This window comes from Globicephala melas, chromosome 17 (genome assembly GCF_963455315.2).
Source record: "Globicephala melas chromosome 17, mGloMel1.2, whole genome shotgun sequence".
Taxonomy (NCBI): domain Eukaryota; kingdom Metazoa; phylum Chordata; class Mammalia; order Artiodactyla; family Delphinidae; genus Globicephala; species Globicephala melas.
Window position 1 is genome coordinate 23,457,459 of NC_083330.1, and position 72,089 is coordinate 23,529,547.

Below are 72,089 nucleotides of genomic sequence, written 5' to 3' on the forward strand. Positions count from 1 at the left end.
TTCTTCTAATCATTCTAAATTCCAAATGCAGTGTAAACAGTTAAAAAAAAACAAGTCTTACAAATCAATTCTTGCCTTTACACACACGATCTTCGGAGTCGCACGCAGCGTCTGTATAAGCAGACTCCTCCCCACTCTTGGGGAAAACCCTGCCTAATATTTATAACGTTATGACATACTGTAATACTCACAAGGTGGTTGTAGAAGTATAAACACGACTGGAGTTATCTGATTGGCTGCTGGTGATGTAACACCCATGTCAATACTTCCCACTGAACGCACGTGTTCGACCTTTTATTTAAATTTCCATTTCATCACAGCAATAAGACACTCGGGGCGGTGCATTTTCTGTGAAATGATTATTGCCTTGGGCCTGAGGTGCTGCCTCGCACACACAATACATCAGACGAGGAGGTGTCCGTGGTTGCAACCTCCTCGCGTGAAAGGCACAGCCTGGTTCAGTCTTTGTGAAGGAACAAAATAAGTTCACTTCCTTGGGCACCGCCACCCACCCCCAGCAAATGACAAGGCTGGAGCGCAGCTCCCACCGCACAGTTATTTCCAAAGTCCCAGGTGAACTCGTGGCGAGAGAAGGAAAATGTGCTTCCCGGGCGCGGGTAGGTGCGTGCGGGCAGCGGGGAGACGGCCAGACCCTGACACTCGCCAGCTGTTAGTCCTCCGCGGAGCCCGGCCCCGGCCGCACACGCCCGCCCCCTCCCCGAGACCCCCAGCCCGCCGCCCGGCCTTTTGTCCCCCGCTCCTCGGCCGACTTCCTTCCCCGCGGCCGCACCCCCGCCCCCAGGCCGGAGGCGCGGCCCGGCCCCTTTCCCGGTCCCCTGGCGCCCCCACCCCACCCCACCCCAGCCCAGCCCCAAGCCCAGCCCCCCTCCCCCAGCTCGGCCCCCACCCTTTCCCCCTCCAGCGGTTACTGCTACCCCGGTGCATTGTGGGCGCACGGTCCGTTGTTCATTTGCCATTCGACCTCCGCCGGGGCCTGGTCGGACGGAAACGCTCCGCCGGCTTTATTGTCGGTTCGTTATGTGGCGGAGCCCGGCAGTTTAACGTGCTTCTTGCCCTCAGCGCCTCGGAAGCCGGCAGCGGGTTGGGACTCCTCGGCGCGCCGGAGGAAGGATATCTGTTTGGAGGGTCGGTTTGTGCGCGCGGCTTTAAAGAGGGGGCAGCGGAGGGTCTCCCCGCACTCCGCCTCTCAACTTCGAAGGCCCCACGCGCCCCGGCTCGCTGCTCACCTCTCCGCCGCCCGCCCCCTTCTCCGCGCGGGACGCTGCCCGGAGCGCAGCGGGGCGGGGGTGGAGGATTAGGAGGCGGCCGGAGGCGGCGGCCCGGCGGGAGGCGGCGGCGGCGGCGGCGGACGCGTGAGGCAGCCCCGGGGAGCGAGCGCGAGCCGGGCGGGAGGGCGAGGCCGAGCCCCGCGAGACCGGAACGCCCGGGGTGGGGGCGGGGGCGAAGCGGAGGGGGAGCGCGCGGGACGCGGCCCGAGGCCGGGCGGGAGCCGGGGCACCGGGCGGCGGCGGCGGCGGCGCGCGCCATGTCGTTCAGTGAAATGAACCGCAGGACGCTGGCGTTCCGAGGAGGCGGGTTGGTCACCGCCAGCGGCGGCGGCGGCGGCGGCTCCGCGAACAATAACGTTGGCGGGGAGGCCTCGGCTTGGCCCCAGCACCCCCAGCCAAGACAACCCCAGCCGCCAGCGCCGCAGCAGCTCAATGGGCGGGGGGCCGACGAGGAAGTGGAATTGGAGGGCCTGGAGCCCCAAGACCTGGAGGCCTCTGCCGGGGTGGCCGCCGCCGCCGAGGAAACCAAGGAGTTGCTGCTCCCCCAAGACGCGGGCGGCCCCACCTCGCTGGGCGGCGGTGGCGCAGGGGGCCCCCTGCTAGCGGAAAGGAACCGTCGGACTCTGGCCTTCCGAGGCGGCGGCGGCGGCGGGGGGCTCGGCAACAATGGCAGTAGCCGCGGCCGCCCCGAGACCTCGGCGTGGCCCCTGAGGCATTTCAATGGGCGAGGGCCCGCGGCCGTGGAGCTGGAGCTGGACGCGCTGGAGGGGAAGGAGTTGATGCCAGACGGCGCGTCCCTGAGCGACAGCACCGAGGACGAAGAGGAGGGGGCGAGCCTGGGCGACGGCAGCGGGGCGGAAGGCGGCAGCTGCAGCAGCAGCAGGCGGTCGGGCGGCGATGGCGGGGACGAAGCGGAGGGCAGCGGAGTGGGAGCTGGCGAAGGAGAGACTGTCCAGCACTTCCCGCTCGCGCGGCCCAAGTCCCTAATGCAGAAGCTCCAGTGCTCCTTTCAGACCTCCTGGCTCAAAGATTTTCCCTGGCTGCGCTATTCCAAGGATACTGGCCTTATGTCTTGCGGCTGGTGCCAGAAGACCCCCGAGGACGGGGTAAGCGGGGACCTGCCTCCTGTGGGGCACGACGAGCTTTCGCGAGGGACCCGCAACTACAAGAAAACCCTCCTTCTGAGGCACCACGTCTCTACCGAGCACAAACTCCACGAAGCCAACGCCCAGGTACGGTGTATTCTGCGTCTGCTTCGGGGGAAAGGTTTATCAGCTGATTACCCCGTTTTCCTGGGTGAAGACATCTTTCCTGTTGGGAGAGAGGTGTCGGGAGCTTACGCGTGGGGGGGTTAGAAAACCTGGGAACAAGTTTTCAAAAGTTACCGGGGGAGGGGGGAATAACAATTTTCTAATCGTAGCGCTGAATTTGTTTTAATTTTTTCATGACGCAGATTTCTTTGCCCATCAGATTGAATCAAAAGGAAAGTTTAATACGCGAGGTGGAAGGGTTTAACCCTGTAAGGTTAGCTTTGTGGGGTCAAAATGTTATTAGCTGTGGTTTTAGGAAAGCTGATTTATGTTGGTAGTCTTTCAGCTTGCCGGTGGAAGTCAAATCTGGTAACTCTTTGAAGAATGAATTAAACAATTTTCTTAATCTTTGACGCAACCCCTTTTAGGAGAACATCCAGCGGAGAAAAATATTTTTTATCATATCAGGATAATGTGAAATATGAGAGCAGTATGTAAATGTAGGGGAAGCTACGTGCATAACTCCTTTTTCGTGGATTATTTTACTAAGTTCATCTCCATTAAACTTGTTGAACTTCTCTTTCCAAAGGCATACTTTTGGTAAATTGTGGTAGTTTTTGTTTCCTTCTACCCAGATTTTTGTGCTGAGATTTTCTGTAATCCCCCCTTTTCAAAAAGTTTCTTATAAATGCAGTTTACTTTAAACTTAGAATATTTGAGATGTTTAATGTAAAGTTACTTATACCAAGTAGTTGATTTGGACTGGTAGAGCATGTATTTACCGGATTCCTTAAAATCATAAGTTCTTAGTTATAAAACAAGCTATACTTTAGCTGTTCTTAGCTCTTGTTTTAATATTTCTAGTCTAAAGATAATAGTCTTACCATTTTGATAATCCTTTTTCAAGCCAAACAGATGTTGATCAGTGCTTCGAAGACTTTTAGACAACCTGTGGTGGTGGATGGAATTTATTCTTTTGTATTGCTAGCCATTGATTTTAGAAAGTCACCTTTCGGATATTAGTCCCTTTGTGTTTTTATTGGAGTGATCTTGCTGTTCAGAACACTTATACTGGAGTTAGTTAGGCACTATCCAATAACCCTGTAGCCCAGAAGTTTCTCAGAAGTTGAGGCTTTAACGTTAAAGCATAGGGTTGTTTTTCTCAGGGGGCAATGGCAACAGTTTTTGCACAAGTTTTAGTTGCCTAAGCCCTAGAAGGAAGGTCACTTAAAGATATAAGGCCCAGAAAGGTTAAGTAAATTGTCCCAAGTCTTACAGTTCTTCGTGATAAATGAGACTGAAGTCTATAAGGAATGTTGCAATGGAAAAAAAAAGTTTTGGAGTAAATCTACGTTCAGATCTCAGCTTTCTGCAATTACTAGCTTTGTGAGCTCGGGCACTGGAGTGCCAAACTTGTCTTCTGTATGCCGAATACAGATGTCCCTTACTCTGCCAAGTAATTATTCTGTTCCCATTTTTCAGAAGAGGAGTCTAGAGGTTTTAAAGATTTATATATTCCTGAGGTTATTTAGTAGTATGATGGAGAGGTGGAAGGCTTGTGAAAATGAAAGTGTGCTTTTCTAAATGGTAAATTGGTTATTTAGAAACATTTAAAAAGACAATCAATGAATTTTCCTAATCCAGTGGACCAGTTACTCTTATCTTCTTCAGCGTAGTCTACGTGTAGGCAGATCTGAATGGGAGTACAAATTATAATTAGCTGCTTAGTGAACCTGAAATCAGAGGAAGGGGAATTAGTTGGATAACTTTATGATAGACTTAGTGTGGTGTATCCTTCTCCCCTAGGCATATGTCTGGATTAGGGAATTCATTCCTAGGTAAAACCTTTCCTAAACTTAATCCGTGAGTTACCCCTCCCTTACCCTTTGCCCCCTTAAACTCCCTTTTTACAGATATAATCTTTAGACCACCTTTTTTCTCTTAGGACATTATTTCATTAGACTGAGAGTAATAAAGTTTAGTAGTCATGTTTGTGTAACATGACTATTTATTGGTTCCCTTGTTTGGATTTTGGATGTTATTTGTTTTCATTCTAACTAACCTTAGTTTGAGGTGTTACCTTGTGATTGACCCCAGGTACCACCTATAGAATCCTTTTGTCTTGTTATTACATGAGTGTCAGGTTCAAGAACTGACTTATTTTTTCCTATGGGCAGAGTTAATCACTTTTTTTCCATTCCATGTAGCCTTTGATTACCTGTAGGAGGCAGTATAACACAATCTGTAAGAGCATTCTGGAGCTTAAAGAAGGGGGACCTGAGTCCTAATCCTCTTTCTTGGCAGGAAAATGAGTTAGTTAACTTCTAGTTTCCTCATGTATGCAAAGTATATATGCCAGCACGTAATCACTCAGTAAATGATAACTGTTATTGTCATCATTACTTATTTTCATTGTAGGTAACTATAACAACACTTTTTTGGGGGACTTGGTACCTCATGTCTCAGTGTTACCAGTTTTCTCAGTTTGGGAGCCACTTTATCTCATGGACTCACTCTTGATTCTAGAGAGCAAACCAGTTCTCTTCTTCATACTTTTAGAGACTCTGGCCATTCAGTTCTTTGAACATTGAGACTTTCTCATCATACATGCAGTTTTTCTTACCTTCGTAAGAAGTATCTTGCATTAGCCTTGTCCTGTCTTAAAAATGCTGAAATAAGAGTTTTGGAGTTCCTCCGGCAAGAATTAAGTTTGAGGCTAGGGTGTAGTTCACTCCCTTTATCCTCCCCTCCCTTTTTTTTTTTAAACCCAGAGGACTAGCAAGATAGTTTTATTATTATGAAAATAATACATGCTTATTTTCAAAAATTGGAAAAGTATAAAAGGATAAATAATAGATGAGTCTCCCTCTTACCTAGTTCCCCCTCACCTCCCAATAACAATTTCTTCTATCTACTTCCACAGTCTTTGCACATAGACGCATCTGTGTGTTTATCCTCTCTTATTTAAACGTAATCAGGAGCACATGGAGGCCTGTTTTTTTAAGAGTTTGGCCAAATCAGTATGTGAATAAGGGTTACTTTACTTTTTGTTTCTTATGCCTTCTGTAAGAGAAAAATTATTTTCCATTAATTCCATGGTGGTGGCCAAAAAACTGTGGCACATTCTTTTTTTTTGGCTGTACCTCATGCCTGTGGGATCCCTAACCAGGGATCGAACCTGTGCCCCCTACATTGGAAGTGTGGAGTCCTAACCATTGAACCGCCAGGGAATTCCCTGTGGCACATTCTTAAAACCTTTGATATTCTTCTGTTATTTGGATGTTGGTTGTTAAGGATTGCTCATGGGAGAGTCCATAAATATGCTTTCAGAATCTGTTCTGGAGCCTTCTATTTCAGAAATACCCTTGTATTTATAAGGATGTAAGGGACAACATGTAGTTTCTGTTTTGAGTAACAACTGCCTATATCTTAAGAGTCAGGTTCAGTGATTAGCTCATGTAGGATTTGACCATTCGGCCCAGAGGACTTAAAATTGCTTTAATAACAGTGATTACCACTGTATCTTGGTTCAGATCACTTTCTACCCAGTTGTGAAATTTTCGTAGCCTAAATCACACATTCTGTCAACTCTTTCCAGTTTAGTAAGCTTAAAACATGCACTCAAATGTGTTATTGTTATAAATTTAGTTAACCTTTCCAGAAAGTAAATATTTAATTCAGATCAGTGATCTGATTAAAATTATTAATTGGAATATGTTGGTGAGCAACAAAAGCAAAGGTGAGACAGATCTACCAGCCTTCTTTGCATTTGGCAAAAATAAGTTGTTTGTTTTAAAGACAAACAAAAGACTGGAAGAAAGACTGAAAAAACCTTTCACTAGGAAGGAGAAATAGGTATTACAGAGGACTGCGGAGCCTATGGCCCATTAAGTAATCAGTTTGTATAATACTTAAATAGGTTCGAACAGTCATTCATTGTGTTTGATTTGGTAAAAGCTGGTTCCTTTCCCTTGTGGTTTTTACTATATGTTACAGTGTATCTAGAATTGGCTTGTTTCTCCCTCTTAAACTTACGTACACATATTAGGTAGATACAAGGCACTGAAGATAAACCTATATAAATAAGACATTTTTCTGCCCTCAAGAAACTTGTACTCTAGTAAGGAGAGACAGACATAAAATGATAGCTACCATGTTAGAAGTATATTCAAGTTACAGTTAAGACACTAAGGAAAGTCATCAATTCTATTTGTGAAGGTTGGGAGAAGCTTGTAGAATTGGCTCCTGACTTAATTGTGTTAAGTGAATAAGTGTTGAAGACGGGAGGGCATTCCAGGCATTGCAGTTGGAAGCAGCTTGAGCATAGTGGAAATTGATGTCTTGATGTGTCTGAGAAGTTAGATGATTTGGTTGTTGAGCAGGATGAAAAATCAAGTTTGAATGGGTAGACAGACTCCAGGTTATGGATGATCTTTTTATGTTGAAATGATTGTATTGATATTTTATTCTGCTAACAATGGGCAAACTATTTAGCAGTTTTAAGCAGGGGAGAACCACGATGAAATATGTGTAAGTTGCTGTTTAGAAGCACCTGTGTAGTGTGTATGTGTGGGTTTTGAGGAGAGCTCGTAATAAAGCATATTTTTGGCATCTAAAATTGGTTGGAAGTTGTAATCACCTGAAGGCTAATACCCCAGGCCTATAGATTTAGAATTTCTAGGGATAGTACTTAAATTGCAAGGAAAGATGCCATCTCTCAAGGAGATCAGAGAAGTGATAGAAGATTGCAAAGGAGATCTTCCTTTCTTTCTCTACTGACTGTTACATAATTTGTCAGTACTACTAGCAGGCACCTATTTGGCATCATGTTCGCTGTGGCCTTGTTTGTCCTCATTACTAGAAATTGAATTTGGGTTTGTAAGTGGACACTGATGTTTGAAATCTTTCAGTATACTGTTCCAGTGGGTTGCTGCAGCAAAAGTAGTAAAGATTTTTGGTTTTAATGCTTTTAGCTTACACTTTGATGTTTGTGTTGGAAATTGTGTTTTCTACTAATCCATTTATCAAAAGAGGACTGTAATTCTGGGTATGGAGGTAAATACTAATTACTTGATTTTTTTAGCCAAATAGCATTTTTAAATTTATGGATTGACTACAGATGAGCTCACTGCAACTGAAGTTCCCTCTCCCCTTGTACCCCTCAGAAGGGTGGGGAGACTGGGTAGTGTGGTCTTGGATTCTCTACAGGTTGGTGGCATTATCTAGCTCCCCCAGCTAGAATGCTGTGAAGACCCTTTGATCTCCCTCCCCACCCCTACCTTGAAATCTAGTTAATCACTCAAGTACGGATTTTACTTTCCAAACTTTTTTCCAGGCTCTGCGTCTCTACCTCTTCCCCCATTATTATCTCTCTTACCTAATTAAGGTCCTTGTTTCTTGGCAAGTGCAGTGTGTTGCACTATTAACAATAGATTCCCCTGGTCACAGTATCTCTAGTCTTCATCCCCTGATAATTATCCTCCACTTTGCTGCCACAGTCATCTCTATCTGCGAATTCAGTCAGATCACTACTTCTAAAGCTCTGTAGGCACCTATAGCAGTGGTTAATCTTGTGCAGGATTCAAATCTCTTGATAATCTGATGCAACTTATAGACACTTAGCTCCAAAAACATTCATAAGAGCATATTTGCATTTCTTGGGCTTTTTTGGGATCACCTTGAAGGTCTTTCATAAATCTAGAATTGTGAGGATCTGTAGACCATCTTGGTTCTTTTTCTCATGCCATCTCATTTGCTTAGCGTGCTCGTCCTGCCATTCCACTCTTGCATCCTTTAAGGTTCAGCTCAGATCTTTCTTTCAAAAAGCATCTCCTCTCCCACCTCCAAAAAAACTGGATTAGATGCACTTCCTCTCTGCTCTCATAACATGCTTGTTATACTCTTCAGTACCTTAAGAATCTTGCTCAGTAGTGATAACTGCAGGTTGGGAACTAATTCATTTTGGGTCTGCAGTGTACAACCTGTCTAAAGTAGGCATTCACTTCATGCTTATTAAATAAGTGAGTAAAGTCAGGATTTTTCAAGATTTTAGCAGCTTTTTCTCTGAGTAAAATATTTACTATTTTTTGGCCTCTCTGGAAATAAATTTGAAGATAATAAGCTGTGAGGATTTTAACCAAATGTATACTTTTCTATATTTTCTTAATTTTGGAAAAGTTAATTAAGGTGTCTTCCAGATCTAAAATTATAATTTTACGTATGAGCATCTTCACAAATAACGGAAGACTTTTCATATTTATAGATCCTCTGGTATAGCAAATTATCTGATTTTTGAAGTCTGACTGTCCATTTCCTTAAAATCTCCTTGTTTATCTAGTTGAGACTAATGTCTGGGCTAAGTCGTGTTTTCCTTTTTGGGAAAGGGAATAGAAAATTTTCCAACTGGTCTTTAAAAAGACTAGTTTTGGAAATATTTAAACCTTTTTATCAGTATATTTTTACTTATCAGTGATATCTCATGTTTATCAATATACTGAGAATGGACATAGAATGTTAAAGAACTAGAGAGAGAGATGACTTCTTAGGAATCTATTATGATTTTTGTCTTTAGTACTAGGAATTTATTTGGTTCAGCAAATAATATTGGCAGTTTATTTTAGTGCATATTTTGCACTGTTTTACCCATATCCTCAAATAATACTCCCACTTGTTGAATACATATACTCTTGACTTGTAAACCCTTCATTGTGAAGAGCATGTTTAATAGGTGCTACAGAAACATGGCATAGTGCTCTGATCGATACTGAAGGAGAAACAGCTAGTGTTGCTTGTAAAAACAGGTAACTTTACTGTTCTTGCACAATAGTAATGAGAAAAAATAGTGGTTGAATAGCGTGTTTGGTTTTGTATAGTTTGTGTCAAAAATGGAATGGGCAAATATTTTGATGGATAGGCTTTTGTCTAAGTTATTTTTAAAAATTAGGACATTTGGTCTGATAATGGCAGAGAATTACAGAAATTAGGACTGGCCCAGAAAATTCAGAACAGTCACCATGGCCTAAAATAACTGCTATGACGTAGCCACCTCCTTTTTAAAGTGTTTTGAACTGCCTAGTGTATAAACTTTAGGCACCTCTTGACTTGTAAATGCTAATTCACTGCTTCACAGACTCTTCATGATGTGCTGCTAAATTTTGATCAGTGCTTAAAATTTTTGCTTCTTCCAAGTATTCATACTGTTACTACAATACCTGTTAGAACTTCGAACCGAATGAGCTTTGCTGGGCAGGTATGGCATGCATAGCAAAGCTTAGTTTTAGGCTTGCATCAAAGAAAGATGCAGTTTGGAAATTTGCTGTAGTGAATAGAGAGCATAAGCAAATTAGTAAAAAGTCTTTTAGTAAAAGTAAACAGTATGATGCTTCTGTAGAAAATTATACTACAGCAGTAACTATTTTAGATATTTTTAGTATTGGTTTAGTTCTTTGTATATTCATACAAGTCCTAAACATTTCCCATCCCCTTTGCTAAATAGTTTGAAACTTCACAACATACTGGTTTATGTACAAGATCTAAAAGTTAAAATGTGTTTTTTACCTCACTTCCTTTCCTCCAGCCCCTCAAAGCAAACATTTGGGACTTAATCATGAATAACTTGATTACTTTACTCCAACTGTGGCTGTTAGCAGGTTTTGCTTAGGATTGGGTGTTCCAGTAGGAGAGTATAGCCAATTTAGAATATTTTGGTCTGACAGAGCAAGAATGTGGGGGTGGGCTTAGAGTTATAAGTATGCAGTATAAGTGCAGTGTGAAAGTATGAAGTATAAGTATGCAGTATAAAAGTATGCAGTATAAGTGTGCAGTATAAAAGTATGCAGTATAAGTATACAGTGTAAGTATGCAGTATAAAAGTATGAAGTATAAGTATGCAGTATAAGTATGCAGTGTAAGTATGAGGTATAAGTATGCAGTATGAGTAAGCAGTATAAAACTGCAGTATAAATATGCAGTATAAAAGTATGCAGTATAAGTATACAGTGTAAGTATGCAGTATAAAAGTATGAAGTATAAGTATGCAGTATAAGTATGAAGTATGAGTATGCAGTATAAGTATGCAGTAAGTATAAGTATGAAGTATAAATATGCAGTATAAGTATGCAGTATAAGTATGAGTATGCAGTATAAGTATGCAGTAAGTATAAATATGCAGTATAAGTATGCAGTATAAGTATGAAGTATGCAGTATAAGTATGCAGTAAGTATAAGTATGAAGTATAAATATGCAGTATAAGTATGAGTATGCAGTATAAGTATGCAGGAAGTATAAGTATAAATATGCAGTATAAGTATGAAGTATGCAGTATAAATATGCAGTAAGTATAAGTATGCAGTATAAGTATGAAGTATGAGTATGCAGTATAAGTATGCAGTAAGTATAAGTATGAAGTATAAGTATGCAGTTGAGGCTCTGGGAAGTGATAGGGATGCTGCCAAGGGTCAGTTGGAAATGCAATGGAAATTCTCCACTTTCTGCGCTTCATTCTGTCGTGATCTTGTACTCCAGATTTGCAGTTATCTGTAATGTTTCACTATTGTGAAATACTGAAGTGTCCCGGAATTCTAGTGTTTTGGTTCTTTCAGTTGACTTCTCATACCTGGAAGCAGCACGAAAATTCTTAGATAGATTATGTGATCTGGTTTAGTTTCAGAGAATTGGGATTGTTATATGCATGACCCCATGTGTTCAGGACTCAGAATGAAACCTGTTATTTTTGTAATTTAGCCCTACCCATTGTGGGGTTAAATGGAGATGTGGGATTGCTTCAGGAATCTCACCACCATTTAAAATATTCAATGAGAAATATTTTGCAGTCCTAACAGCTTTGTTTCCTACACCCTTTTTCCCCCTAATTCCTCCTTCTCTTCCTCTCCAAGCTTATCAGTCCTCCCAGCATGTATCTTTTCCATGTTTTTCCCAGGCTCATATATTCATGGATCTGTATATATGTATCTCATTACTTTATAGTAATGACTTGTATTTAATATTTTGTGCCAAAGAAAGTAATGAATCTTTAACACTTAAATAAGGTCAGCATTGTCAGTTATCTTTTCTACTAGAAATGTCTAAGCACGTTTTTTTGCTGGAAAACAGTTGTTACTTCAGTTATCTACGAAGTTATTGAGCAAGGTGCTGAGAGAATAGACACCTAGTCACTCTGTGAGTAAAGTCCTGAAGTTCTTAATTAGAAACATTTGTAGTACTTACTGCTTTCTAGTTTAAGAAGGCATGGTGACTTGCCCAAGGACACACGCTTAATAACTAGCATAGGCAGCATTCCAAATCTAGATCACACTCCTTTATTTTTTCTGTTGATATCACATGTTATTTTATAGGAAATTACCATAGCTTTAGTGATGCTAAAATGAACTGTAATGAGTACTTATAAGATTGCTAAGAGGGAAGATTATAAACATTAAGAATTTTGAGTTCAGGAATTTTACCTGATGGATAGTATTTATGATCCTAAAGAGATAAGTCATTTTGAAAATTGATTGGGAAATTATATACTTGGTTATTCCTGTAGTTTGAAGCACATTTTTTATTAGGGTCCTAACTTTATCATTAGTTAGATTTAATTAACTTTGTTGACCTAAACTATTTGACTCAATGTTTGCCAAGAGTTTTACATATTTATTATTTTATTTATTTTTATTTTTGGCTGCATTGGGTCTTCGTTTCTGTGTGTGGGCTTTCTCTAGTTGCGTCGAGCAGGGGCTTCTCTTCTTTGTGGTGCGCTGGCTTCTCGTGGTGGGAGCACAGGCTTTAGGTGTGCTGGCTTCAGTAGTTGCGGCATGTGGGCTTCAGTAGTTGTGTCTCATGAGTTCAGTAGTTGTGCATATGCTTTGTTGCTCTGTGGCATGTGGGATCTTCCCGGACCAGGGCTCAAACCTGCACTGGCAGTCGGATTCTTAACCACTGAGCCACCAGGGGAGTCCCTTAAATAATTCTTAATCCATGTCTTCAGCTATATTTGAAAAGATAACATGATATGTGATACATATTCTTTAAATGAAATTCTGCTGATCCTCAGGATGTTTCTTTTTTTTTTTTTATGATAAAAGTGGCTTGCAGCAAGCTAAGCTGTTCACTCCTTTCCTCTCAATATTTGGGATTGTCAACACTTCAGTCTCAATATGTAATGATTACTAACAAATTAGTGTATTTCATAGTGCTTTTTAAAAAGTTACTGATAATGATTTGTTGTCTTTGGTCTGATGGCTTTAAAAAGTAAATAGAATTTAATATTAATGTTTTCCATCTATTACAGGAGTCAGAAATACCATCAGAGGAGGGGTACTGTGACTTTAATAGTAGGCCAAATGAGAACTCTTATTGCTATCAACTTCTTCGACAACTAAATGAACAGAGGAAGAAGGGTATTCTTTGTGATGTCAGCATTGTGGTGAGCGGAAAAATCTTTAAAGCTCATAAGAACATCCTGGTTGCAGGCAGCCGTTTCTTTAAGACTTTATATTGCTTTTCAAACAAAGAAAGCCCTAACCAAAACAATACTACCCATTTAGATATTGCTGCAGTTCAAGGTTTTTCAGTCATCTTGGACTTCTTGTATTCTGGTAACCTGGTGCTCACAAGCCAAAATGCCATTGAAGTAATGACAGTGGCCAGCTATCTTCAAATGAGTGAAGTTGTTCAAACTTGCCGAAATTTCATTAAAGATGCCTTAAATATAAGCATTAAATCAGAAGCTCCAGAGTCTGTAGTTGTGGACTATAATAATAGAAAACCAGTTAACAGAGATGGCCTGTCTTCATCACGGGATCAAAAAATTGCCAGTTTTTGGGCAACACGGAATCTTACCAATTTGGCAAGTAATGTAAAAATTGAAAATGATGGTTGTAACGTCGACGAGGGCCAAATAGAAAACTACCAAATGAATGACAGTAGTTGGGTCCAGGATGGTTCACCTGAATTGACAGAAAATGAGTCTCAAGGTCAAACAAAAGTGTTTATTTGGAATAATATGGGCTCCCAGGGAATTCAAGAGACTGGCAAAACAAGGAGGAAAACCCAAGCTACGAAGAGATTTATTTATAATATACCACCTAATAATGAAACAAATTTAGAAGATTGCTCAGTGATGCAGCCACCTGTTGCCTATCCAGAAGAAGATTTGTCATTCATCAAGGAAGAACCAGGTAAATATTATATATACAGAGGTATTTCAGTTTTCATTCTTATTCTGGTTGGATATAATCTTGTGTGTATTCTTAAAGTATTTTTTTCATTATAAAAAGAATACATATAAGTAATACTAAAATTTGAGTCCTTATAATAAAAGGGTGAAAATCACTCAAACAAGCACATATTATATCTTACATAATCTTATACTAAATGTAAGATTTGGCGTGTCTTAGTTTTTTCTCTAAGCATGTAGATGTGAGTTTCTCAAAGGTTGTGTTAAATATAGGAATTTGCCCATATTTTATGGAATGTGGACACCATGTATAGTTCTTTGACTTTCCTGATCTTTAGCCTCTGATCACTTTTTGTACCCAGTACTGGAAAAGGTAAAATCTTCTGGTTGTAATGTGTGATCCGTTTGTCATTTCAGGACATTTTTGAGATCTAGTTAACATTCTTTACTCTCAATTTTCTTCGTAAACATATAATTGTTTTATAGAAGTTTGCAAATGTTAATGGGATTATTCTACTTTGTTTAGAGTTACTGTTCTGTGCTCCGCATAAATCTTTCAGAAGCTGGAATATTTTAAGTTTGTCCCACTATTACCTCATTTTCATTCTCATTTACATTAGTTAAGTAAGAGAGAGGCCTCTGAGACCTTTCTCTTCAATATATTCCCAAAGGAATATATATAAGAACCTCAACATATCACATTTGTAGTGTAGGTTTTTAAAAAAATGGAGTGAGTGGGGGACCATTGTTGAAGAGTGAAAATAGATTTGAAACTTTTCTTTACATTTAATTTGATTGTCTGTGTTTAACTTATTTGAAGAAGTAGCCCAGTGGGTTTGAGATTTTCCTATGTGGACCCCAGACTTTTCTACCACTGTCGTATTTAGTGCTTGTGTTGCTTCAGAGCTCTATAACTGTTCAGTGTCTGAGTTACATGATGGTGATCATCTGGGGATGGAGTACTTTCTGTTAAAGAGAATCATTGTTGTTAGTTCCCAAAGGGCAAAATGCCATAATCCTGTGAAATGGTTCCTCTGGCTGTTTAGGTTTGGGTTTAATTTTCATTGGTAGAAATTTTTAATCATGTGAAAATCAGTATGCATGTGTAATGAATACTATTTGCTGATCTTTCCCCTCCTACTTATCAAGTCTTTAGCAATAAAACCCGAGGTAGTTTCTTTAAAGTATTAATGGTAAGTAGACTTTCTTAGCAGCACTTTATGTTTTGTCTTAATTTTTAATGTAGAAGACCTTGAAGCAGTTCTCAGAATTAGAGCTACGTTGTCTTTTTCTGCATGAATTAATCATTTAGTAGTATGGTGGGAAACCTGTAGTGTTTTTTTTTAATTTATATAGATAACACGCAATATAAGGAGTTAGCAGATTTTTTTGTATAGTAGTTGATTGACAAAACTAATTAGAGCTAACCCCATTCTTAAAATTAATGCCACACATAATTGGAGTGATTCAAAGAGAAGAAAAGCAGTAATTTGAACCACAGTGCATACTTTCAAAAATAACATTGCTAGTGATTATCTTAGCAAGCACCCCTAGCTGTATCAATGGACTAGGTCTATCATAAATTAATTTTTGGTTGTCTAGTATGCTTTTAACTTATCTCTAATATCTTATAAATGAAAATTCTGTTATGTCGTTGATATCACATTAGTATCTGATGAGCCTTGCTTAACTCACAAGTTTGGTTGTATCAGTGATGTGCTACATTCCAACTGTTAAAACTTTTCACAACTTTTTAGTGCCTCTGAATCCACCTTCATTCAGTGGCAGAAAATGGGTCCCGTAAGAGCTAGAACATAATATGATACAGAGCCAGAGGCTGGCAAATTTTTACTGTAAAGGGCCAAGCAGTAAATATTTTTGGGTTCGTTGGTCATAAAGTCAGTTACTTAAGTCTGTCATTGTAGCATGAAAGCATTCACAGACAGTATGTAAACAAATGAACATGGGTGTGTTCTAGTGTTGCCAACTTTTGGTATAGAGCAGTAGGTCTTAATCATGGCTGCATGTTGGCATTAATTGGGAACTTTACAGGCCACCATGATTCTTGGATCTCTCTGCTAGGGATATAGATTTAATTGGTCTGGGATGTGGCCTGGTTGTTGAAACTTTTATAAACTCTGCAGGTGATTCTGTTGTGAACCAAGGTTGAAATCTGCTGATGTAGAGGAAAGCCCAAATTGAATCAGGATTGGGAAGTGAGCTCTGCCACTTATATGTTACCATAATCAAATTAAGCTAAACTCGTGCCCTTGGTTTCCTCTTCTTTAGAATATGCTATTTATTTTATAGGGTTATTATGAAAAATGACAAATATAAAAACATAGCTCGCATGGTCATCTTAGTCCCCCTTACAGACTATTGAGATTATTTAAAATCAGTTTTCCAGTGCAGTGTACTTTCTACCAAATTCTAGATAGGTGGTCTTATTATAGCCTCAGTCTGACCTTTTGTTTTAATACTTAGAATACTTTTTGAAGCAGCCTGTTCCAGGGTTAAAATGAATGTCATTATTAGGAAGTTACTTTATATTGAGCTAAAATTTGCTTCTCTTTAACTCCTAATTCTGCCATTTTTAGTAGTATAATCTGAGCCTAACCTCTAATCTCTCTAATCAACCTGATAGCCCTTCAGATATTAACATTTGAAAAATTCCCCTGAAGTCCCCTTCTTCTAGGCTAAGTGCTGTACCTCCCACCTTGTGAATGCCAAACCCTTTTACACCCTTCTTAACAGCCATAGACAGTTTGTTTCACCCTGAAATTTTGATGCACAGAATTGACTAGAACTCTACAGGCAAATTCTGACCAGTAAAGAACACAGTGGGTCTGTATTTACCAAGGTTAAGGCCTTTCTCAAGGTCATTCAGTTAGTAAAAATAGAGGCAGGTTCCATGTTTAGGACTGTCTGGCATTAGAAGCTTGGCAGTTAATAAACTAGTGACCCAGTCTTAAAAAATGAGGCCCATTTTAAAACTTGTAACATTTTAATGAATTCCACATTAATGGTTATACTTTTTTTCATTTTCACTTATTGAAAAAATAGTGAAATTTTTCGGTGAAATAAATGCTTTTAAACGTACTTAAAATTCTATACCTAAACATGTGAAAAGTTGTGGTGAATTATCCATTTAGTCTATAAGCAGTGCTTGGCATATTTGGATTTGTGGGTCTCTTGTAGGAACTGTGACTTCCCAGATTCTTAAGCCTACTATTTGTAAATCACAGCTCTAAATACTGTTGTCTTCTTGTCATATAATGTTGAAGGTGGTGTTTGGATGCCTCATAAAGAAATATAATTGAGATACTGAGATAGGAAGGTTTATCAGGGATTGTATTCAGATGGTATTTTTTTTAATCTTAAAGAAGCTAGTATACCTATTATTTGACTCACTACTGGGATTCCCTTCAAATCATTTTTGATAATATGAAGATATTTGGAAGTGGAACTCCAGAAAAGTTAGAAACTTCTGTCTTTTTTACGGTCTTATTGGGGTTTATTGGATAATTAAAACTGTTAGGAAAAACAGTTCTGGGTAATAAAGTAGGAAAAAAAGGAGTCATTTAATGAGTTCCTTTGATAATGTAAAAATTTCAAAACCTCATCTTCCTGATTTACAGCCAGAAAACAAGTTTTAGCCAAATAAATAAAGTACATGTAAATCTTAAGATTAGAAATTAAATTGTAGGGGCAAAAATAACTAATGCCTACATTATTTTACACAGTGTGTTCATCTGTACTGTTAGAACAAGTCAGGTATGTTAATCCCATCTTTGATCTACTCTGGACTCATGGAACATTGGGTTTTCTGAATCTGTATTTTTGTATTATTTGTGCCAGTCACACTGGCAAGTTGCCCCATTGTAAATAACTGTACTCTGTACGTAATACATTTTATATCTGCATGCAATACATACCTCATTTTGAACAAAGATTTTGAATGACTGACAAGAAACAAATTATCAAAATACAAATAAAATATAGCAATAAAGAAGTGTGCTAGCCAAGGGTGTTAATATGGTTAGCCTAATTAAAATTGCTTTTTGTTGGTTCTAAGATGATAAGAAACCCTTCAAAGTGAGGAAACGTACCAGTTCTGTGGGATGACAAACTTTTCTGGTACTGAATTCTGAAAGGAATTTCTCCAGTGGGGTTTTGTATAGTTGACACTAAGTAGTATAATTGGCAATTTCCTCAAAAGCATTTTCTAGTAAATGCAACAGTAGATTATAGAATTAATTTTTATCTAATAAAAGCTGGTAAAATTTCATCTAGATAATTGAATTTTTCATGATGCCGTACAAATAGTCAGATGCAAGGTGGTTTTAGTTGATCAAAGGATATAATTTAGGGTTCTTTTAAACAATCTAAAAGTTCCTTTCTCTCATCTGTACTTTGGATAGGAAAACAGCTTTGTGGCATTTGTGAATTTTTATTAATTCCTACAAGTAGAGTTGAATTGAGGTTTAAGCTTTAACATCTTTAATTTGTGTAATTGTCTATTGGTTAAAAAGCATTTAATTCGAGTATTTAGAAAACAACTTTGAGAAAAGAATGCTCAAATTATATATCTTTAAGATATCCTAATGAGTCATACTTGAAGTAGTGAATTACCAGCACTTACGCCCTTCTATATTTGGGGTGATAATTGATACGTGGCATCACTTTCAGATGTTGCAGAATCTTGAAATGCTTTCTTAAATGATCTTTTTTTTTAAAATTTAAACATTTTTACAACTTTGAAAATTGGCCATCTGATTTGAGATTTTCCAATATTTTGGCCATGCCATATAAAGTTACTGTATGAACTACTTAAAATGTTTCCACTTAACTTGGCTTATCACACATAATATGTCTAATTAGAAGGAAAGAAAATTTCATAATTATGAAATCTTGGAGGCTATAAATCAAAGCTTTTAAAAATCATTTTGGCAACAAAACCTGATAATCAATTGGCAGCAAAACCGCCTATTTATATTTTTTACTTATTTCCTAAAATGTGAATATCCATATGTTTTGTTGCAGAAATACCGTTTTGATTACAGGTTGCTACCCTACATCCACTGGGGGTGTTGTAGTTATTACTTGCCTAAAATCTGAAAATTTATGCATTGTACATCTTAACCCAAGTGTTTTACATAACAGGTTTATGGACCTGGATTAGTTCTTTCTTCTTAAGGGATTCCAGATGTACTGCTCTACGTTACAGGCATCCTTTTGGTTGAGTATGTTACAAAGGATGAACTACAAGTGATTTAAGGTCATTTTTCTCTAGAAACTGTTACATTTGGGTATTAAATGGTAGTTTGAAGGCCTGAGGCTCATTTTAAAAAATGAATGTCCACCACTAGCTAATGGACTGCAAAATATACTAATATATAAGACTCCTCAATATTTAATCTTAAAAGGATGATAATAGGTAACTATATGGTAATAGGAGTATTCTGCCATCTGTTTTTTCCTTCTCCTTTACTTTCCTCTGCCTTGTGTTCCTTTCCCTTCCCTGTCTGCCGTATCTGATCCAAGAGATGGCTACACTAATGATCATTCTCTTCAAGTTATAAGCCTTAAAGAAATAGAATTTGTGTGGCCAGACTAAAGCTGTGTGTTGAAGAAGCCTTGTGTGGATCAGTTATAAAAGCATTTTTGTGACTTCTATCTGTTGATGGTATTAAGTTGTCTAAACCCACCCTGTAAGTGTCAACCCCTGAAAATTTTTGTAAGACTAAATTTTTTATTTCTGATATAATATTTTGGGGTGACCAAAATATTATATTATATTATATTCTGGGGTTTAATATTCTGAGGTGACCAGAAATTTTATCTTATAACCACATATTATTACTTTTCTGGGACTCCAAACTTTCCACATCATAAGAGGAAATTTGGTAATAAAATTTTTATTTAAATCCGCAAGAAACTGAGCAACAGGTCAGGTCATATTGCTGTCAAGATTGAGAATTTGTTCACAGTAGGATGGCTGTGGGGTAGAAACATACCAGTGCAGTGTGATAAATGTTAAAATCAGAAGTATGGCAGAGGGTGCAATGGGGGAGGTTCCTGACTGCTCATAAGAGTTGGAGAAAGCTTCATAGATTTGGATCTTGTATTATATAGGAGTTTGCCAGGAGAGGGTGCAAGGTGGCAAGAAATTGGAGTAAGTGGGTGAAAGAATAGAAAGGGCAGTGTCGTAGGGGTAGATGAGGTTGGGTCAAACGTTAGGGCCAGATTGTAATTCTCTGTTTGACATGGTAATAAATTGTGAATTTTATTTTACGGACTCTGAGGCAGTGAGAGGTTTTAAATTAGAGATCCGAGCTGTATATATTTGCCTTTAACACAAAGGCATTTGGAGGGTGTTGTTCATGAATTGGAATGGGGAGTGTCCCAGGGAGACCTGTTAAGGCCCAGTCATGGAAGAAATAACAGCCTTGTTTGAATAGAAGCGAAGAAGAAACAGTAGAGCCTAGTCTGTCATTTGAATCATCGAGTTTGGGGGTAAAGGGAAACTGCTATTTGTTGAGTCTCTAGGCTGCTATAGAACTGTCAAGGGTGCTTTGTATAATTCATTTGCAACTGAATTTACTCTCCACTGAAAGGGAAAAAAAACTCGAACACAGTGAATGAAGAGAAAAAAATCTATAACTGTTTATGAAAAAAAATCAGATTTAGTTTTCTGAAACTGTCTTCAGAGAAGAGAAATTTGTTGCTAGTATACATTTACATGAAAACAAAAGTTGAATAGACCTTACTGAGTTTTTGTAGGATGGAGTTGTAGTTATTTCTAGAACCTTGATTTCTGATGTCCTCTCTCATATTTCATTCTTTTAAAGAATATTTGTGTTTTAAGAAAATCTGGATTAGTCTGCACCTGCCTTATGTTTGGAATTTTGGGAACCAAAAGCAAACGGTCAGGGAGACCTCCTTCCCAACCTAGCTTTGTTTAGCACTTACAGGCAGGTGCTGTACTAAGCACCAGATGCTTTGGAAGTGATGCTAGCCCAGTGTGGTCCAAGAGAAACCTATAGCCACATGCACCAAGATTAAACTCATTTAAGGACATCATGATTTATGTTGCACTTTATAATTAATGCAATATTTTTATTTACTAATGTTATTTTTCATAGCAACTTTGTGAAGTGGATAAATATTGCTACTCTTTCCTTGTGAAGAAAATCAAGTTATGATTGTTATAAATTTGGGAGAAGGTAGAGACTGAGATTTACACCATTCTTTTTTCATCTCATTCTCTTTGCATTGCTTGGTAATCAGGTTTTTAAAAAACCCATGAATAAGATGTCATTTTTTTAAAGAATGCAATTCATGGTTAATCAGAGAAGTATAAAAAAGTGCATTCTAAGGAGGAAGTTGCTTTGAAGATAGACAAAAATGTATTAGTTAAAGAACAATGACAGCTAATAACTAGGTACACTTAAAATTTTGGAGGTGCTTTTATTAAAGAGGTTAATAAAGTGAAGGCTGGTTTGGCACAGAGCGTAGGTAGTTTTGTTTTTGCGCATTTAGCAGTAGATATCAAGTATCACTAGGAAAGTAAGTTTAAGATGTTTATACTTCTGCACTCTCATTTCCAGCATTGCAGATTGTACTTTTTTTTTTTAATTGCCTGGTTAGTGCCAGGTTTGGTGCTCCTGTTGTCAGGAGGCAGTGTAATACAGTTAACAAACAGTGCAGCACTCTGCACTAGCTTTAGTTTCCTCTTAAAGGTTGAGGATAAGAATATTCGTAACTATATAAATATGTAGTGAAATTTAAATGAGATTGCATGTACAAAAGGACTTTATAAAACCTGTTTTTTTTTTCTCTTAGGGAAGATGTCAGCTATTATCTGTTCACTGAAGAAAATACGTTTGTAAAAATAGAAGAAATTGCACGTGGCTTAGCATTTAGCTCTGATTATTTGAATGGTATTACATAGTGTACATTTACTTCCTATTATCTTATAAAACTAATGTTTTAATAGCTCTTCAAAAAAGGTCTTTCGTTGTTTGCAAAGAGGTCTCAGCCCTTTTTGCTAAGTTTACATTAAGAGAAAGATTTCCATAGGAAGGTTATGAATGTCACAAAAGCAAAGTATATTAGAGTTTATTTTTTAATCCTATATTTTTTTGAGAAAAAGATGATGACCAAGAGTTACTGGTGAAGCAGAACATATATTTTTTTAATTAATTAATTTATTTATGGCTGCATTGGGTCTTCATTGCAGCATGTGAGTTTCTCATTGCGGTGGCTTCTCTTGTTGCAGAGCACAGGCTCTAGGCACGCGGGCTTCAGTGGTTGTGGCTCACGGGCTCTAGAGCACAGGCTCAGTAGTTGTGATGCATGGGCTTAGTTGCTCCAGGACATGTGGGATCTTCCCGGACCAGGGCTCGAACCCGTGTCCCCTGCATTGGCAGGTGGAATCTTAACCACTGCGCCATCAGGGAAGTCCCAGAATATATTCTTGTATCAAATGATTGGTTGGTTTCCTGGCTTCTATCTTACTCACATCAACTCAGCTGATTAAAAATAAGTTGCTAGGTGGGTTGGCTGATTTCAAATAAGGTACAGCAGTGATATGATGTACTGATTCCTAAGTTAAGCATGGTTTTTGAAAGCTGTTGTCAACCTGGACAAGCTCATCTATTTTAAGATTTATTTTTGGTATCAAGAACCAAGTAGTTGGTACCTTTCAAATGGGTTTTAACATCTGTAGTATGGATATGATTTTGTTATTGTACACAGAAAGAATACATTTGCCGTCTATTAAGGTTTTAGGTTGACGTATTCTCTATTAGTGTCCATGTAGCATTAAAGATCACAAATTAAATCCTAATACTTGAAAGCCTTGAACAAATCACTATAGAATATTACGTAAATAGAAACACTCTGTATTTACAAACCTGCTTGGCAGAATTTTAAGAAGTGCCCTCAGAACAGACTGTACACTTTAGAATAAGATGCTGGGGAAAGGGACATTTTTTAAATAGTGATTTAAATTTTACTTTTTGATTATTGAAATACATTTAACTTTTCATAGGAAAGCAAAGCCACTAAATTTCAATTAATTAATTTTCAGTTATTCAATGTTTTAGTGTTATTATATACCAGAAAACTGAGAATTTTTTTTTTTTTTTTTTTTTTTGCTGCACCACGTGGCTTTCGGGATCTTAGTTCACTGACCAGAGATTAAACCCAAGCCATGGCAGTGAAATTGCTGGATCCTAACTATTGGACTGCCAGGGAACTCCAGAGAAATTTTTCTTCATAAGTCTAAATTAGTAACACAGGTTGTAAAGGGCAGACTACTCAAGCCAACATTTAACAACATTTGTTGAAAAGCCTTTTATTTGTCATGCATTATGATAAATACTGGGAAAATAAAATCTAGGTAGTATCCCTGCTCTCAAGGAACAGGAAAGGAGTCTGTGTCTATTTACTGTTCCTTCTGACTTCCAACCCATTTACTGTAGGCAGTAACCTCACGTTCTACTATTCTAAGTTACAGAGAAAATAAAAGCCAGTAGACATTTAGTCTTTAAGTGCCTGTCTTCAAACTTCTCTCTGTATATACTGATTGTCTTAATGCTTCTGGATCCCAGACTCCTTAGGAATCTTACAAAATTGATAATTCCTTCTTTTTGCAGTATTTCTTCAGTGTCTTCTCCCTTTCTTGGTGACTTATTCCTTTTAGTATTTAAACATGTTTGTTTATTCCATCTTAAAAAAAACCCAGACTCTTACCCTATATCTCACTCTTGCCCTTTACAGCCACATTTCTCAGATTGTCTGTACTGTATCTCTAATTCGTCTTCCATTCACAGCACAGGCCACTCTCACTCTTTCTACTTGCCAGCTGATCCACCAGTACCACTCTAAGATCACCAGGTGACCTCCAAGGTACTCAGTATTTATTGAATGAAATGAAAGTAACGCATACTTTAGTCTCCATCTTGAATTCTTGGTAGTATAGGATGGTGACACCAAAGATGAGTCTTGAATGGGAGGTAGAGGAGAGATTGCCTATTATAAGTGGCATTTGAAAAATGTCTTCTGAGACTTTAATTTGAGGAGTAGATAGTACCAGTGGGATGATGCTAGATTCGTAAATAGAAACCTGAATATTAGGACCTTGTATTCTAAATTAAGGAGTTTGAAGATTATCCTAAAAACTGGTGAATTGATTTTAAGTAAAGGAGCAACATGTTTTATGTTGTCGAAAGATCTTTCTGGCAATGTTGTGGGAAATGAAGAGTGAACACTGACTGTATTTTGCAGCAAGGAGACCAAGAAACTGTTGAAGTAATTCTCTGATTAATCCAGGAGAATAATGATGAGTGCCTGGATTAAGGCAGCAGTAGAGAAAAAGAAGAGATGGAACAGATTCAAGGGAAATAACAGATTGGAACCAAGAGTACTATCTCATTAGTATGCCCTTAATGCTGCTTTTCCATATTTCAGGATTAACTCTTAGGAATTACCTCTTCTCTGAAGTCTTCCTTTACTAATCTAGTATTCATTGGTCTTTTCCACTTCTGAACCAGTACAGAAACAATGTTTTATACATTTAGTGCTTAATACTAGCAGTAGCAGCTATCTTTTGGGTATCAGACACCATAACTGTAACACTTGGCTTGCATTAACTAATTAAATTTCTTTATCAAATCTCTGATATAGGTAGATGCATATGAGGAAACTGAGGCACATGCTTGTACAAATGGAGCCAGGCTCTAAAGCTCATTCTTAATCCAGTGTGCTGGTGTTCCTGTGGAGTGTGCACTTGTTCCTGTGGTTGAAAAGCATGTCTTATGTATGCTTTTGTGCCTTGTAGCGTTAAGCACATAGTAGCTATTCAGTACTTGCAGATATCCTCTGTTTAGTCTGCATAAGAAACAATTCCAAGAAAAGAGTGGTGTTCTGGGTGATGGCTATTGTGTGGTTGTAAATAACAGATTATTCTGTGTCTCCTTTTCAGATCTGGATGGTGCTCTACTCTCAGGGCCAGATTGTGATAGGAATGTGAATACAAATTTATTGGCTGAAGCCGGCTCCAGTCAAGATGGAGGTGATGCTGGTAGGTACAATAGAATTTTAGCAGGAGTACCTTTAAGAGGATTTGAAGATTGGGAGGTATTTGTGTATGTGTTTATTAAGGACCTACTGCAGTTTCTTTTCCTTAAAGGAAAGTATTAGGTATAAACACTTTCAGTCTTGGGCAGCTATGTTGATTGTAGAATTTAGAAGCCTGGTAAATACAAATGGATAGGTATTTCTTGTTTGTTTGAGGGAGTCATTTATTTAGAGTTGTTAAAACTTGTGGCTTGTGGCTTTCTGCTAGTGTATAGATGGAATAAGAATGGTAACTATCAGAATGGTTGACTAATGTATTTTAATTAGCTTTGATGTAAAATAATAGTGTGGTTGTTGATGACTATAGAAAACGTTAATTCTGAATAGTGATATTTATAACAACTACTTTGGGGGAAGTGCACATGAATACAAAGAATCCATGAATATTCCAAAGAATAATATAGGTAAATTAAAAAGGGAGAAAGCTTTCTTAACAGAAGAATTCCAAGCTAATAAACATAGAAGAATGATAAAATTGGAAAAACACCTATTTTTCAATGTCCATGGGAAATAATTCAAGGTCATCATTGGATAGTAAGCCACCATTGATGGGCTTATCCCATGATGACTGGGATAAGTTTGTTGTAATAGCATTTTGTTGTAAGTTTGTTGTAATAGCATTTTACAGTTTTGTTGTAATAGCATTTTCGCGTGGTCTCAGTATCATACCACAGGTTACTTTTATTCCCAAAGGAGAAAAGATACCTCTACAATAAAGAGATCTGATGAACATGATCATAGCCAAGTGATTAAATTTAGTATGCCTCCTGGTATGATGCACTAGCTGGCACCATCACCTATGTCTTATAGTATACTTGCCAGAAGGTTTCACTCGACTTTAATCATGAGGAGAAAAAAAGACAAATCTCTCCAAATCCAGCATTATGTCAATCTTTTATTATATCATTGATCCAAAAAAGAAAACAATGAAGAGGCATTTGGGGGATAGTTGGAAAGGTGAATATGTAGTCTGGGTTAAATGATAGTCTTAACAATTTTTAAAATTCTTGGATGTGATAAAGGCACTATGGTTTATATAGGAGGAAGTTCTAAAAGATGCATGCTGTGTTTAGGGGTGAAGTGATGAAGCATAGAAGTTGTTTTCAAATAGTACACAAAGGTATGTATATGTATACATAGAGCGAAAGCACATGTGACAAAACTAACATTTGTTGAAGATACATAAAAGGATATGGGATATTCAGTGATTCAGTTTCTGTAGCTTTGGAAATCTTTATAAACAATTGATGGGGACCGGGACAACTGTGCTTTTACAGAAAACTCTCCGGGGCTTTCGAATATACAGTGTGCACGGACCAAAATTAAGCCATAATTCTGAAGAAACTGCCTTAAGGTGGTTTTCTCCTAACTGTTGAAAAGAATTTACAAAGATTTTGAAGTTAGCAGTTTACAGATTAGATGCATTGAATTTTGAACACTTGTCTCTCGTACAGAAAATCACTAATAGTGCCAAGAGTACTTTATTGCACTTGCTTTCTTGTTTTAGAAATCTGGTTCAAGAATGGGTTTATTTAGTTTGGCATGTGAATTCAGATGTAAAATTTAAATTTGTGCACATAAACATATTCAGTGGAGGATGGTCCATATAATTTATTTCATTCTCAAAAAGCAAATCCTTGATTTAGAGTCCTTTCTCTTTAGGGGACATTCTAATCCATTAATGAGTATTTGGGGGAATTCCCTGGCGGTCCAGTGGTTAGGATTCTGTGCTTCCACTGCAGGGAGCATGGGTTTAATCCCTGGTCGGGGAACTAAGATATCCTGCAAGTTGCATGGTGCAGCCAAAAAAAAAAAAATAGTATTTTTGCAACTGAGATCCCTCGTGTTACGTTTTTGTTTTTGTTTTGTTTTGTTTTGTTTTTGCGGTACGCGGGCCTCTCACCGCTGTGGCCTCTCCCGCTGCAGAGCACAGGCTCTGGATGTGCAGGCCCAGCGGCCATGGCCCACGGGTCCAGCCGCTCCGCGGCATGCGGGATCCTCCCGGACCAGGGCATGAACCCAGTCCCCTGCATCGCCAGGCGGACTCCCAACCACTGCGCCACCAGGGAAGCCCCTGTGTTACGGTTTTGACGTCAAAAAAAAAGTGCTTTCTTCTTACTTTGCCATTATGGAATAATGTACCCAGAAGATTATTAAACAGTAAGCACAATTATAGAACTGAATAACCTTAATGATCCTTCAGTTTTATGAATTGCAAAGGAAATACCTTTTTCAGTTTTCAAATGGGTGTTTTAACAGATTGTTTGAACATTAAATGTATCCTTTGCAATCCAAAACAGTTACCTGAAGTTTGCTGTTTGTGTGTTTACTTTTACTGTATATTTGTTTTCTAAATTCTTTGGCACAATTTTCTTGGGTGGGCGGGTACTGCCGTGATACTAGTCAGTTGGTACTGCCAATTCTGGGTATTTAAATTTTGGTTTGTTTGGGTTGTGGCTTTCTTTTGTTTTTGAAGTCTCCTGTTCTTTATTTGTAACAATTGTATTTTAATTTTCTGCATCCCCTAACTCCAAAGTATCCTTTTTCTCCCTCCCACTCAAAGGCGCAATACCTTGGTTCAAGTTGCTCTTATACTTCCTAAAAGTAATTTGTACTGGTTATAAGAATCTGGAGAGATGAAAGAAGTTTGAGATGAGGCTTTCTTAATTTGAATTACCATTTTGTATTCCAGATATGGTTTTCTTACCTGGACCATGGATGCTTTTTATTGTATCTTACTGTAGGTCTAGAGAAACATTGCAAGTGTTAAAAATCTTCAATTCTGAATCTTGAGTTATCAATTCATCACTTGTTTTAGGGCTGCTCTCTTTATTCTTATGCAGTGAATAATATTTTGTTGGATATTAGCATATTTAACATGATTTATGAGGTTACTTTTCCAAGTTTTTTGAGCAAGTAAAAAATAGTACGTTAGCACTTTGCTAGATACATTTATTCAACAAATAATTGAATGGTGTATGTTTTGGACATTAGAAATACTGAGGTGATTAACAGGCACAGTCCTTGCTCTTAGAGCTTACTTTGTTTTGTACTGATTTGGACAAGAGCTATGAATCATAAAACTCAAACTTTATGTAGAAATGTGAAACTGAAAATTGATGGACTTTCACAGGCTACTACTCCCAACCTTATCTCTGTCACACACACATAGATATGGTGTCTCACTTTAGGATTCTGAAACTTTACCCCAAGCAGTATTACAGTTAAATTATATAATTATGGATTCAGAGGGCTTTCCTAACATTAAGAAAAAAGTGGGTGAAGGCATTCCAAGTACAAAACAATTACAATAGTAGTAATGAATTGCAATTTTTAAATACCTTAAGACCTTTTTGTATTGTTGGGTATTGATACTTTCAATTTTTCCTTAAGAGGGAAATCTTAAGTTCTTTTAATTTTTAAAAGAGGCAGTGTATCTGGCAAGTAGATACAGGAAATTGAATTCTTAGAAAACTCATTTGGCAAGCATTGTTTTATAAAATCGTGTATATGGGAGGAAAATTATTAAATTGCTGCACGAGTGTGCTGTGCATATATCCTAGAAAGCAGTGTTCTAGGCAGGGGAAGGAGTAAGTGCAAAGGCCTTAAAGTGGGAGCCAATTTATCATGGTGGAACAGCACAGAGGCCAGTATGATTGGAATAGAGTAACCAAGGGGGTGGTTTGGAAACAAGGGCTAGATCAGGTAAGGCTTTGTAGTATATTGGAAGTCTTTGGCTTGTACTATGAGTAAGATGGTTAGTACTTGCTCTGATTTAAAGTTTTGAAAGAATCTCTGATTGCTGTTTAGAGTAAACTCTAGGAAGGCAGCACAGTGTGAGCTGGGAGACAAGCAGATGGCTATTGAAGATAATCCAGAGGCAGCAGTTGATGGTTGATTGGAATAGGATGGCAGTAGTTATGGGGGATTCTGGATATCTTCACACTGCCAGAGGATTCCTGGATCCGAGGAATTACATACATATTCAAGATGGAATTAAATGCAGAGGAGATGATTCCTACTTTAGCTTGTCTGAAGATCCCCAGGCACAAATTCCCTAAGGCTCATTGAGTCTACTTTCCAGACTTTTATTTATTTAAGGGTGACATTAGAGAGGTGTTGATGAACCCCCAGATTCCCCGTTACCTTGCACCAGTGCATCTGAAACAACAAACAAGGGTCTAATAATACAAGAACTTTACATTTGTAATTACCCTATATTTATATTCTTCATCCTTAGCCCATTTCTTCTCTACTGATAGGAGACGATCCCATTCCACAGCTGGGTTTCCCATTCCACAGCTGCTACTGGTCTTAAGTGATAGTATAGTTAGACACAGCAGCTATTTAAAAGGGTAGTTTCATGTGGGCTCCACATACCATTAAATAGTATTTTTATTTTACTGATTTTTTTTTCTGTGGTTGAATTATATTTTAAACTTTAGTTTGTTTTCTATTCTAATAGCCTGCCAACCAGGATATTATAAATTGGGATAATAAGGTATGAGGCCATCTCAGTTTTAGACTAAAATATAGTTTTAATTCAGCTATTTTATATTAAGCTGTTCTATCATAAAATATAGATTTTTTTAATCCTCATAAGAGACAGATCTTAATTACCATCATTACATCAGGATCACTTTTCAATTGTTTTAGGTCCTTCACATGATTTCAAGTATGGCCTGATGCCTGGCCCTTCAAGCGATTTCAAGTATGGATTGCTACCAGGTACTTCAAATGATTTCAAGTATGGATTGATACCAGGTGCTTCTAACGATTTCAAGTATGGATTATTGCCTGAATCTTGGCCAAAACAAGAAACTTGGGAAAATGGCAAGTATTAGTCAAACATCTATAGAATTTAATACTTTTTATCAATTAAAACCTTCCACATTCTGGGTTCTAAAAAACTCAGATAGTAGTAGCCCTATAATGATCCCTGTTCTCAAGAATAGACAAGCTTTTGATAGCAGTTTTCTGTTTAATATATAATAAGTGCTTTTTTTGTTTGTTTTTTAATTCTCAAAGGTGAATCATCTCTAATCATGAACAAGTTAAAATGCCCTCATTGTAGCTATGTAGCCAAATACAGACGAACACTAAAAAGGCATTTGCTCATTCATACGGGAGTCAGATCATTTAGCTGTGATATTTGTGGGAAACTGTTTACTCGCAGAGAACATGTAAAAAGACATTCCCTGGTAAGTAACTTTAAATGTAAATGATCTTTGAGATAAACTATATATGTGTCATTGAAGCTTAAGATATTTTAACACTATTACCTGCACATTTAAGGAAGGTAGATTATTAAGTAAATTGCTTTAAACAGTGAATGTGATTTATGAACCAGTACTGAACTTCATACAGAAAGATGATGTATTTACTCATTGTTAAATGGGAGGTTTAATTTGAATGGTTCAAATGTATTATATTGTCTGTACTATCCTTACATTGGATTTTTCCCCCTTCAATTAGGTGCATAAAAAGGATAAAAAATACAAATGTATGGTGTGTAAGAAGATCTTCATGTTAGCAGCCAGTGTTGGAATAAGACATGGATCTCGACGCTATGGTGTTTGTGTAGACTGTGCAGATAAATCACAACCAGGAGGGCAAGAAGGTGTAGATCAGGGACAGGATACAGATTTCCCTCGGGATGAAGAATATGAGGGGAACGGAGGTGGAGAAGCTGATGAAGAGCTGGCTGATGATGGAGAAGATCAGAATGATGCATCTCGATGGGATGAGTCCGGAGATGTTTGTATGTCTCTAGATGACTAACTGACCTACTATACTCCTCAAGGATGCTGCATTTGGACATAATATGAATCAACAATTTGAACTGTTGAACTTGAAGGCTTGCAAAATATGGTACATGCTGGATGGTAGTTATGTTGCTGTGAAAACTGTAGGGTCAAAGCCTTATAGCAAAAAAAATTTTTTTTTATATTTGCACAGGACTGTACAGCAGACAACCTTGTGGTTGGATTACATGGAGTCCACACATCTTCAGTCAGTTATCAAAGTAAAAATATTTTTTATTTATAGGATATACAGTAACTATTTGGGTCCTATGGAAATATAGTACCTGTTCTTAAAAAAGCTTACATTCATGTGCCACTTTAACATGAATTAAGAAAATCCATTATTAAGAGTACAGTGACAGCTGACCTAATTACTCTGTCCATCAAACCACTCAGGCTAGTTTGTACTAGTAGAGTTTTGTTTCTATTTTTATTTTTATTAATTTTATTTTTTTTAATACAGATGTTCAGTGAGGGGCCTTTTCAACCCCATTGGTTCTACTTTTCTGTATTTTCCATTTTAATTTGCTTCATAACTTAAACCAAGTCTCTTCTAGTCTTAGCTATTATTTCTCAATTTTGTGCTGATGGGCATGTTTATACGAACTGGAGAGGTAATTTATTGGAATGAACTAACTGACTTCCTCCATTCCCCTTTTCCTTTTTGACATGAATTATACTACTTTACAAATGAAGAATGATGTTGCAAAGTACCATGGTGAGGTTGACAAATACCACTAAAATGATTATGATTTAGAAGTAACTTTCTCCTGCTGCTCTAATCTGATAAATGGTTACTATATGACGTTTTCTGACAAGGCATTCGGTTTTGGGTATCTGTTACTTTGGCACTACTCTTGTTTGCTTTTTATTTTTGCCAGTGTACTATACCTCAGTCCTATTTGAAAAGACAAATCTAATCGAAAGAAAAGTCATAGATAAAATGATTTGTTTTATAATTTATCCTTCATGTCCAGTTTTGGTTAGCTTGTTATGCAATATAAGTGAAATATCAGGTTTTTACTCCTGTGCCCTTTTTATCATTAAAATTAACACAAAAAGTGCATTCTCTTTTGTTTCATACTTACTGGGGTATTCAGTGTTTGAAATTATGATAGATAATTTAGTTAATTTATTTTTCATTTCCTCGAAGTCACTACATCTTGATATATATATATATAGTCTTTCTAGTAGTCACCATGATTCAACAATCTGCAAAAATCTTACAAATAAAGCATTGAGAGGCTTTACAATTTTTATTCTGTTAACTAAATTCTTCAGGGTACAAGGGGGTGATGTGTTAAGTTGAAATTGCCAGACTTGTTTAGCCTGATGACAGATGAATTAGCTGATTGACTCACAGCAGCATTTCACGTAATTGATATTAACATGCACAACATTTATCAGGAACATATTGTATATTATATAAGATTGAGGGATATCATATTTTCAGCTTTCTTTTAAATAGAAATTGAGTATATTTTCCTATTTTATATCAGGTAACTAAATTATGCTAGTCGTGTGGAGAAAATTGCAAAGTACACTTTGGCAGACATAATCCTTTTGGTGCTCCATCCCATCAAAGTTGAGAAGATGATAGGTTTTTTAAGAGACAGGCTTTCTTACTGTCTCTGATTTCAGTAGAAAAATGGTTTAATGTTAGACACTGATGCTTCTGCTTGGATAAATCAAAGAAAGATACAGTACAGTTACATGGTTAGATGCATCATTTGTCACCTAAACTTTATCATAGTTTCTACAAAACTGAAAAACCGACATGGATAGTTTTGGTTTGACTTTTGTTTAAGACTGAAGAGTACATCTTTTTCTCAATGTTCTAGACAAATGAGTAAAATGTAATTCTGGTTGGGTCCAAAGTAGACGTTAGTTGGGCAAAGATACTATGAATGGAGAAGTATTTTAAACGTAAAATGTTCTGCTTTGTGAATATGTAAGTATAGTATAAAGATTTCTTTCATCCCATTTATCCCTCTCCTTTAAAATAAACCATAGTTTACAATTGGTAGATCTGTCTATATATAAATATATATTAAAGAGAAAAGATATATATCTAAAAATCACCTAAGTCTGCTTTATTAGATTCACTTAAGTGAACTACAGTTCACTTATTGCATAGAAACTGGACTTGGCTTTACATTCTTAATGTACTTTTACTTTTCCTTAAGATATGAACTTACTCTCTTTAAACTGAATTTTCTTTTACTACTTAAATCATTTATGTATATCTGGTAAATTATGACCAAACTTTTGTTAGATTGCATACAGTAAATTGAAATACACTCTTGGTACACTACGGGATTGTTGTGCTTTTGTTTTGGTTTTAGTTGGAAACAAGGTTTGATGTAGATGGCTTGTTACTGTTAATTTAAAATATTCTATAATTATTGTCCATTACCTTTTATGTTGTGTTGTGACAGATTTGGCTATATTTTTAGTCAACTGAAATATACTTTAAGAGTTTGTTTTTAGAAAGGTAATCCAAAGGAAAAATGTTTATACTCTTGAATATATTAGCCTCAGCCTATATAAAAATTTCGTCTTTAAAGTAAACATTTTACCAGAAACAGAATTGACAGATTTTTCTACTTGCTGACTGCCTAACTTATTTTGTTTCATGATCTCGAGGGGACTGCCTTTTCCCTTCCAGATCTTTTTAAAAAAAATAGTTTAGTACTAAGGTATACTACTGGATGTTTCTATTTTTTTAAGTATATTCTTTTTCTGACTTACAGTACAATTTCAGGAAGTTGATAGATACTAAGAACTTATGATTGGTCTCAGAGAGGTAACAATGGAACACTCAAAATTTTGTCTGTGGAGCCCTGGCGGAATTATGTGTTACGCATTTGCTGAATTTTTCTCTTGTAACTTATATTTTAAATGAAAAATATTTTAGAGCTTTTATTTAATGAAGAGGAAGAGTATAAACTGTTCATTTCCTGTTCATTTTGTAGTAACAGACCCTCATAAATCAAGATCATGTGTTCTTTCTTACGAGTCTCAGAGACAGTTACTTCATACGGTCCCTGATTTTTCATTGTTATTGGCCCTCATTTTTCATATTCACTAGATATTTTGCTAAATTTTAACACCATAGCAATTAAGAGCTAAAAAAAAACATTATAGGAAGGGGAAACTGAACAGTAATGAGTAGCTTTGAAATTTGGGGGGAAAACATGAGCTGGTTTTGGTAGAGCCATCCTGCTGAAGGAAGAGTGAGATGAAGGAGTTAATTCATGTAAAGCGCTTAGAACACTGCCTGGTGCATAATAGGGGCATGACACATCTTAGTTGTTTAATAATACATGGAAAACCAAGACGAAAAGAAGTGGGGAAAGGGGTGGAGAATAGGGAGAAAATAGGGAATGAAAAGATCGGGGCTTAGAAATTTGTAGTAATACAATGTGCTGTAAAAGGCCTGAAGATGACTGGAGTAGTATAATAGGGGAAAGTGTGATGGAAGATGGGTCTTAAAAATCATAAAATTTAAAACCAATAAGTTTTATTTATGTTTTTAGGATGTTAACATAGGATGAAAAAGTTACTTTTCTGAAGAATTCCAAAAGCTAGCATTTTTTTTAGTGCCTGCACATGCCATGCGCTTTACATTATCTTATCAAATTCCCTATAAGTAGGTGCTATTGTCTCCATTTTATAGAAGAGGAAAGGCTCCATTGAAATTTGCTTAATTTAATTTGACTCATGTAACACAGTTACTAAGTGGTAGAGCTGGATTTGGACCAGGTCTGATTCTGAAGCCCATGCTCTTTTTAGGGGGCTCTATTGCCCCAACTTTTGTAGGATTTTAGCTCTTGTAAAGGGGTCTGTCTGTGGAGACATCTTTTCCCTGTGAAACAGCTATGTTAGCAATTTGAATGTCTAATCCTTCCTCCCCCAAATATCCTTAATACTTTTTCCTCCTAGTACAGCAATTGTTGTATCACATGATTATAAACAAGATACCCAACCTCAGTGTAGCACATGCTGTTAATTGGCTATAGCATTTTCATTTTTAAAAGGATTTTTAACTGAAGAACTAGATGTGAACCCCAGTTTTTGTGCCGTTCAGTCACCCGGATCCTTAAACTTAACTATGGTACATAATATACATGCTTAGAACTAACAGGTGTTTTTTCTTAGTCACTTTAGGATTTTAAATGGAAAGGTTTTTTTTTTTTCTTGCTGTATCCCTACTTTTCAAGTGAAGTTGAACTGTTCAAGGTAGTTTAAAACGTATTAGGGATAAGCACACTTTAAAAGATGTTTTCTAGCTCTGAATTTTATGACATTGGGTACTTAAAATTTGGAATATGCTGGCTATTGAGAACAAAATTTTGGGTTTAGGAGAGGGATGGTTGAGGCCATTATGAAATGGGAGAATCAGCATTTTAAACACTGTAAACATAAAAGAACACTTTCTTCTGCCTGCTGTTTGTAAAAGCTCTTTGGGAAGATCTTTTACGAAGACCAATTTTTTAATGTAATTTACCTACCTAGTATAAGTGTCCTAAGACATGTATGTAAACTTCCACAACTGTTTTGTCTGTGTATTTAGAAAATACACAAGAATCTTTATCAAACCTAAAAATATAAACTTGTGAGCACTGAACTGCTTCTGGCTTTGTGAATTTTGTTGACTCTGACATTTAATTCAGATTTCCTTGCTTTTAACGTATACTAACTTAGACTAATTGGGGTCGGGAACACCTTTGTAAATTTTGATTTATGTATAATTCAGATACCTCTGGACTTAAGGTTTACAAGTTTGACTTGCAGACTATTAAGGGTTTTTTGGTTTGTCTCTTTTTATGTGAAGTGCATAAAAGACCCAAACTACCTCCTAGTAATGCTTGGAGAGCTGCTTTAATTAATAGCAGTGATTTGTAATCCGCATATTGTCTTTCATCTTTATTACTTTTTTGGAATTCTCTACAGGTTGTAGAAAACATTGAAATACTCCTCCTGAAATGTACATACTTTTGGAAATGGGTTGAAAAGCAAAGGTGAACTACTTCATCTCATATTTGCTGCATACTAGTGGATTAATGGATTATAAGTAAATATATAAATTTCAAGTCTTTGAAACTTTTTAATAATACAGAAAAAACATACTTTTAAAAGTTTTTTGTGGTGGTGGTATTAGTAATAGCCCAAAGGAAATCATAGAATAACTAGATATCCAGACTTTTAATTATTAAAGAAATGAGTTTTGATTTAGTTTGGAAAACAGTGAATTACTGGATGGGATGCCTGTATTGCATATAATTCTTAGTATCTAAACTTTTAAAAGAACTGTCATGTGGCAGAATTAGATATATTCTATTGGTTTATATAGATAGACTCTCTACGGTTCCAAGGGATTAGAATTGGAACTGCTCAGAGTGCTCAAGGTTAAAAAGCAGTTTTTAATAAATAAAGATGCAGTGGGGGCTTCCCTGGTAGCGCAGTGGTTGAGAGTCCGCCTGCTGATGCAGGGGACACGGGTTCGTGCCCTGGTCCGGGAAGATCCCACGTGCAGCGGAGCGGCTGGGCCCGTGAGCCATGGCCGCTGAGCCTGTGCTTCCGGAGCCTGTGCTCCGCAAAGGGAGAGGTCACAACAGTGAGAGGCCCGCGTACCGCAAAAAAAAAAAAAAAAAAAAAAAAAAGCAGTGGGATTGCTCCCGGAAAAAACCAACCCCCACCCCTCACCACTGGAGATGTCCTAAATAAAATGAAAGATTACCTGAGAAGCATTTTGGCTAAGGCAGTATTGACCAAAAAATTCTATTTCAAGGTGGATTTTTTTGTTGTAATTTGTTTTGACCACTGTAGTTATCAACTTTTTGTTTTGCTTAGAATGTTGATAAAATTTTGTGTAAATATCTCATGAAGGATATTTTGACACCAAAATGAGCACAGTTGAAACTTAGAAAATCATGTTTATCTTTATGGAAAAAATTGTTACTTGAGCTTTTTTCTTTTTCACTACAAGTCATCACAGACCAATGTTTGGAAGCTGGTGTAGGAAATTCAGTTATTGGATCTATCTATATAGTTAGATAAGAAAATTAGAGGTCCTTCAGATCTTAGTCTATGTCCTAAGTGAATTTTGAACTAAGGGAAATTTAAAAATGGACTACAGGAAATCTATTCAGTTAATTGAAGTGAATAAAAGATAGGCTCCGTAGCTGCATGGTGCCTTACGTGCTATTAATACTACCTTCTGAATGTTTTTTCTTTTTTCCAGTAGAATCAGTTTGGCAATAAGAAAATACTAATTTTCCACGCATCATTAGGTCTGTTTTAGAGTCTTAGTGAAAGACATGCAAAAGACAGCCTTCTTGACACATGTCCCAACAGCTGTTGAGAGGACAATATATAAAGATTTAGGAGATAATTAATACAGAATTGATTCCCAGAGAGGGAACTATAAGGACTTTGCAGTCAAGTTTAGACCAGGGCTCCTCAGCTTTCATTTCAGTTATCTTCCCCGTAACAAACTCATTCAATAAGTATTTAACATTTGGGAAAACTTCCACATTAGAGACTACAAATTATATTCAGATAAAATTCCTGGCACATAGTCTGAGCTCGGAATTATTTCTAAGTGAATGATTATTTAAAGACCTCAACATTTTTAAGGCTTTTGCCTGCTAGTATCTCGTGGCTTGTAGCTCTCAAGCTAATTTTGTTTAGAAGTAGTTTGTGTTGTGCCATGCACAGGGATCACACTGAGCCCTCGGGGCCCTTTATCCCAACACCACCATAGGTGTCCATACCCAAAGGCACAATGACCAAACCCAATCTTTGGCTAATACTACCATAGACATCTCAATGCAAGTAGTCTTCTGTGATTCTTTTTTAACCTACACCATCTCCATAACAAGTGGCAAGATTAAGTATGAGCCACTTGCTGCAAAATTTTAATGACTGGCATAGCCACCACTAACATCTAAATGTCTGATATTCAGTGTATATAAGGAAGATGTGAAAAAACTAGGAAGAAAACCCTACTGGAGTTTATTCCTTCATGTAGTGTAGACTGCAACAATGCATCAATAAAGATATTTGGATCTGATGTTTTAGTTTACTGATACGAATTTTTGGTATTTGTGAAGAGGAACGTTGGGTGTTGCATTTATATTTTACCATATGAAAACAAATGTGTGTTTATCTGTACCATGTTCTTATGTCATCCACTTGGATTTTGGTAGCACCTAGATTCCTAAACTGAGATGGTGGTATTTACATAAGAGACGTGAGTGGTTCTCCAAAGCAAGTTTTGCCACACTAAATTTTCACGTAATTGCCACTTAAAACAATTAGCTCATTCCAAAGAATGGCAATTATAGGAACTGGATCAGTGTCCAGGAGTTACTAACGCAGGGTCTTATACTTCTCATCTATGGCAAAGGAAATGAGAAGAAATTATTTTAAGAATTACTTTAGTTCTAGGTAAACAACTAGAGTTTTATATATGTAGGTATAGTTTTTCTTTGATTTGCTTCCTTAAAAGATCTTATTATTGGGCTTCCCTGGTGGCGCAGTGGTTGAGAGTCCGCCTGCCAACGCAGGGGACACAGGTTCGTGCCCCGGTCCGGGAGGATCCCACGTGCCGCGGAGCAGCTAGGCCCGTGAGCCATGGCCGCTGAGATTTTATTATTTCATAGGCTTAAGGGTGTTTATTAGAATCCTACCTTGGACTTCAGGCAGTTATTTTTGAGCCATTAATCATCCTAAACTTTTGCTCTATTTGTGCCTTCTGAAGGTCGCTGACTCTTTAGCACCCTAGTCTATTTGCTGGCCCTTCTTTGTTACTACTTGATGACTTACGCAACACTCAAAATGTAAGTTCCCATTTCAGTCAATGGACTCTTTTCCTCTTTGGTCATACATGTATTTGGCAGATGTACTGAACACCAATTTGTGAGAAAAGTTACCTGTGATGGATAATGGGATCACAGTGTATATTCAGTTCTCTATTCTACAAGACATTTGGGGTGGGAAAAGATGCAAAGTTAGACAATCAGGGAACTTTATCAAAGAGGCCTTTCATTTCAGCAATTTAAGAAAGTTAGTGATTGAGAGGTGTGGAGTGAAGATATAAAACAGTGCAGATTAAGTTAGTAATGCATACACAGCACTTTGCTTTGTCCCTCTTCAGTGTAGTAAAGAGGAGAAAGAATACTTTCACCTTGAAAATTTATTACTTTCTAGGTGCCTCCCAATTCTCTCAGCTATACTGGACAAGTCTGTAGGATTAGACAAGCTCTTGTTTTCTTGGAAGACCCATCTGTGTACTCAGGGAAACGGACACCTTAGTAGAGTCTACCTACTGTTTGGGGGACCTAGATGATGAAGACTTTGACCTAGAGGTTTCGTATCCAGCAAAGCAGTTCAGTAAAATTGTAGGAACTTGGGGCTAATGTTCATTCCACATATTTTCTGAATAGGGACAGAATATCACCTCTTCTCAAAGGCTGAAATCACAGGCTTCCGTAGTCCCCAGCCCCACCTCAAGTTATTCTTAATGAAAGTTATAAGATCTTTACTCAATATTTTTTGAATTTTATTTTTTATACAGCAGGTTCTTTATTATCTATTTTATACATATCAGTGTATATAAGTGTATATATGTCAATCCAAATCTCCCAATTCATCCTACCACCCCCCCACCCCACTTCCCCTCTTGTTTGCTCAATTTTGATGTGCTTTTTTTTAGCATAGCATATTTATGCCTCACTAAAATTAACCTCTTAATATCAAAAACCTAGTCAATGTTCAAAATTCCAGTCATTCACGTTCCGTGTGTGTGTGGTGTATTTTACAGTTTGCTTTTCGGTCAGGAGTCTAATAATCTGTAATAGGAGTCAGCAAACCTTTTCTGTATAGGGCCAAACAGTAAATACTTCAATATATTCATTGAAGAATGATGTGCCTTCTTAACATCAGTGAATTATTTCCTTTCCAGAATTACAAATCCAGCAACAAGATTTAACACTTCGATGGCACCATTTTAGATACTACCTAGTCTGTGATTATGCAATAAGACCTTAACAGGAATTCAGTTAAATACCATACCCCAGTCCACAGAGTGTTCCCTCTCCCGAAACCCCAGTTGCTAAATGAGAAAGGATATGTCCAGTTCAGAAATACATTCAGAGCTTGAAAGAGGAGACTTAACTTGCTGATAAAAATGTGTACCTTTCTAAATTAGACCCTTCTATTGCCACTTAATCCTATCTTTATCCTCTGTTAAAAGATTCTTTTATATCAGACCTCAACCTTAGTTGAGTACTATGACTTTGACTTTCCATAGCCTTAAGAATGTAAACTGTTTTGGGAGATTTTCATTAATATCTGCACTTACAAAAGGTGTCGGTAAATTGGACTTGTCAGTCTTCTTGGACACAGTTTGATAATGCTAAGCTTGTGAGTAACTGAGCCAAAGTATCTGCCCTGAAAAACACTTTCTATCACACTGAAGAAAATTCCCCGAACTAAAGACTATCAAACTGATGCAGAAGCCCATGTCATTGTTTCAGACGCACATAATTCCCCATTGTAAGTCCCGTTGAGGACGATCTTCGTTGTGTGGCTCAGACTCTTGTAATAGTAGACCCGAGTACATGGCAAATGAACCAAATACTGAGCACGATTCTTCTGAGTCAAAATTTCTATTAAAACATAATTTCAACATTGACCTAAAATAATTCCAACAGTTTTTCCTTATAATTAAGGTTAAAATTAATCAAAACAGATGGTCTGATTTTAAGAGATTTAGAAAAAGTTTGGTACCTCTTCTATCTTATGTGGTACTGTCCCATCAGAAGTGTCAAATATATCCAGAAAGGACATACGATGGAACTCTGAGAATACAGCAGCGTTCCTGTCTGGGCATCCCATTCACTCCTCAACCCACCGCAACCTAGACTGTGACTTAAATATTTGAAACTACCCTCTTAAAGGCCACGATCCTCACCTCTGCAGCATTTGCTACTGTGACTGAATGACTGATTTCCTTCACACAGCCCTCCCCTTGACCCTGTAAATGTTGGTGTTCTTTTAATTCTTCGCAGGGCACTCTCCCAGTGTTCTTTCCCTTCGTGTTCTTAGTCTCAAATGATCACAATGACTTGGTTGACCTCTCTTCAGTGTTCACAAAGATTTGTAGAAATGACACCATGCATTGTTGTTTGATGCACAGAGGATTTTCGATCACATCCTAATTTGGGTCACTGTTCTTTAATTTTTCATGGATGACCTCGGGGGTCTTTAGATGTACGTTTTTGGTGTATGAAGTCTCATCATGAGCATAGCAAAGTCACCTTTAGAAAAATTATAACCTTGATTTTTCTGAAGCTATTTAATGCATGCCAGCCATGTAAACACTATTTGATGAGGTGATGTCTAGTAGACTTTATCATGTCATATCAACATGTATGTATCTCTGTTAACTATACAGACTAATAAAATCTTCGAATTGAAGGAACCTGAGAAAAACCACACCTGTTTATCCAGCCTCTGCTTGAACTCATCCCATCAGTTCATCAGTTCATTTCCAGCTCACGTAGCAGCCATATTAGGTTGAGATCCATCTTATTAGTTCTTCTCTAGACTGAGTTGAGTTGAAGTCTCCTTATTCCACCTCCCAACGCCACATGGATTCACATCCTTTCACATAATGGTCTATGCAACTGTGGGAACTTGAAAGGGGTGTACACTATATTTGAGGAGTACTTAGGGCCTTAAATTTTTTCCATTGCTAGAAAACTGTTTTCATTCCTGTAAGTATTAATATTATGTCAGAAATCCATAGTGTTCACTCTTTTCCAGTTTAATGTTTCTCTCTTCATTTTAAAGCTAAGAATCAAATATTTAATATGAATAACCAGTGCTCAAAACAAGATTTTAAAGAAAAGCACCCAGAAATATTTCTTGTAAAGTAGAATATTAATTTGTTGGCACTGGTATATAACACTTAACATAAGATTAAACTTGCTTCTCCAAGATAAGATTAAGTTTGCAGCTTGATATAAAAATTTAAACGTTGCTTAATCCTAAGCTTTCAAGAGTTTCATAATTAATTGATTTCTTAATGCAGTACAGTTTTAACATGTATAAATTTAATGATTGAACTCCCTTTAGAAAATGTATTACGAGGAAGATGTGAGTTATTTTTTCCTTTATTTGCATTTCAGATCATATTCTAAAAGAAGTGATAAATACTTCATTTTTATTAAATTCTTATAAAACTTCAGGTCCTTCAGCCCCAAGCCATCCCTCTCCTTAAGCAGCAGGATAGGTTTATAATTATGACTACTTTGTTATTTTTATACTTAGTTTGAAAAAGATTATGAGTACAGTCCTGGTGCGTTTATGTCACCAAGATGGAAGAATGAGAATATTGTCTTCATTAGGTAGCCAGTTTAAGTCCTAAACATTATTGAGTATTCATTGGCATAATATTTCTTCTCAATGTTTGAACTCTAAAATTATGAGTCAGGAAATTCCATAAAAATAGTTACCCCAAAATGCATTTTTGTGAGGTTTACTGCATGCTGTTTGAAAGTTACCACCATATCCTTCATCTTTGTTTCAGCACAAAATCCAAGAACGTGAGCTGAGAATCCGAGGACATTTTGCCTGTGTAGGTGATGAATTTCATTGCAATTTTAGCCATTTACGAATATGAGAGGGAAAAAGGGGGATGTTTTTACTCTTTAAGCATTTATAACTCACTGACATCGTGCCAGTTTGTTATAACTTTTATATTTAATGTGAGCAATTTCTTTATAGTATCATTGTGACTCTAACCTGCTAGACCTCAGAATGGCTATTTTTTGGGAAACTAAGCTTAAATGATGCAGATGTAATATTATTTGCAAGCAAAAAATGAATAAATTTGCATTAGCTGGTTTGCCACTGTAAAAGTCCATTTTCTGCATATATAATGGAAATGAAGTGACTTGAAAAATCAGATTTGAGAATGTTTTCAATATATCATCCTGTTATTAACGTCCTGCATTTTAATAGAATCTTTTTTCTTATATTCCCACCTTTATTAACGTAATTTGTCGTTGGAGATGATTAATGAGGCAACTGCAAAGGCAAAATCTGACATTTTGTATATTCTAAGAAAGACTGTCAATTTATTTTTTAGCCATATGTACACACAGAAAGCAAAACTTAATCATGCCATTAAAGAAAAATTGTAAGCAATTGAAACTGTACTATGTAATTGAGTCCCATCATAATAATTTAAGTATGTTCAAAGTATTTTCATTGTGGGATTAATAGAGTGTGGCACATATTTGAGGCCTTTTATATTTGAGTTTCAGAGTTGAAAGCTTTCCAAAGTTTCTAAAAAGTAAAGTTATAACACATTTATGTGGCTTTCTCATTTATGGTCATTAGAGAAGGGACTTACATAAGTCTTATGAGGCAAAGTATATTGAAAAGAGTATTCCTCAAGCAAAAGTCTTCATGATCTGTAGATGTGATATAGAAAGGTTTCAGAATAAACTATAGAATTTCATATGAACTTCACTTGTTTGAGCAAGTAAATTTGGTAAATAATTAAAGAATGTTTTCCTTTAATGTATCCAGTCCATTTGGTATATTAGATAATTATTATCATGTAGATCATGTCTATTTCTTTAGCTCTATTAGAGACCCTTTGTTCTTTCTTTAGTAAACAGTGATCTAAATTACCATATATGCTGTTGTATTCCACAGTGACTAATTAGCATAAGCTATTCAAACACACCAAGACATTTCTATTTTAAAATACATCCTTGAAGAGAAAGTATACTTTATAGGATAATTGCTAGTCACAGTATTCATTTTTTATAAATCTAATTAACTTATTTACAACGTGAGTTTTTAAAGTGAGCATTTTGTTTGCACATTTCTTTCCCCTGTTTGCATTGGTGCTTGACAGGTATTCCATACATTCTCCACTCACTCTTTTGAGTTCCTACTTTAGCCCCTTTGCTACCTTCATCTGATCTTTGGCTGACTCTTGGAAGTTACTCTTTTGTAGCTAAATTCTTTTAACTGAATCTAGCCATGTTTTACGATATAAATATGAAACCGAGGATCCATTTCATCCTTGAAATCACTGAAAGTGAATTTTAATCCTATTCTATATGCCGAAAATAATCTCAATTAAATATTTCTTATTCTAATGGTAACCATGTAAATTTACTGCCTGATTCTTAATACCTCACCACCAGGAACAGTTTCTTTCTAGTGAATTCCTCTCTGCCTTAAATTTGGCCATTTTGCCCTGACTATGACCTTTCTTATTTAAGCCTAACTGGCTAACAAATGCAGAGCAAACCTCAAAAGAGGAGCATTGTTTTCACTTCTAAATAACCTTCTTCAGGGATTTTCAAACTATGCTCTGGGATCCTAGGAGTTCTTTGAAGATGCCTCTGAGTGGAGTTAGCTGATGCAGAGTAGGTAGGGCCCTTGGGCCTTCAGCCAGAACTCTACAACAGCTTCACTTTTATCTACTTGTTTATGCTTTCAGGGCCCAGTACTTTAAAAAAAAAAGTTTAAACCACGGACTTGATTTCAAAACATTCATGGATGATAATATTAATAATAACAATAGTAGCTTTAGTTTATAGAGTGCTTATCATGTGCCAGACCCTAAGTATTTTCTAACATTAATCTATTAATCCTTAAAACAACCCTGTAAGATTAAGCATTTTTATTATTCCTATTTACAAATGAGGACACTGAGACTTAAGGAGATCAAATAACTTGCCCAAGTGATCACAGCTACTAAACGACAGACTCTGATTCAAATCTGGGTGCGCCAATTAATGTCTTAAGTCAGGAATGGTAAATACAAGGTAAGTGTGCCACCACCCTGTGCTCCCACGCTTAAGGCAGACAGAGCTAATGGCTGAAAACAGTGTTTCTCACTGATCACCAACACAGCCTTAGAATCCTTCTCCATAAGGTGCTATGGGCAGTCACTCCTAATCCACTGGTGTTGGCATTCAAGACGAGACCCATCTTCTTACCCTACTTTAAGATGAGATGAGATATCTGTGACCTCACACTTCTGATCAGGAACTCTCCCCTAAGTCTAAAAGTGTTGCCAATTGCTGGTTTGGATATTGGTAGTAGAAAAACACCAAATTATCTTTGATCCTAGATGTAATTTTTCACAGTGAAGCTAATTTTGATAAACAAAAATCCCTAACTGTACCATCCTCATTCTTGCCAACTTCTAATAGAGGCTATTTGTTTTTCTATTTATATGCTTGTAATTTGTATAAATTTATAAGTTGATAACTATAAACACTATATACAACACTCAAAATCAGGATAGTTAAGGTTTTTTAAGCTTCTCTTTGAGTGCCTGCTGGAAGAAAGACCTAAAGTAATTTATATTCTTAACCTAATATGTTAGATGTGGGGTGGAGGTGGTGAGGAAGAGGGTGGAGGACTTATGTTTGAGGCAAAGTCCGCCAGTTTCCGTATTGTGGAGTGGAGAATTCAGTCGTTTGGATACCCATCAATATTTCCACTACCAGCATACCCTGCCCAGGAATGTCGTAGCTACAGGGCTGGGTGGATGCCCAAACATTTAAAAAAGAAACACACGTGCCCAACTCCCAGCTGATTTTTCAGTTGTTCTCGCCAGGAGGTAACCAGTAGTTGCTGTGCTGTGCCCTATCTTACCAGGGGAAGCTATGTGCAATTAAACTTTTTCCTTTTACGTTTTTAAAATGACTCATAGTACTTCCTGCTCAAGACACATCGAAGTGGTCCAAGACTATATTTAGGAACTTGCTATGAAATTACCTGTCAGTTCCAACCAATTTTTTCAATACAGTATATATATATGGAGAGTTAGTAGCAAGTAATTTATAATTTTCAATGCACAAAAAACTTGTCATTTTTTGTTGTTAACCGTTATTGAAATCTAGATTTCCTTAAATGGATAGACATCCCTTCTGTGAAATTATTACACATTAGTGTATTGGAATGGTCTTCATGTGACGATTATCGTGGAACCCATTAAATCCTTGTTCATAAAAATATTTGAATATGTCTTAAAATGTTCTCTACATAAATAAAATTTTCTCCCTAAAAGCTATTTCTGATACATTCTCTTTCCAATTATTTGTAAAACTAGAAATTGCTGGCGAGTGAATCACAGTGATTCACCACTGAGTGGGTTCAGTGACACTTGGGTAGTGCTACTAACTAGGAAGTTATTCTACGGTTGCAGTGTACGGTGAGCTCCACATGCCTTTTTTCTCCTGGTTTTTACTTTTGTCAGATGAGAGAATAGCCAGTTGTAAGTTGTCCTATTCCTAGGTGATCAGGGCTTGCTAAAAAAAAAAAAAAAAAGACAACCAAAGCCGTTGATTCAATTCCATGAAAGACTTTTAGTTAGTATTAGTAGCCCACATGAAGTAGAGATAGAAAAACTGACCTAAGAACTGTGTGATACTAAGATAAGATGTACAGACATGTAGAAAGCATTGTCATGCTTTTCTATAATGTAGAAAGCATTATAATGCTTTTCTGTAATGTAGAAAGCATTATAAAAAAACATTATAATTAAGACTGGAAATGATACCAGGGTTATGTTCAATGGTGATTGGTAGCAGTTAAGGTTTGGTGAGAAAGGTTAGTTATGTGTGTTTCTTTGCAAAACTTTTTCCCCTCGATATTTCTAACTCACTGTGTATGAAAGCATCTAAGCCTAAACATTATAAGTTAAACTTTTTTAAAAAAGTAAACAAACATGCCACTGCAGTTACCTGATGCTACCACATACTAACTGCATGAACAATATTCCACAGAAATAAAAAAATCCTTTTGAATGTTAATTTACAAACATGTGGATCAATGGCAAATACCATGAGCTATAAACTGAATATAGTTCTTTTTATCCTTAATGATTTAATAGAAGAATGGTTATGATCTAGGCTTAATATGAATACTAAAAACTCTATACCACTTTACCAACTGAAATTAAAATACTGTAAGATCAGAATACTTTCATCTTGTAGACAAATAGAACGCCGCCACTTTTTTGGGAAAAAAAATTATGCAGAAAAAGAGTCATAGATAAAGTTCTTCTTTAAAAAGCTATTGTTAAAAAAAAACCTTTTTTTAAAACTTTCAATAAAATTTCTGGCCCATAATTTATTAGATAACTGTCATCAGTATAGTTCTATGATAATGGCACTTGCCATCAAAATGTCATTTATATGGCAAACAAACATACAAAAATAAGTCAGTGTAACTAGTTTTCAAATAGAAATTAAAACATTCTAGAAAATGGATGATTTATTTTTAAAAATTATAATACCTTAAATTGGCAGGTATGAAGTAAGTTGAGATGATTGGGACTATTGGAAGAGGCTTTCTGGAAAGCAACTAAGTAATATGTTTCAAGAGTCGTTTTAAAAACGTTCATGCCCCCAAAATGCACTCCCAGAAAACTAAGCCACAGCAGAGATGATTTTTAGACAAGTTTCTTTTTCAAAGTGTTATTTATAGGAGAGAAGAATTTTTTTAAAAAACCCTGTATTTCCAAGAATGTAGGAATAAATAAATTATGGTAGATGCTCACTATTAATTATTAGTTAATTATTATTAACTATTATTACCCATTAATAACGCTTTCAAAGAACATTGGTAATATAATAGCATATCACCTTATCTAAATATTAAGAAATAAAGACAAACTACAAACAATGGACAATGTGTCCAATTTTGTGTAAAAAATAAATATACCAATATCTTAATCTTTAGGAAGTTTTTTTATGTTTTACTATATTTTCCAAATTTTCTTTGATAAGCACGTATTTTAGTCGGAAAATTATATAATAAAAATTAAGAATCAAAGCATTTCTTATTATTTTAGGAAACAAACATCATTTCTCTTTTACAATTTATGGAAATGGTGCTATTTAGTTGATTAGCTGGTTGATTTCTTCTCCTTTGCTTTATTTCTCTTTCCAAATAAACATACAGTATTTTTTCCTGATTATAAGAGTAATAATGTTGTTAGTTTAAGAAATATAAAAATATAGAAAAGTGTGAGTAAATAAAAAAAGACATGAAAATTACCCACAGTGTTACCAAATAAATGTTAACATGTATTGTATATTCTTCCAAATAATGTTTATGCAGATATGTCTATATCCTGGACTGTTTTTCAGGGACATACGCTGATAAATAACCATATCAGTGATTTACAAATGGCAACAGTCTGGTGGTTCCGTGTTCATACCTACAGGTGGCAAAATCTGTAGACTATCAACGTTTTCCAATCTCCAATCCATCAATCAATTGGTTGATCTATTTCTATATTTTTTAAAATGTGGTCATATTATGTACTCTGTTTATAACCTGCCCCTTTTTCATTTAAAAATGTAGTAACATCTTTTTATGTTAATAAACATATGGGTCTACATCATTTTAACAACTGCATTGTATTTGATTGTGTGCTTAGAAAGACCTTCTCCACTTCCAAATCATTAAAATATCCATCTACATTGCTTTCCGGGTCAGCTTATCTCAAGTTCGGTGGTCAGCAAACTTTTTCTGCAAAGGGTCAGATAGTAAATATTTTTGGTTTTGTGGGCCACGCAGAAGGTCTCTATCACAACTACTCAACTCTGCCATTGTAGCGGGAAAGCAGCCATAGATAATACTTAAACTAATGAGTGTAGCTACGTTCCAGTAAAATTTTATTTATGCACACTGAAATTTGATTTCATATAATTTTAATATGTCAAGAAAAAATATTTTTTCAGCCATTTAAAAATGTAAAAGCTTTCTCCCTCCTCTTAGCTCGCCAGTCCTACAGAAACAGGTGGCCGGTCAGATGTGGGCTGCAGTCTTCTGTCTCCTTCTCTAGCTGAATGCTTCCCTTCACAGCTTTCATCTCCTGCTATGAAGTCTATCAGTGTCACACCTAAATTTCTTTCAATTAGATGCTAACCTTCTTGGAAAATGTTCTCTTGATGGAGAATCCCTATGGAATAAAGCAAAAACTCATACCTCTGACTTAGCTTGCTGTGTCTGTCCCAAACCTAAAATCATAAAATTCAGAGGCCTTCATTTCTATTTTAGAATAACAACAATTTCACTTTTTCTAGAAACTGAACATGTTCACTGAATGCACTAGTATATTTGATAAATTCTATTTCTTCCTTTTCTTGTAAAAATTTCCCATTGCTTTTATACTTTTACTGAGACGAAATTGACTTGGTACTGAAGACTTTACCTTAGTGTTGTCCTGTGGAAGCCATACTCCTAAGCTTCATTATATATGCTCCTTTTTTATAGTTTGTTCCTTAATTGACTGCCACAAAGAAATATTGCATCTTAGTAGTGACCGTGTATTTAGAAATGTTTTGTTTGCCACGTACTCTCTCAAGGGCCTAATATACCTTATCTTATTTAATCATCATATAAACCTTTGTGTGGTAGGTATTTATGTCCATTTCACAGATTAAAAACTATGGGTCAGAAAGGTAAATAACCTGCCAGCCAGCAAGTGCAGGATCAGAATTTAAACCTACATTTGTGAGTCTTTCAAGCCATGCGTGCCCTTGAGCAGTGCTAGCCTGCATCCTTGTAATTTATTTGCCACCCGGATGAAGTATAATTTTTGGTATTCGGTAAAAACCTTGTTAGAGTTATTTGATGTCGTTGCAAAGGCCTACCTCTACAAGATCCATGTCTCCCACCCAGAAACAAGTTGGTTGGCCAATATGGTCAAAGGCTCAGAATAAATTGAGCCCAACAAACTTAATTACATTCCCAAAACCCCTCAGTGAAAAGTCTGTTTCTTTGTGATACAATAAACATACAAAAACTTTTAAACATTGTTTCATTTATCTGTTATCTTACCTTTTTGCTTTGTAGGTTTTTAAATGTAAATGTATAGACCATTTTTTAACATAGTCAAATAAATCATTTTTATTTTCTTTATGGTTTCTACCTTCTCCAATTCAAATGTATTAAAGTAATCTCCTATTTTCCTTTCAATATTTCTCTTAAAGTAAACCAATATCCAAGCTGTTTGTAAGATTGCCTGGAGATTTATTTACAAGAAATCTATGTCAGAGGATTTAAGTTTAGTATGCTTTTGCCTTCATTTCAGCCCCAACAATTCAGATAACAATTTTACAACCACATTCTCTTCCCTGTTACAAGTCTTGATGCCTGAATTTATCATGTTCAAAATTAACTTCACTTTTGAACAGATTCAGTTACCTTCGAAACCATACTTCGTGTTTATCAATTGCAGAGAAACCCATGAGCTGTGGAAGAGAGCCCCTTTTCCTAGAGATTAATCTCAGATTGCTATCTCAATTATTAGCTCCTATCTTAAATGATTTCTTAAATGGTCTCATTAATTTCCCATAAGAGATTAAACTTAATTCAGAAGTTGTATAGCTTCTCTGTAGAACTGTAACACACAATGGATGATCCATATGTTGCTTGTGGAGGAACTGGCTAAAATTTCAATCTCTGAAAGATCCACGGAGTTCTTTAGCTATTCTCCTAATTGAGATTTATAGTCACCAGATGAGCTCTATTGGTTTGCATCTAGGAGTTGGCCGTTAGAACTTCATAGTGCCTTTTTGTTTTTTTTTTAAATGATTTTTGATTCTGCAGAGTTCCTCTGATTCTATACCCTTTGCCGTCTGCTCAAGGTGAAATACTACTGAGTAGCGGGTACGTTTAATTTCACTTACATTCCTCATTATGTGTTTTCTAATTAGAAGTGCAAAGCCGTTAAGATTTTGAAGTGAGAAAAAAGCAGTATACATAACTGACAGAAGTTATGAATTTTGTGAAGCAGAAGAGAAGTATATATTCACAGAAAAAAAATCTGGAAAATCATAAAGTTTGAAGTGGTTATCCCTGTGTGGTGGGATTAATGATTTTCAGTTTCTTTATACTTTCCTTTGTTATTTTCAAAATTTTAACATGAACATATATTACGTAGAAAATAATTACAGGCGTACCTCGTCTTATTGCACTTCACAGATACTACATATTTTACAAATTGAAGGTTCGTAGCAACCCGGCATCAAGCAAATCTATCAGTGCCATTCTTCCAACAGAATTTGCTCACTTCAAGTTTCTCCGTCACATTTTGATAATTCTTGAAATAATTCAAACACTTTCATTATTACTACGTTTGTTACAGTGATCTGTGATGGTGATCTTTGATGTTACTACTATTTACTTGCTGAAGGCTCAGATGATGGTTATCATTTTTTAGCAATAAAGTAGCTTTAAATTAAGGTATGTACACTGTTTTTTAAGACATAATGCCATTACACACTTAATAGACTACAGAATAGTGTAAACATAACTTTTATACAAACTGGGAAACCACAAAATTAACGCCACCCACTTTATTATGATATTCATATTTGTTTATTGTGACAGTCTGGAACAGAACCTGCAATATTTCCAAGGTATGACTGTATTTGGGAAAAAAAACCCCATAGAACTATTACCTTTTACTAAAACATACTGCAATAGATATTATTAGATATAATTCTAAAAACTTTATTTCTGAGTAAAAACATAAAAGTAAAAATACAGCAAAATATAGAAAAATAATTATTAAGCCATTGGCTTTATTCAATAGCACTGCAGAAAGTAAGGAGATGAAGAAAACGCCAAAACACGGGAACTGAAAGCAGGCAGGTGATTGATAAATGGTGGGAAGACATAAAGTTTCTGAGGGTCATTTCATATCCTTTTTCTTTTTTTCTTTCTTTTTTTTAAGGAATATTTCTTAGAATGAGAGAAAAATAATGAAAATCAAAAGATTTCTGTATTTATTATTTAGAAGATTGAACTAATTCTTTGATTACAAGCACTGGTGATTATGTTATTATTATTATGTTATTATTATCCATTTTGAGGAAACATTTATTGAGTTAGCATATATAGAAATCGGCCCTGAAAGGGACTCAGATGAAGCCAATCAAGGCCTAAGTGAACTTATACAAAATTCAAACCTTATGTTTCATTTCTTGATCTTGGTGATAGTTATATGGGTGTTTCCACTTTGTAAACATTCATCAAACTATACCGGGGTTAAAATTTGTGTGCTTTTCTGTATGTGTTACACTTCAATTAAAAATTTTTGACTTTAAAAAAACAAAAAATACCTTGTCACAGCTCTGCTTCTGTCTTTCTGCGGTGCATTACGGTAACCCCTGAGCTTGGTTCCCCAGAACATTTCCTCCGTACCCCCAGCTCTGCACCTGGCCAATCACAGCAGCCCATCTCCTGGGCTCAGTGACAGGTGGGTATACATTTCAAGCAGTGCCGTTAGTGTCCTTCCTTGGGCCACTCTCTGCAAGTTAGGGAGATCGTTTTTAAAATGAGATAGGGCTGGTATATTTTAATATTTCCCTAGATTTTCCTTTTTATTTATTTAGTTATTTTAGTATTGGTCTATGTATAAATTCAACAGTCCAGAGACCCAGGACATTATTCCTCACTTTCTCAGTCCCTCCTTTTCTCAGCCCTCTGTGGGGTGGGAAGGAAAACTGATAGCCTTTCATATCCTCAAGTTATCATGCTCCTTTTTCTTGGTTAAAACGTCAAGTTCTTTAACCTGAGAATAAGGAAAAATATTCTCCATGACCCCTTTTCCTTTATGGGATCCATGTGACAGATGAGTCTTGGACCTATACAATGAAAAAAGTACAAGACTAAAAAAAAAATTTTATTTTCTACTGCTCCATTATCAAGCACTCAAATAACAAATACTATTAGCTATATGTCATCTGTGTTTGTAGAATCAGTTGCCTTAGGCGGAATGAAATTAAATAACAGGTCTGAGCCAATTCTGAAGCCTTAGTCCCTTTAACCCAGGCTTCACCTTTTCTGAAGCTTTCCTTTCTAACCTTTCAATCCTCTTCTCAATGTGTTGACGGTCAACCTGGGAATGATTTATGCAAGGAGCCCACTGGTCAGGACTGCTGAGCTGCAGCACTGCATTTAGGCCTGGAAATGGACTAATTCGTCTATGCTGTTTTTTTGTGCTTTTCTGGATCCTCTTCATAGGATTCATACCACATTAAAAAAATATATCAAACAACACATTATTTACTCAGTTCTGATTGCTTGAGCCAGAGGGAAGAAAAAAGAGAATAAGGAAAAGAAAATAGTAGACACAGTGCTACATGTGTCTAATTTTAGTTATCTCATTTGTATTTAATATCATTCCCTCTACACATAAGCATCCTATCTGGCATTGGAAAAAATTTTCATAAATTTCTTAGTCTTCATTCGTATTTCCCTTGTTGCGGTAGCTTGAATAAATATAAGCATGTAATATTTGTCGATATATTGTGCATTTGCTAGTTCCAGGCAAAAGTACATTACATCATCTCTGTGAAGAAATGTTTTATTTAAATATTTAAACACCAAAATACCTGATACATACGTATAAAAGCATATTCAAAATCTGAAATCACTAAAAAAATTAAGAATTGTGTTGATTTGTATATATGTCTCTACATTAAACATTAAATCCTATAACTCAATATATGAGTGACTTCATTTCTGGCTTTTCTATACTCCGTATACCTAATATCTGTACATCTAACCCTCCATGGATAAGGGTCCAAAGTAATTATGTGTACATATAAATGCATTTTTCCCCCAAATCATTAGGAATACATGCCATAAATAATTTCAAAGAGCATCAGAAATTATTCCATTCACGTAAACCTTAAAGCTTCTAAATATAAAAGGCCATCATAAAAAATAAAAAGGCAAAGACTGCAAACTTATGACAGATAAAAATGAACTCTTCTTTGTGTATAAAGAATTCTTATAAAACGATAAGGAAGGGCTTCCCTGGTGGCACAGTGGTTGAGAGTCCGCTTGCTGATGCAGGGGACACGGGTTCGTGCCCCGGTCCGGGAAGATCCCACATGCCGCGGAGCGGCTGGGCCCGTGAGCCATGGCCGCTGAGCCTGCGTGTCCGGAGCCTGTGCTCCGCAACGGGAGAGGCCACAACAGTGAGAGGCCCTTGTACCGCAAAAAAAAAAAAAAAAAAAAAAAAAAAAAACTGATAAGGAAAATACAAACAGACTAATAGAAAAATGGGTATGGGCCATAAACTGGCAATTCACAAAAGAAGAAAAATATAAATGGCCAATAAACGTGTGAAAAATACCCAGCTTCATTAGTGATTACAGCATTGCCACATGACACAATAGGATGCACATTTTTATGTAAAATCAACGAAATCAAGATTTTTTTTTTTTTATTAACTACCCCATGATATCTAGGATGCTGGGAAACCAGCGCTCCCATATACTGTCAATATACATAAAACGCTGAAAACTGTCAGGAAAGCAATTTAAACACATGCATCAAATTCATACTTTTGATCATGCATCAAATTCATACCTTTGATGTGATGCAGCTTCTAGGAATCTCTTCTAAATTATCATAGATTAATCCAAGGATGTACAGATATTGATTGCAGTATTTTACACAATGGTGAAAAATAAAAACAACCTCAATGTCCAACAATCACAAATAAAGAAAACTCAGGCTGAATATTTAAGCAAATTTTCCAAACTCCCAGGAAATAAAGAGCAGGGCTGAATTCAAGCCCAGGTTTGTCTGCCTCCAGCTCTTCTCCCTGAAGTCCTTCAAGCTTGTGGTTTTCCTGGTATCTTTCCTGGAACTTTCCTGAGGTGTCTCTCAGATTCTGGCATTTCTGTTTTTTTCTGAGCTCAATATTAGACAGTGGTTTCCAACCCCTCCTGTGGCCCAGCCTCATCGCTCTCCAGTCCAAGTAAGAGTTCTCGGGGTGACTGCAGGGGGATACGGAGTGGAGTGATGCTGCTAAACAACAAAACATGACCTTTGACACTCTCCATCACACTGGACTGAGTCCCACTCTGCACCAGTATGAGATGGAGAGGGGGCCTCCGTCTCCTCAGACCTCTCAGTGGCCGAGTCCTGGCGCCGGCAGACTGGCAGGAAAACACCATAACCCAGTACTGTGTCATCAGATGGCATATCTCAGGACACTATCTGCTCTTAGATTCAGATTATCACCCTCTCCTCCAGGAGCCAAGAGGCTCCACCAGCCTGCCCTGCCCCTCTTTTCTCTTTTATTGACAACAAATAATATTTTCTCACTGCAGAAGTGGTACTTCTAAAAGACTCTACTGTAGCTCCTTTTCCAAACACTGTCACAAGAAAGGATAATGGTTGAGGTGCTTCTCACAGTCAAGAAAGCACAGGCAGAACTGTGATCTCTAAGTTGGCTGTCTGGGTTCCTTGATTCCTGAATCAGCTGTTGTAACTAAAAAAAGCCAAACATCTTGTTTTCCCTGCCCTGGTTTAAATGCCAACTAAATTTAATTACCCTAAGCCAGTGATTTTCAGAGAAGGCATCATCACCTGAAACCTGTTAGATAATGCAAACTCTTGGGGCCCACTGAGAATCCACTGGGTCGTCTGGGGGGCGGGGCGCAGGAGGGTGGCCCTGTAATGTGGGCTGTAACAGGCCCTCCAGGGGATTCTGATGCCCTCAGGTCAGGACCGTTGCCTAAGCTTCTACCCCTTCCATTCCTCACACCAGCTGACAACGTGAATCACACCCTTCTATGTGGCTCCCTTACGTTGTGTTATGTTACCACATTATGACATTTAGTTGTGTGTCTGCATTCCCCCCTCACTGTGAGCTCCTTAAATGACAGGATCTAGGTTTTACACGTGTTCATATCTCTAGGGCAAGCACAGCACCTGGCACTCATTAAATGTGTGTCAAATGAATATTGAATAAATTGAGGCACTAAGAGAAAAGGGAAAGTCTGAAACCTGCAGGCTTAAGTGTGAGAGTATTATCCATCAACAGAATGTATGACCACCTATTGTCATGTTCTCAGGTTTCCAAAAGCTGCTTCTTCTCTATCATCTTTCATAGGTTTCACTGTCTTTCTTACTGCATCTGAATTTTTAGAAAGTTTCCTCCTGCACAATATCTTGAGCTGCAATTTGTCCCAGTTTTGTCAGCTTGGTCACATCTTCCACAGATGTTGGAAATCTAAGACATCGTTAGCTAACATTTACTAAGTCCTTACTATTCATTTATTCAACAAATAGGCGTTGAGTGTCTACTATATGCCAAGCACTGTTCTAGGTACATTATAAAATAGAAGAGACAAAAATCTGTGCTCTGTGTCTGGCTCTGGGCGGGATGTTTTCTACACGTATCATCTCGTTTAATCACACGCTGTGAAAATTAACTTTCCAAGTATCATGGTGCACTTCAACTTAATGGGGTAAAATTTCTAATTTACATTAATCTCTTTTAACTCTACTTTGAGTGGCAAAAGGGGTCATCATATTATCACTAACTATGCCATATCCCTTTATATATTATAAGTTTTACCAAGTTCCTTTTCTGGCTCACAGCTCTTCGTTATTTGGCACTAAGCACTCATGAAAATTGCACCCTAGCCCCTGGGCTACATCCAGCTCTGTCTGTTTATTGTCAATAAACATCCAGCTCTGTCTGTTTATTAGTCAATAGTATTTTGCACCCAGGCAGCAGCTTGGATAATACCGTTAAAGGTCCTGGGTGCCTGGGTTCTCATAACTATTATTACTGTTAGGATGTCGGCCATGTGGCACAGAACTTCGAAACCCTTTGGTTTGATTTGTGATCCCTTGTTGATTCTAGGGACCGTTGAAGAGTAATGAAATTTTTAATCTAATTTTCCTACTTAAATAGTACTTTTAAAAAGACACACAGTAAGATATTGTTTTACTGTGGTAAAAAAGACAACATAAATTTTACCGTCTTAGCCTTTTTAAAGTAGTGTTACGCACTCGGTAGTGTTAAGTGAGAAAACATTGTGAAACAGATCTCTAGAACTTTATCACCTTGCAAATCTGAAACTCTGTACCCATTAAACAACTCCCCATTTTCCCCCCTCCCTGGAATATTTTTATGAGGCTTTCATATACAAAGCTTACAGAGTTCAATCTTTTTTTCTTGTACAGGTCTCTAAAAGCACAAGAAGAAAAACAGTAAAGGCAAAAAAACCTGCTGTCTGTGTTTCCCTGAGAGTCACTTTAACCATCTATAAAAATCAGTGGCTGTCAGAGGGCTCCCTGAATGCCTTCATGTCTTTAACAGATAACTCTGCCCTTAGTAGTGCCAGGGAGTTGAAAAGCCTTTTGCCTGTTTGTGTGTTTTGGGAGAACATCTAGAAACAGATTCTAGGAAATAAAAGGGCCTCAGAGCTGTGGGTTCACCCTTCACCTCCCAGTGCTGGCGTTCTGTCCCTCACATCTCAAACAATAATCACGTGGCTTGCACTTAAATAGTTCCAAAGACAGACATCTCATCACACCTGAGGTCAGTGTTCATTCCTTGTTTTCCCTTTACAATTACTGTAGGCTTTGAGAAAACCTCACAAAACTGCTCTCCTACATGTCTGAAAGTGTTTCGAGTTAGCTGTCTGGTCTGATTCTCTGTCTTGACTGCTTCAAGACTTGCCATCTTTTCTCCTAGATGCAATCTGGATTTAGGAAATATTAAAAGAACGTATTTTCCATAAGCAGAATATTAATATGTGACAACTGGACTTTCCCTATCAGTATAGTTCATTCATGAATTCAACAGATAGCAATACAGAGAACAGCTTGATGTGGGATGGAGCCTGGAAGCTGGGAGACCTACTAGCAGGATATCTTTGTTTGGTTTGGTGTTTTTGTTTGTTTGTTTTTTTAATAAATTTATTTATTGGCTGCGTTGGGTCTTTGCTGCTGCACACGGGCTTTCTCTACTTGTGGAGAGCGGGGGCTACTCTTCGTTGCGGAGCGTGGGTCTCTCGTTCCGTTGGCTTCTCTTGTTGCAGAGCACGGGCTCTAGGCGCGCAGGCTCAGTAGTTGGGGCACACGGGCTGAGTTGCTCTGCGGCATGTGGGATCTTCCCAGACCAGGGCTCGAACCCGTGTCTCCTGCATTGGCAGGCAGATTCTTAACCACTGCGCCTCCAGGGAAGTCCCTAACATAACTTCTAACTACGGGGTCATGGTCAAAGAGAATCAAAGTGAACAGGTTGCAGTGAAGGTCACTGGTTCAATGTGATTAGAAGTATAGCTAGGAAATTAGATTATATTAAATAATATAAAAATAAAATGAGATTTTATATAAGAAACTGCTAATGGATGAAGAAAATGTAAAGGCAGACCCAACCCTGAGAACATTTTTAGAGAATTGAGAATCAAGTAAGTGTCAGATATATGCATATCTGAAATGTATTAAACTTTATTTTTTCACTCAAAAAAGTAATGCACGTTATTTCCACATTGAGCCCTGTGTAGTGTGTTTTTGAGACGTTGGCACAGTAATACATTCTATATGGATAGTTGATTTATCCATCCCCTATTTCAAAAAGTATTTGTGGACGTTTCAAAGTGAACTGTGGCTCTGAGTTGAAGATTAACTTGTTTAGAAGACTTTAATGCTGCCAAAAATACCAAATGATAACCAAAAATAATAAAGAAATAAGCAGCTCAAACTTTGCTGATCTTTACCGTAACACAGTTTCTCTCATGACTGTCTACCTTTCGAAGTTCCATTAATGATATCCTGCACAGGCTACTAGGGAAGTAGTTTTCCAATTTTTTGACCCTGACACACATAAGAAATATTTTAAATGGAAGTTTAGAATAGGCATGTACATGTATATATACAACTGAGAAAAAGTATTATGAAATATTGCTTTACTCTACTACTTGCAATTCACTAATATTTTCTTTTCTCTTCCTTTCCGTTCCATTCTATTCCATTCCATCCTATTCTATTCTATTCCCTCTATTTGTTCTATTCTATTTCATTTTAAAATGTCTTTTGTGACTCATAAAGTTGATTTCACAACTTACTAGTTGATCTTAACGAGCAGTTTGAAAAACATTGCTCTAGTCCAAGTACAGCAAAGGATGAAAACTAGAAACGTCTTCTCTCCGGACCAGCCCCAAGAACTTTGCCAATCTACTTCAGATTATTTCCATACTTCTTTTACATTCATTCATTTATTCCCTTATTTCATTTATTAGAGGAATAGCTATGAAGCCCCTACCACGAGTTGGGCATATGGTCAGTTATTGGGAAAACAGTGGTAGGCAGGCTAGATTCCAGAGATCACAGGACTAACCAATTCTAAGGAAACTTGAGTCAGAGGAGATCTAAGCTCCAAGGGAGGGGCAGTGGTGGTGTGATGAAGGAGGTGAAGTGTGTTCTTCTGTCATGGCATGGGGGGAATCACCTACTCAACAGTTTCCTGGTGGTAACAATGCATGCAGTTTTCAGAAAGGAAGACTCTGTACTTGGTTCTGCTGATAGATGGTGAATAAACATGGTCTCTTCACTGCTGCTAGTCTGATAGTGTTGGGTGGGTAACACATAAATGATTACAATACAATAGTGCAACAGACTCACATAACCATTTTGAGTTGCAGAGAGTTAACAGATAGTTAAAAACAGAGGAAATGACAGATGATGAGGGTAATCACTGGCGAAGGAGCCTGGTTGTGGGCAGATATTTTCCAGAATAGGAAGAGATTTGAATATGTTTTACAGGTTGAGGGAAAGGAACCAGTGGAGAGGCCAAGATAGGGCATGATTAATTGATGCAGTAAGGTGTTGGTGGATTTGGGGGTAGGGGTGAGGATCAAGTACGGAGGTGAAGGGATTCACCTGGGAAAGAGTAACTAGCATGGTGACCACTTTATGGATAAAACAAAGGAATAATAGTCAACGTCTGCAATATTATTAAATTTATTGCAAAGAGTAAAAGAATATTATTTGATATGGCGGGCATTTTTTCATTAGCTACCTTTTCTCTTTTTCTTGAATGACATAGAGATAGCATTTTGTCCTGAAGTTACTCCTTAAGTTACAAGTCCTCTTGCCTCATCCCTTTATTTCATTGATTTTTTTTTCCCTTTGGGCCTGCCAAAATGACATCATCTTTCATTCATGGTCCTGTATTTTTTAACTTGTACTTGAAGAGTAACAGATATACAGAAAAGTACAGGAAACAAAAGTGTACAGCTTGATGACTTTTCACAAAATGAGTACATCTGTGTACAGATTGTAGCCCTTTTAAGAAACAACGTTTCCAGCACTCCAACAGTCTGCCATCCCCAGCCCATACCAGTTATTCTCTCTCCATCCAAAGGTAACCACTATCCTGACTTTGAACAAAGGGCACACTTTTAAACAAGAAAATAATCTAAGCTCTCCAACAGATAAATAAATCCACATGCAAGAAGGTATTTCTGGGGCTTCCCTGGTGGTGCAGTGGTTAAGAATCTGCCTGCCAATGCAAGAGACGTGGGTTCATGCCCTGGCCCGGGAAGATCCCACATGCTGCGGAGCAACTAAGCCCGTGCGCCACAACTACTAAGCCTGAGCTCTAGAGCCCACAAGCCACAACTACTGAGCCCATGTGCCACAACTACTGAAGCCTGCACGCCTAGAGCCAGTGCTCTGCAACAAGAGAAGCCACGACAATGAGAAGCCCGTGCACTGCAAGAAAGAGTAGCCCCCGCTCACCACAACTAGAGAAAGCCCACGCACAGCAGTGAAGACCCGATACAGCCAAAATAAAGACGTAAATAAATAAATAATTTTTAAAGAGAAGCTATTTCTTTAAAAGTTGTCCAAATTTCCAACCTGTTCTTAGCTGTTTACCCAAAATGTTTCCCTCACTCCTATATTGTTTGCCCAGTTGGAGTAAAAATGAAGAGTAGACCAATCAGAAAGCTTTTTGCTGGAAGACTCCCCTTAGAAACAAACATTTTGAAATGAAATGGGAGGCCGAATTAAAACCAAATGTGAACCACCTATTTATATAATAAGTAACCTGTCTCTGGCTATCGTATGCATCTGGTACATTGGTATCTTTCTAAAACCCAAGACATCTTTTCAGATTACTTCCAAAATTAAATTCTGAAAAATACAGAAAAGTCAAAACAATCCACAGTTATTACCCAGAAATACCATTGTTTGTAATAGTGAAATACTGGAAGCATCTTAATGTCCGTAAGTAATAACATTTTAATGTCCATCAATTTGTGAGTGAAAAAGTCTCAGAACTATTTGCATAAAACCATCTCATTCATGTTAAAAATGCATAGATGAAAAAGAATTTGGATGTTTATTTCTTATCCAAAACCATTTTCTTTGGTCTCACACAGACATGACTTAACTTTGTTTTAGGAGCAATTAAGGAACACTTTAATACTTTGAGAGACTATGCTATCTGAGAACAATGACAAATGGTTATTTATTTATTCACTTATTCAATGCATATTTATTGGTAAATAATGGTTTGGAAGCCAATACTCAAGTGTCTCGTGGAAATGTAAGGTATTTAGATATTACATTTATAACATTTTGTATTATGTACTAATTCATGATCTTTAGCATGTCATTCTCTTTCGTAATTAAAGTGTCACTAAGCCAAGTATGACTTATTCAGATATATTGTATGAGAAGTTAAACTTGAGATGCAACTAAAGTGGTTACCAGTGAGAGGTGAGAGGGGAGGGGGGAGGGGCAAGCTAGGGGCAGGGGATTAAGAGGTACAAACTACTATGTATAAAATGAGCTACAAGAATATACTGTACAGCACAGGGAATATAGCCAATATTTTATAATAATTGTAAATGAAGTACAACCTTTAAAAGTTGTGAATCACTATGCTGTACATCTGAAACCTGTTTAACATTGTACATCAACTAGACCTCAAGTTAAAAACAGATGCAACTAGAATAATCCAAGTACAAGATTGTTTATTTCCAACTGCCTTGAAGTCAGTATCCTTATGAGAAATATAGCTGATGAGGTATCCCATACCTACCACTATAAATGATTCCCTCTCTCCTTTTTTATTACCACAGTTCTTAAGAGCCAACATAAAGGGTCCTCCTCTGTGAATGCATCTATGTTTCATTCAGGTAGAATGAGATGAAGTTTTCTTTTCACATGTGTATCCACATTTACCTGCATTATTGCATATATCACATATAATTGTAATTATTCACTTCAGGTCTCTCTCAATAGATTAAACACTCCTTAAAGGTAAGGAAAATGCCATATTCCTCTTTAAAACCCTAGCCCCTAGCATACTGCCCAGCACTATACCTGAGCCAATGTTTAGATAATGGTACCTAGATATCAATGGTAGTACCTAAATATTTTCAAAAGCAGGTCCTTTTTTAAAATGAATATTTCCATCTGAATGATTTATTTAGCAACTGTGGAAGATTTTATTTTCCAAAGATGACCACCACAATATACCCCCCATCCCCCATGCTCCTTGTACTGTGAGAAAGTGACACTCGTCCCATCAAGTAGTATGGCCAATGTCCCCTCCTCTTGAACCGGGGCTGACCTCTGTGATATCTTCAATCAATACAGTACAGTTGCAAGTGGTGCTATATGACTTCCAAAGGTAGATCATAAAAATGCCATGTAGGGCTTCCCTGGTGGCGCAGCGGTTAAGAACCTGCCTGCGAATGCAGGAGACGCGGGTTCGAGCCCTGGTCCGGGAGGATTCCACATGCCGCGGAGCTGCTACGCCCGTGCGCCACAACTACTGAGCCTGTGCTCTAGAGCTGGTGAGCCACAACTGCTGAGGCTCGTGTACCTAGAGCCCGTGCTCTGCAACGGGAGAGGCCAGCGCAATGAGAAGCCTGCGCACCACAATGAAGAGCAGCTCCCGCTCGCCACAACTAGAGAAAAGCCCGCGCACAGCAACAAAGACCCAGTGCAGCCATAAATAAATAAATAAATTTGGAAAAAAAAAAAAAAAAAAGAATCCGCCTGCCATTGCAGGGAACACGGGTTCGAGCCCTGGTCTGGGAAGATCCCACATGCCGTGGAGCAACTAAGCCCGTGTGCCACAACTACTGAGCCTGCACTCTAGAGCCCACAAGCCACAACTGCTGAGCCCATGTGCCACAACTACTGAAGCCCACGCACCTAGAGCCTGTGCTCCACAACAAGAGAATCCACAGCAATGAGAATGAAGCCTGTGCACCGCAACAAAGAGTAGCTCCCGCTCACCACAACTAGAGAAAGCCCATGGGAGGCAACGAAGACCCAACACAGCCAAATAAATTAATTAATTAAATAAATAAATAATTTTTTTTTAAATGCCATGTACCTCTGCCTTGCCCTCTTGGGACACTCGCTCTTGGAACCCAGCCACTATGCAAGGAAGGCAATCTGCCTCACAGAGAGGCCACATGCAGGTGTTCCAGCCAACAGCCCCAGCTGAAGTCCCAGTTTCAGCCAGCAGCAACTGCTACATGTGTGAGTGAGTCTTTGGATGATGGTTCTGGCCCCTGGCTGTCGTCACCAGCTGATGCTGCGGGAGAAGGAAAAGGCTGTCCCCTCTGAGCCCTGTCCAAATTGTAGATTCAGGGGCAAAATAAATGATGGTTGTTTTAAGCCACTTATATTTACCTATACTTATAGGTAGCTTGTTATGCAGCAATAGATAACCAGAACAGCTACCACTAGTTTACACACCAGTGGAAATGGAGGCAAGGGCTGGGGTCCCAGAGCCTTCTCTTCTATTTCCTGTTCTTAATCCAGGTGCAATGAGAAGCAACATGGAAATGGAAGTAGGATCAGAATCAGCAGGAGGAACCCAAAGTAGGACAAACAGTCCCTGGAAAATTAATTAGAGCCCATTAAATTTCAAACAGAAACACTAAAAATGCATTTGTGATGCCTGGATTTTTTTTTTTCAGGGAGGAGGCAGAAAATTTTTTTTTAAATGATTACAGAATGATTGTGACAAACTCTTCTAATGTCTTATTGATGTGTTAAGAATCATGTTATAGGTATGGGAAGTTTAATTATCTAATGCCAGTGTTTTGCAATCTTGTAATGAAGGACCCGTAAAATTGCTGTGGATGCTTCAAGATTTGCCTAAAGTAACTGAATAATCAGTGTGAACAGAATGTGTTTACTGACCTTATCAATGCCTTTGACACAGTAAATCACATTGTGCTGAAAAAATTACACAGGAGTGAAATGTGCGATGCAAGCACATATGAGTTAACTGGCTGGTTCATGGACACAGGCTGCTTTCTTTCCTGGGAAATTACGTGTGACAGTTAAATTAACCTTAAGGGACTTGGAGGCTGGCAAAGATTTCCATTTTTTTCTTCCTATTCTTTATTTATGAACTGCCAAGTTCTTTCAAGAGTACAACAGTGGACTTTATATTAACAATGAAATACATTATTTGGGAAGAAGCACTGAAGAATGAGATTGAAGAAACCAACTTGGGGCTTACCATCCATTTCAATCTATGAAAATACCACAGCATTTAACCTTGAGTTCCACTGCCTTAGCTCTTTAGTTGAAGATAAAATGTAAACTATTTTTTATTAAAAACAAAAGGCTAAAATTAGATTCTATTTATTTTAGAATTTAATTAAAATTTAAAATTTCTATTTTCCTTTTAGTCCCATTTAAGTCAAACTACCAATTTTTGACTTTGAAAATGGCAGCTGTCAAGTTCACAGGAGTCTGACTCTGGCTAACAGGGGTACACTTCTTTAGACATCCAACTGAACAAGCGTGAGCCTTTCTATTTGCTCTCTGGAAGTGGGATACCCTCCCTGATAAAGTTGGAAGAAATGGACATTGATACCCTCTGCTCTTCCCTTTAACGTTTTCTTCCTCTCTTCTCTTCTGTTTTCAATTCTGAGTGCAAGCTAATTTAAACAAACTACAAATCTGATTCCTAGTCACATTTTTTTTTAAGTTTGAAAATCAGTGCAAATTTCTAAAAGGAGAAGGTTAACATCCATTGTCATTGTGGTCTTCCTCCTGGAATGACTCTCTGCACTATTGCTTGAGTCTTGCAGGGCTAAGATTCATTAAAGATAATTATTAAACCCAAAATATTGATAGAGTATATACAGGAAGATGTTCATCACGGTATTGTGATTTTCAAAATGTCAAAAAATTAAAGACTGTCAAGAACATTGTATTATGCAGAGCTTATCTATGATTAGAAGAACATTTAGCAACAAGGGAGGTCTTTATTTATTTATTTATTTTTTTGCGGTACGCGGGCCTCTCACTGTTGTGGCCTCTCCCATTGCGGAGCACAGGCTCCGGACGCGCAGGTTCAGCGGCCATGGCTCACGGCCCAGCTGCTCCGCGGCATGTGGGATCTTCCCGGACCGGGGCTCGAACCCGCGTCCCCTGCATCGGCAGGCGGACTCTCGACCACTGCCCCACCAGGGAAGCCCCAGGGAGATCTTATTATATAGAATAGTACCCCAAACCATAAGTAGATTGTGATTACAACTACGCAAAAAAGTTGATAGAAAAAGGAAACATTAAAATGCTAGAATAATTTTTTTTCTTATTTTTCTTTACACTCTGTAACGGTGATTAAAAATATTTATATATATAAAATACAATTGCTAAGGTAACTGTTCCAGTTAATAAAACTGGAAGAAAAGGAAAGGAAAAAAAGCCCCAATTGTTAAGTACTTAATAATGCTTAAATTCAGGAGGAGAGAATAGAGATCATTTTGAGTTACAGGCTAAAATGAAGTGACACATAAATATGGAGAAAGTCTTGACAGGGGTCCTTCCTATGTTATATCACTCAGATTCAAGAGGTACACAGAGGTGACTTCCATCAGCAGACACAGTCCCCTTACAAATAAACTGTACTCCCATTCCTCATTTTCCTCAAAAGAGTCTTTGCCTGACTTTATCTAATTCCTTCACCTTCTCAACACTTCACACAGACTGCAGTTTTAAAAAGGCATTCTATTCAACAACAACAAAAAAAGGCATTCTGTTTATAAGGAGAAGTGAATAATGTTTTACTTTTTTATCTAGAAAATAATTTTAGGAATTGCAAAGCTCTTTTTGAGAAAACGAGATTCAGTCTACATGAAGAAAGATGAAGAATATATGAAGATATAATACCGTCAGAGGTCAGCTTGGTTTTGAGAGAAAAAACTTAAAACTAGTGTAGGAAAGCCAGTAAGTGGTAGAAGTACAATATGCAAAATAGATGTAGTTGAACCACAAACTTTACAAACAAGTGTTGATACAAACAAAAGTTAGACTATGAACAAAAATCAAATTAACCTGAGGTGGTTGGGAGAAAGTGGGTATTTTGGGTTTCCAAAGTGGTCTCGGGCTATATATCTGCAGCCGTTTTGGCTTGCTCTTCTCTCATAAGCATGCTATTAAACTGTAATTTATATGTGTACTTGGAATACAAATTCAGATTTTAGAGATTATCAAAAAGAAGTTCTTGGTTTCTCCCCTTGCTTAAACAAGTTTAATCTTGGATGATTTTCGTTTCCCCATTCAGTAGACACTTGTTTAAAAAGATTATTCTAGGTACAAGTAACTAATAGTAGGTAAATGCAAAATTTACATATAGTGGTGTTTTAAAATGTTCATTTTGCCTTCTACCTTGCATACATCCAAAATACTCTCATCGAAATTAGATTCATTTCCAAATATGAAAACCAATATTCCTGAAATTCTGGCTGTTATCTTTTAGGATCATCAATATCATTATTTGCATACATTTGGAATAAAGACAAAGGGCAAAAAAAAAAAAAAGACAAAGGGCAAATCACATTATCTATGCCTTGCTTGAAACCAATTTTTTTCTGAAGAGTATCATTAAAAAGTATTGTTCTCTTAGCAAATCCATTTCATAGTCCTGATATGTGGCTGTAATAGTTCTTTGTTAATATGGTTATAAGAAACTCTTCGCAAAGTAACCAATTGGGTATAACAAATCGTTTATCCATTTCTCATCCCACAATCATTCCTCTCTTTGACAAAAAATTATGGGGTAGTTGTTTGCAGAATACATCTTGTTAATGCTTTTTAAAAAATTCCTCTTCTCCTTCCCGAAGTAAACAACCCTAATCAAATTTTCCTCACACCTTCTGTGCAACAATCATCCTTCCCTGATGAAAAATGACAGACGTGGACTTCCCTGGTGGCACAGTGGTTAAGAATCTGCCTGCCAATGTTAGGGGACATGGGTTCGAGCCCTGGTCTGGGAAGATCCCACATGCTGCGGAGCAACTAAGCCCGTGTGCCACAACTACTGAGCCTGTGCTCTAGAGCCCACGAGCCACAACTACTGAGCCCTTGTGCCGCAGCTACTGAAGCCCGCACGCCTAGAGCCTGTGCTCCACTACAAGAGAAGCCACCGCAATGAGAAGCCTGCGCACCGCAGCAAAGAGTAGCCCCCTCTCACCACAACTAGAGAAAACCCGCGGGCAGCAACGAAGACCCAACGCAGCCAAAAATAAATAAATGTTTTTTTTTTAATTCTTAAAAAAAAAAAAAAGATATGCTCACTGGGGGCTTCCAGTTTTTTTTCCAACAGTAGTTCCCATGCTCAGGACTCTGTATGTACAGTCTACATCAATTATTTAACTAATGACTATGGAGAATCTCAGGACTACATGTCTGTCATTCAACTGTTATATGTGATTCAAATATGAGCCAAGTGCTTTGAAGATGATTCATACATGAGTCAGCTACTTGATTCACACCTTTTCTTGTGACAGTAATCCTTCTTAATGCTCTAATTTTATGATATAATTTTAGTAGTGGAATTAACCTGGAACAACTCAAAATTATGTAATTAATTACATTCAGCTTCAATTATAATTACTGTTTAATCTCAACCTCTCAGCCTGATACCCCAGCAGAAAGCCAGACACAATGGCAATCGTGGTGAATGGGGAGGTCTTTCCAGCTTGCGGGATCATATGGACTCACTAATTATATAAATTGTATTTATTTTTGCTAAAAAGAATCTCAGGGATTAGCCAAGTGTATTTATTTGGACCTGAGGGCTTGGAGAAGTTAAGGGATAGAGAGTGAAGGGAACTACTTTCAGCAATACCTAATTATGTTTCCCTTAACACTCGTTTGGAAAGGGTTTAATTGATGTAATTTTTAAGTTTCTGTGGTCACATAAATTTGGTTTATACTGGATTAAAAAGTTAAATAGGTTTCTTTACTATAGCGTTCCTTGGTCTTTAATATGTTAATATATGTTGTGAATCTCCAAGATGTGAGACATAAAATGTTTCTCAAACTGTTTTGAACAGAGAACACCCTCTCCTTTAAACAACAGCTTCGTTACAGTATAATTTACATGCCATGAAATTCACTTGCTTTAAGGGTACAACTAAATGATTTTCAGTGAACTTACAGAGTTGTACCATCACTACAATCCAAGTTTCAAACATTTTCATCACCTCAGAAACATCTCTTGTTCCCATCTGCTATTACTCTGAATTCCCACCTCCAGCCCTAGGCAGCCACTAATCTACTTTCTGTCTTTGTGGATTTGCCTCTTCTGGAAGTTTTATATGAATGGAATCCTACAATATTTGGTTTTTGTGTCTAGCTTTTTTCTCTAAGTATAGCTTTGATGTTGATCCATTTTGTAGCATGTATCAGTACTTCATTTCTTTTTATTGACAAACAGTATTCCATACAGATATACCTTTTTTTTTTTTTTTTTTTTTTGTGGCCACACCATGCGGCTTTTGGGATCTTAGTTTCCTTGGCCAGGGATCGAACTCAGGTCCATGGCAGTGAAAGCCTGAGTCTTAATCACTGGACCGCCAGGGAATTCCCTAGATATACCATACATTGTTTTGATCCATTCATGAGTTTATGGGAATTTGGATTGTTTCTACTTTTGGGGTACTGTGAATAATGCTATGGAACATCCATGTACAAGTCTTTGTTTGAACAAACTTTTTTATCTCTCTTGGATATATATTTAGGATTGAAGTTGAGAATCATATGATAAATTTATGTTTAACTTTTGAAGAAACTTCCAAACTGTTTTTCCAAAATGGCTGCACTATTTTGCACTCCCACCAGCACTGTATGTAGTGCTATTCGACCGTGTTTTTGTTGTTGTTGTTGTTGTTGTTTTTGTGGTACGCGGGCCTCTCACTGCTGTGGCCTCTCCCGTTGCGGAGCACACGGTCCGGACGCGCAGGCTCAGCGGCCATGGCTCACGGGCCCAGCCACTCCGCGGCATGTGGGATCTTCCCGGACCGGGGCACGAACCCGTGTCCCCTGCATCGGCAGGCGGACTCTCAACCATTGCGCCACCAGGGAAGCCCTCGACCGTGGTTTTGATTTGCATTCCCTGATGGCTAATAATGTTGAACATCTTTTTATGTGTTTATTGGTTATTCATATATCTTCTTTGCTCTATTCAAATTTTTTGCCTATTTTAAAATTGGGTCATTTTCTTATTATTGCACTGCAAGAGTTCCTTGTATTCTGGATACAAGATCTTAACCAAATATGATTTGCAAATATTTTCTCCCTCTTTTCTTTTCACTTTCTTTTGGTGTCTTTTTAAGTACAAATATTTTAAGTTTTGATGGAGTTCAGCTTATCAAATTTTTCTTTTATTGCTTGTGTTTTTTTTGTTATTTCTAAGAAAGCCATAAAGAATTACGCCTATGTTTTCTTCTAAAAGTTTTATAATTTAGCTCTAACATTTAGATGGATAATTCATTTGGAGTTAAATTTTGAGTATGATGGGAAGTAAAGGTTTGAATATATCTTTCTGCATATGGATATCCAATAGTCCCAGCACCATTTGTTGAAAAGACTATCCTTTCCCTATTGAATTGCCTTGGCACCTTTGTTGAAAAGCAATTGAGCATAAATGTAAGAGTCTTTAATATGTTAATGTATGTTGTGAATCTCCAACTGGGAGGATATAGACTGTTTCCCAAAATGTTTTTAACAAGGAATTCTACCTCCTCCCTTCCCCCCCTTTTTAAACACAGGCTTTCACACAGGTTCTCACTGCAGTCCACACAACAAACTTTAGGGAATGCTTCTCTAAGGCTCTCAGGGCTCTAACTTTTACTTGCAACTAACTTTATTGCTTGTTATTAGAGGCTGAGAGGCTGAGTGTCGTATTTGAGGCTGCAAAACCAAAAACATTATTTCTACCAATATGCTTTCAGTAAGTACAGTATGACATCTCACTCTGCAGAAATGTATGTAAAGGCTGTTGAAAATATTTGCTTTCGAATTAGATCCATATTTTACACATAGATAGAAATAAGGTGAGTTTTCTTTTAGGCATAATGGATGAAACTTTGGAAGTATGGAGAATTTTGCAATTGCGTTTTACATTTTTAGGGCAATGCATCTTGCTTGATCATGACATCTGACAGGAATAAACATCATAGTAAGGTGTTATAGTAAAGAAGACCTATTTTGCATACACTTTATCATATATATACATACACACTTATATACACACACCCTTATATCTACATATATACACACATATGTTGGAGATGTATTTTTTCTTTTTTAAAACTATTTTTGTCAATGCTCTTATTTAACCAACTATAAGGCAAAACGTTGGAAAATTGCTTAAATGACCTCGTTAGAATGACAAAACTATCACTTTAGCATTATATTATTGCAACACACACACACACAAAAAACAGTACAAAAATAAAGAGTGAAATTAAAATTAGTGTCTCCTTATCATCTTGTATTTATCTGCAGAACAAGTAAAATATAGGTAAAAGTCAATGATGAAGGGAGAAAAAAATGAACAAAACACTTTCATGGGGAGAATGCATCATCATAAATCTAGAAAAGCAGACCCAAAGCGCTTTGTCAGTGCTCTAGGCACAGAACCTCGTGAATGTCCCTGACGGACTGACAGGCGGATGACTCCAGTGAACGCCTGAGGTTCTAGAAACCCGCAGAAAATGACAGTGTAAGCCAAGCATGTAGGTGTTCCACCAACATATGCTGAAGTGCGTTCAGTACCCTAACCGACTTGTTGATTCTTCCAACCAAGCCTCTTTCTGTTAGTGATTTAGCGTTCTTTTTAAAAGCATAATTTTGTTCTCTTATGTATAAGAAATGATTGCATACTTACGTTTCCAAATACGTAACAATAATATTTTTCTTTTGCATATTCTATTACGCCAAACAAAACTGATAGTAGAAAAATATATTTTCTGGTAAAACTGTAGCCATATTCAGGACAGGATTCAGAATGTAAAGCACTGCCTCCCGCTCTTTGTCAGGGCTTGAATTCCATCCAGTTTTGAGGCTTAATAGTCCTTGACCATTTCTAGTCTCACTATACTTTTTAAGTAACTTAAGCGTTCATTTTAGTTTAAATCTCAAAACTTTTTCAGAATGGATTTTAGTAATTAGCTAATGCAGGACAATTTACTTGTATTTTTTATTTCTATAATTTTATTTTTTATTGAGGTATACCTGATTAACAATTGCACCAATCTATTTGCATTTTATTCTTTCATTTGTTACCTGAAACCATGCCCAATGCTTGCTCAGCATTTATGATTTTTTTCCTCCGAGGAAAATTGGAAACTTCCAGGCTCCTTCCCCCTAAAGAGGCAGTTCACAGATTTTGGTGTTTAGCTGTTTTCTCTTTGGCCTTGTGTGTTCTCATTTTTTTTCTTTCTCCTTCTAGCGTATGCTAGGTTGACCTAGAGGACCTGTGGTCGAGGCAGAGGCGTTCAGCGAGGACTGTACCAAGTTGAACAGTTACAGCTCTGCCCTCCGTGACCTTGTCAACCTCTGGCGCGCGGTGGGCGGGTGTTGATGACGTCGCGGCCCAGATGCTCCGGCCAGGGAGATGGTTAATCAGTTACCTCCTCCGAGCCTCGTGGGTACGTGTGGGTGGGGCGGGAATGGAGAGAGTTTGGATGTCGCACCATCATCGGGGATCCACGTTTCTGCCCATGGGGAAAATCTCTTTTCAGCCCGGCCCCCAATTCTGCTCAAGGAGGAAACAAAATTCCCTCCCATCTGCGCAGCTGGACAGCTTCAGAATGAGAGGGGGCAGCAGGCTGATGAGAGCCTGGTGTGAACAGGAAGCCATTCCGCCGGCACTGGAAACAGGGGAAGGAATTCTCCCGTCTTTCCCAAGAGTATCAACGTATGGGAGATTTTCCTCCCCAAAGTAAGCTGCCCTAAATTGAACTAAGAAACCTACCTCCCAGGAAGAACCCTGGAGCCGGTTGCCGTATAGGGGCTAGGAGAATTTGGATAATTTGGGCAGAAGAATCCACGCAATGATGGGGATATTCTGTTGCACACCTGGCTAAGATTTTTACGAGAGTGAAGAGGGATTGGAAATTAATATATTTGTAGTCGTATATCAACCAGATATTGTAAAATGCTTGTGGTTCGTATTCGGCAGTGTCAGTTCAATCATTACCATGTCAGTTACTCTTGTTATCTTTATAAAGCTCTGATGTAAAGAACTCCTAC

At 37.4% G+C, this 72,089-nt stretch overlaps 1 protein-coding gene across 2 annotated transcripts; it reads left to right on the top strand.

Annotated features, from left to right (window-relative positions):
• Window positions 1-506: 506 nt before the first annotated feature.
• On the top strand, window positions 507-36,271 carry ZBTB10 (zinc finger and BTB domain containing 10). 2 transcript variants are annotated; one of them, XM_030839199.3, is made up of 6 exons: window positions 507-617; window positions 12,829-13,717; window positions 24,707-24,805; window positions 29,518-29,694; window positions 29,890-30,062; window positions 30,337-36,271. In XM_030839199.3, exons 1-6 carry the CDS (start codon window positions 522-524, stop codon window positions 30,640-30,642), a joined length of 1,740 nt encoding a protein of 579 aa, XP_030695059.1. In that variant the 5' UTR covers window positions 507-521; the 3' UTR covers window positions 30,643-36,271. The 2 variants fall into 2 exon arrangements, with proteins under 2 accessions (XP_030695059.1, XP_030695058.1); XM_030839198.3 differs by lacking the exon at window positions 507-617 and adding an exon at window positions 1,507-2,521.
• The last annotated feature ends 35,818 nt before the right edge of the window (window positions 36,272-72,089 follow it).

What these genes read in the sequence shown, in the direction of transcription:
- ZBTB10 (XM_030839198.3), top strand. Translation starts at nt 1,547, where the DNA reads ATGTCGTTCAGTGAAATGAACCGCAGGACGCTGGCGTTCCGAGGAGGC. An exon ending in TCAAGATGGAGGTGATGCTG is followed by an intron (nt 24,806 to 29,517) that starts GTAGGTACAATA and finishes CAATTGTTTTAG; the next exon opens with GTCCTTCACATGATTTCAAG. An exon ending in ATGTAAAAAGACATTCCCTG is followed by an intron (nt 30,063 to 30,336) that starts GTAAGTAACTTT and finishes CCCTTCAATTAG; the next exon opens with GTGCATAAAAAGGATAAAAA.